This window comes from Phragmites australis, chromosome 8, assembly GCF_958298935.1.
Source record: "Phragmites australis chromosome 8, lpPhrAust1.1, whole genome shotgun sequence".
NCBI classification, from domain to species: domain Eukaryota; kingdom Viridiplantae; phylum Streptophyta; class Magnoliopsida; order Poales; family Poaceae; genus Phragmites; species Phragmites australis.
Genome location: NC_084928.1, coordinates 287725 through 348672, shown reverse-complemented (window position 1 = coordinate 348672; position 60948 = coordinate 287725). Strand labels below are relative to the sequence as shown.

Here is a 60948-nt window from a genome sequence, read left to right as displayed (position 1 = left end):
TCATTTCGGTGCTATTGTTCGTTCTTTGTTTACTCCGTCTCGAATGTTTTACTTCTTGTTATTATAGGTTGCTTTAACTTAGTCGCTTAATGATACCGCACTTCATTGCTTGACACTGGTATGGTTCCAGCCGTGCGTATCTACCATGATCCTCCCAGACGACTTCGCCCTCCAAGCGCTGTACCTTTTGCTGCCTCTTGCCAAAAATCAATGCGTATTTTCTTTCCTTTAGTTTTATCTAATATGATGCTTTGTTCATCCATTAGCATTCACAATGTAGGTACCCCTTATAGTCGTCTATTCCTGGTACCTACACTACTGATGTATTTACAATTTGTACCTACAATACTACCTGGACACACTAGGGCTCTGACTTTGTAGCTCGCTCTCTTAAATATTTCAAGCTCTGCCATATTAAGACCCCCTCCTAAAATTTTTATGTGTATACTTTATAATAATAAAAAACTTGTTAATATGCACTGCCTTTCATTATAAAAACAGCATTCCTTTTACTGTACTTTCCAGATTTCCTTTACTGTAGTTGCTACGTCTGTCAGAATAGCAACCAGATTTGCCAACTAGCAGGCCCTCCCTCCACCTATTGACCTAGAATCTTAGAGGATTCTCTGTACTTATAATATTTTGCTTATTTGCTTTATGCTTCTTGAAAGATCCACAAATATTTTCACTCTGTTTTCTATCATCGCAAAAGCAATTGATAAATGTACATACAGATTGACATTTCCTATCTACAAATTGGCAACTTACACATCTCCCAAGCAAAGAATTTCTTAACTTTTTCTTCTCCCATATGCCTACTCTACCTTTAAAACTATGACCTTCCATTATTTTCATTGCAAAATATCCTTCCTGTTACCTTAGTTTGTATCATTGTGCATTATTAATAAAAAAATATATACTACCCAAATTTCTTCTGTTATCCTTTAGTTTATGTACCTTCATCCATTCTATGATTACTTTCTACCCATACCTATTCCTTTCTAGGGTACCAACATGGAGGGATGTATCCCAGAACGATGGCTCCAACAATTTAAACCATTGCTCCAAGAAGGCAACATCTATGATATCAGCTACTTCGAGGTAGCTGTATCCAAAAATACGTACAAATGTGTTGATCATTACATTATGGCAAAATTCACTAAAGCTACAAAAGTTATTGAGGTTATACCACAGCCCCAGGAGTTCCCAATCTATGCATATCATGCTGTTCCATATTCTGTTCTAGCGCAACGAATCAACAAACCTGTCCTTTTATCAGGTATACAATCTAACCCACTGTATCATACGTATTTACATTTTCACTTAACTCCTATCTATTACCTCCTTCATATAATATTTATAAACCTATTCTGCTGCCCAGATTTTATTGGGAAAATTATTGCTATTGGTGATACCGTAACAGTAAACACCAGGAATGGTCCAAGACTAAAAAGGAACATTCATATCACTGATGGCAGGTGCTAATTCGGATCCTTCCATTACTCATACTATATACTCACTACATTGTTCCTATTTCCTATAAGCTCTCCTAAAAACGCTATCCCATTTCAGCCACCAAATAGCAATCACTCTCTGGCAACAGCAAGCTGAGTCCTTTGATGGTGAACAACTGCATGAAACATCAACTACCACAGCAATTTATGTGCTCTTTGTTGGTATGACTGTTGGGACTTTTTCAGGTGCAACATTATGTTATCATGCATTTTACTTTACTTATTACATATCATGCCTCAAAGCAGAGTTCCCACTACTCAAACAATACTTCATATATAGTTCACATTCCTGCAGGAACTATTGCCCTTCAAGCAATCTCAGCCACAAAATGGTATATCAATATACCAATTCCTGAAATTGCAGCACTACGAACCAGGTTAACCCACCTTTCATATCTCTATCCATCTCACATGTACTTCCATACTGCATACAAAAGCATAAAAACTACAACACCCATTACCAATCTAATTGCTTCCTATTTACTACTCAGCCTAGCAAATCATCCTCACCAAATTGAATGGCTTCAAGGAACTGCTGCTCCACAAAACCCTTTGGCTACAACAGTCCATGATCTCACCGAGCTTATTCCAAATGATGCTCTGGTATCACAGGCATTGTTTACTATCTTTCACTCTTTTTTTCTATTCAACCCTATTCTACTTCATCAATAATATTAATATTCCAGGGTCAGACCTATACTGTGACCACCCTTCTCAAAGATTTGGTTCCTGGAGAGGCCTGGTGGTATATGTCGTGCGGAGCTTGCTGGAAAAAAACTGAACCCAATGCTGATTCTTACAAATGTCCCAGGTGTTCCAGCAAAGAGACCGAGCCACGGTATGTACCATTTCCACAATACTTTGCGTACCTTCACCATACAAAATGCCTCATATTATTTTCTACTTACATACATCCCTCTGCGATTTATGTTGCAGGTACAGAATTACATACTTTGGCACCGACCCATCTACAGCCCAAGAATCTAATTCACAACTTGCACGGTTTATATTCTTTGGCAAAATAGGACACCAACTAATTGGGAAACCTCCCACAGTCCTAATTGCAGCAGGAAAAGGAGACCCGGCCTATGTCCCCCCAGAGATAACAAACCATATTGGCAAAACTTATACCATGACTGTTCAAATGACAACAGGCTCCCTCCAAAGCATCCACCCAACATTTCAGGTCCAGGCCCTTTCTGTTTATGCAAACTTATCAGGGAGGCTCCTCACTCCTACAACACCCAGTGCAATACCTTCTGCACAAACCAATGTGCCTACCACCGACATACCTACCAGCTCCACATTGGATCATCAAGGCAGTTCTATAACATCTTTGAATACACAAAACACTCCTATGTCTCCTGATAAGGTTAATTTTACACTCTCCTATCTATTTTGCATTCCTTAGTCTACTATCATAGCTCTTACAGTTTTACATCCACTTTGCTGCTTATACAACAGCTATTGGTATCATCAACACCACCACCACAGGACACACCTACTGACCACACTCCAACCATGGTACCATGCTAATATACATACCCTCTTGCTATAGCCATCCTAACTGCACCTACCAGAAGTTTCAATCCGGTAATATCCTAATTCTCTTGGTTTTTACCATGTTCTACTATCAAATAGCGCAGCACCAACAGTTCTGCATCCCGCAAGCGTCACCTCCAAGATCCTGAAAAACTGAATACCAACCTTCCTGCCAACAAAAGGTATTTGTTGATTCACTTCACTATCTCTAATCTCCAGTCATTAGCTCACCACCCCATCAATACTATCTTTTATCATAACCTGTATGAAACATTACAGCACTCCAACCAACACACATCCGCATCAGGTGTCCAGGAAACTCCACCTATCCACCTCTGACAACGAAAACTAGGTAATACATCATTCCTCTTACACTAATCTACATACTGCCAAAAATTCCCTGCTTTCCGAAACAAAAAACTCATTCTATAATCATAAATAGATTGTTCCTTTCTTAACCAAAAAAACTATACCATTCTAACATACACAACTGCTCTATGTAGGTTTCCTGCCCATGCTGACAGCTACCCATCCACTCCAACATCATCACTCAGCGTGTGCAAATCACCGGCCTTTACCTTATGTACAACCAAACAACTTATCCACACTATCCAGTCAGCCAAGCCCCTCTATATTGTACAACGAATATGTATCTAAGCTTCAAACCACTTACATATACCTGCATCACTGTATATGATCATCGCTGCCACAAAAAAAAATGCACATAAGCCTCTTACACTACGTACTACCTTCCATGATGTATATTTTTACCTTCATGTTCCCCGGATTATGGACCATATATTGTATCCGTTCCCACCTTTATATTTGCTACTCATCCACTTACTTCCACTTAAATATTCTACTACATCTACTTACTTTAGCATGCAACAAATCTACCACCCAATAAGCTAGCCTTACCATATTATATTTCGTTCAACCTCAATTGGGATCCTTTATGAGACCGGCTATTATAAATCTTCACTAATCATCTGATCTTCTTCGGCAATATTACATTCACATACATTTTTCTCTCTGATTATGATCAAATCAATACAAATTCAACGTACCCCTTCCGGTTGCCTCATTCTTTACTTTCAATTGCAAACCCCAACATCCATCTACCAGCTCGCCACTTGCATCTCACTAAATATACACCTCTACCGGCCACACGCGCACCGCGCGTTTTTTGGTCTAGTATATATGATCCATCAACAATTAACTAGAATGACATTAAGCACCTAAAGTGCGATACATTTTTTTGCTCCCTCAACACCAGCCAGTTTGTAAGAGGCTAAAAGAGCAATTAAAAACAGAGGCAAACTAAACTTGGCGATGATCTGAATAATTACTTTACCAATCACCATACACCACGAATTAATAACAGGACAGGACGCAGTATCGAACCAGCTGGGCAGCCTGGGCTTCAAAAAACCTGGGCAACTTCATCTACCAGTCCAATCTCCAGCACCAGCATGTCAGAAGACCTCCCAACCGGCAAGGAAGCAACAAAGCAGGCTCAATGCTGTGTAGCGACCACCAACCTGCACACAACTTTAAGAAACATTGATATGAAGAGGAACATTATTAACACAACAGTTCGATCTGCACAGGGGATGTTAGCACAATAGAGACGGTAAATGGGGCATTTTATCTTCTGTTTCTCCCCGCTTTCAATTTTCACATCCAGCAAAGCCAACAGAATCATTTACATCCTTTGCCTTGTTAACGTCTTAACAAATGAATTAGATTTAAGGGATGGCTGTTTCCCCCCTCAACATCTTGGGCATACAGCGATCCCTGTTCCAGCATGAATTTTGCTGTACAAGCAGAAGCGATATAAGGGTAAAAATAAAAAAGAAGTTAACAAGGGATGACAAACTAAGAAATTTACATTCTGATACAAATGACAAACTAAGAAATTTACAACTGCTTTCACCACCACACGCAGCAACAAGACCCTTCATCTTCCGGCCAATGCAAGGCAAACCGAAGCCAATTTTTTTTTTCCATCCACAGAATGGTGATTTCTAAAACAAAATAAATGGAGTATTTACATCACGCGGGTGCACCTCCTTCAACTGGTAGCTGGTTCTGAGGAACTGTTACTTCAGTCGGAAATCATGTCTGAATGTTGTAAGATTTTGAGTGAATCTGTCTCGGTTCTTTGGTTCCAAATTCCTGTTGACATCGGTCATCAGCTTATCAAAACATTGCGAAAGGCGTTGTTGCTGGTCTACAGGCTGTAAACAAAAGGTGTGCATTAGCTCTTCTGGATAATCACCCATTTTGTCAGCTATCAGGACATTCTAGAAAACGACAGGTTCCAAAAAATCTACTTCAATATAATTATCTTAGCATTCTTCAGGTCAATCACTTCGAAACTATACAATGGAGACTGCTAATGGAGAGAAAAGTAGTCCACTCTACGTTCTTTTATATAAACATGTGTAAGTGTAGCATACGTGATGAATACGCAATGTTACCGCATTACAATGCAATTTGCTTCACAAGAGCAAACCGATGGCTTCAAATCAACAAATTCTAATACATGTGTTCTCACCAAATTCATGCTTTTTACCAGATGTAAAATCATGATGGCGTAATATAACTTTAATAGACTAGTTGCAGCCTCTAGCACTTCCTGATCACAATAGACGCTGCACATAGCTTTATCCAAGAGTTGCTGATTCTGCAATGCGTCTATCGAGCCAATGTTCCTAAAGCTTTTATGATATCACATAATGCAATTACAGTTTCTGGAAACCATTCAGAAAATTCAAAACTCAACTAAAAACACCTTTAAACAAGAAATCTTCCCCACTCGGATTATTTCAGAAGCACTAACATTTTTAATAGTAGCAGCATCGTCTCAGGTTCTCTGCTCCTACCATTCCACACAACAAACAAAATCATGTGCATCCAAAGGCAACCCTAGAGATCTGTGCATTCCGTGTCCCATCTATTTGGTAAAAATGCAGCTATGGATAGCCAATAGTTACCCACAAAATAGATAGTGGATATACAATGCGATAGTCATAAAGGAAACTCAAATATAGCTTGTCAAAAGGATGCAGCCATTCATTCAAAAAAATTAACTCCTTAACTTACATTTTTTTTTAAAAAAAAAAAGGCCTCCACAATGATGACAAGGGTAGGAGGTCTCAACAAAAGAAGAAAACAAAATAATAACGGAGGAAATTAAATATGGAACTTCAAACAAAGGACTACTCTAACCTGTGATGCTAATATGTGCGCTCTCAGGTCACTAAACATCTGCAAAAAAAGAAAAAGAAAAAACAAATCAAAATAATGACTGAAGACAGTACAAATAGGAATCGAGCATAAAAGCATAGGGGAGGAAAAACGAACAGTGTTAGTAAAAAAAAGACCACCTGTTCGCTGGTCATTATCAGGCTCAATATCGGTCGACTGAGACTCCACTGATTACCAGCATCCTCAAAGAGAATGATCTCAAAAAGTGTCTTCAGTATCTGTCAAGAATAAAATATTATTACAGAGAAACCTTCCACAATATGGTAGACAGGATTGGCAACACAAACCTGAGCAAACAAATTTGGGAACTCTCCAATGTGCCTCACGAGATTTACTGAAGCTGGTGATGGAGGTGCGTCACCAGCTGTAACGTGGTTAAAGTAAAAGGCTGCTAAGCTATCAATGGCAGAAGCGCACTGCCAAAAGGAAATGACAGGACAAGGATCAGTCCAAACAATAAAGAAAAAATTGGATGATGGCATCTAATGTTAGGCACACTAGTAACCACAACTTAGAACTAAATCTCCCCTAATTGGTGCCATAGTTTAAGCACTTGTCCATCACTAGTGCCATATCATTGTAACAGGAACATGTTTCAAATGATAAAAGGATCCACAGAAACGAACCTGTGTTGATATCCCTGTATCTAAACCTTTTAAGCCAGATTCAAGTGAGCTGACAATATGCACGAATGTGTTTGTGTCCAAATTGAGAACAAAACTGATATGGCTGTTGAATAGAACTTCCATATATCCAAAGTATGCTTTCGACAGCTGAAAAACAATAGCTCATTCTCAATGTGTCTACAGATGAAACAGAAGAAATTGATGCATTTAGATGATCACAAAGAAGCGTGGGTTGACACAGGATCCAAATCACATCGTCCACATCAGTATGTTACTATGTGACCAAGACTCTCGAAGACCAAGCAATAATATTGTGTACAGATACCAGATGGCCATTTCCTAGGGTGTAACCTAAATAAATTCTGAAAAAGAACTTGAGATATCAATCTATCATAATTACCTTACTGAAAATACAAGTACATACATGTGGTAGTACTAACTATGTCGATTTTTGCTTATATCTTTGAATAACAAGTAGAATGTTAAACCCAGGAAGCACATACAATGCAACTGACATACTAACACAACTGTCTCGATACATGGAGCTCCACTTATACGGAGCAAAACAGTTAAACACCTAACTCAATTGGATAGGGTCAAACCAATCGATCATTTCTGATTAATGCAAAATTATCTCTGCAAAATTAATATGCATCTGTTATTCCTGTTCACATTCCATGTGAGAACTGAGAACATCGAAAGTAGCAGTAGTATTTTGATATAGCGAGTAAATATATCAATAAAAGCAATAGCCTAAGACATGAATAGTAAACTAAAGTGGACATAAATACCTTTCTGAATGCCAATATATCAGATAATGGAACCGAGAGGGTCATCTTTAGAGATATATCAAAGGCATCCGCAAGTGCTCTATCACCATAAAGCTCAAATACACCAAAATTGACATAGTTCCCACACAAAGCTGTAAGTTCCAGCAAAATGTCAGTCAAAAGAACAGTACATAATCAGCAAGAAGATCACGAAATCTTAAGCCTACGATGAGAAATAAAGGATAAAGTGTAATCGCTGCGGAAAAAGAGGATACTACAATTATATTTGAATCATAAGGATGCAACAAATCTAAGAATTAAGTCATAGCTAACATTTACAAGATCAGAACTAAAGCTGGATCCCAGTCCAACATTGTTCCCTAGAAACCATCCAAGAGCTGGTGGTTCCCGAAATTTACTGAAGCCGTAAATGGTAAAAACCAGCTTGAATTGTTTGGAATAGGTAATAACTCAGAGTAAATCATTCCAAAAAAGAATCAAACCATTTGGAAATAGATAATGCCGCTGGCAACTTTGACCATAAACAGCAACAAAGAATAAAAGCAAATAGTTTCACCAGTTTTCTGAAGTACAAACGCTAATGAAACAGCTAACAAGTTTTCAATGCAACATGATAATTCAGTAATAATATCCATTTTTCTATTTGGATTGAAGATGAAGCACATCAAAGTGGGTCTGGTTCTTTGATTGCATACATATCATATGTCAACATACTAGAGTCGTCAAACTAGAATTTTGAACTTGGGATAATGAACAATACAATGGATTATAAGAAAGTCAATTACAAAAGCCCCAACAAAAATTCATGTCTCACATTCATGAATCAGTAGTATATAGCCTCCTGAAATATAAATTCAAGAAGGAATAACAAAATAAAGTATTGCACAAGAATGAATGCCGCCAGCTATCCCGAGTGAACCTCTAGTCAACTGATTTGCAGGATATAAATTAGCAAGCCGAAAGACACAATTTACAGACTCACCCCTTGAAAGAACAGTCAGTGAGATCCATATGCCTTTGTATTTACTTCCATAAATATCCGTGCCATTTGGAAGCAATAGAATCCGCGACCCGTAAGCCACAATTATCTTGCTAACCTCTCGGAACAAAAGGATCCCATTTGGCGATGATGAGTCAAATGTTAATCTTTGAGCTTTGTTCAGAACAAATTCACACATGAACTTGAGCAAGGGTGTGATGACCTGCAAGAGGTGATATTTAAAGCGACTGAAGACAATATTTAGAAACGTAGGGTTATGAATAGTGAAGTTAGGCTTCGGCAGCATATGCAACAAAAAACAAGCAACAGGTGTGCATGGATATAAAGACATTGCTAAAAACTAAAGGGTTATGCATAAAATAGTTAGGCAGATTATCAGTGAAAACATGCAATATGTGCACAAGGGCATAAAAGTGTTCTAGAAAACAAATTGGTAACACTTGACAACCTCTGGTTCATCAGTCCATAGTGAGATGGCTCTCAATAAAAGTGGCATGCGAGATGGATACAACCAGTCAAATAGGAGGCCATAGGTCTTGCGGCTGGATCAGATCAACAAAGGTACAGTTAGTTTCCAAATTATAGGCGCTGTAATACCCTTATACTGTATATCAGATAATACACCTGTTGGTGGCCATTGCAATGCCTCGTAGATCTCTCATCCAACCAATAAATGCATGCTTAGCAACATCAGTCTGGAAAGCAGCATCAGCAGTTGCCTCCAGATTAAATGCAACCTGTGGAGAAAATAGAGTTTCACATGAGAATTTTAAAATGAGTTAATTTCACAAACCCACCACTTTCTTGGCCTAATTGTCACGAAACCGCCACAATCTTGTCCTGTATCACAGACCCACCAATAACTTGGGCTCCCTTCTCACAAAACTACCGTTTCATTGCACTCCCCGTTCCTGACCCCATGGGACCCACTTGTCAATGTCATGAAGAAGAAATCCCAGGTGTTTCTGTTGCCATGTCATTCTGGGCGCGCACCACGCAAGCAAGCCAACGTGGTTGTCTGGGCTGCTTGAGGATCGGACTGGATCATAGAAGAAATGAAGGCCCACGCAGGACATCATTTAGGTGATGGTGAGCATAAGATGTTCTGCATGGGCCTTCATTTCTTCTACGATCCAATCCGATCCACAAGCAGCCCAAACAGCCATGTTGGCTTGCTTGCGTGGCGCGTGCCCAGGATGACATAGCGACAGAAACAGCTGCAATTTCTTCTTCATGACGCTGACAAGTGGGTCCCATCAGGTCAGGAACGGGGAGTGCAACGCAACGGTAGTTTTGTGAGAAGGGAGCCCAAGTTATTGGTGGATCTGTAATACAGGACAAGATTGTGGTGGTTTCGTGATAATTATGCCAAGAAAGTGGTGGGTTTGTGAAATTAACTCTTTTAAAAAAGTTATACTAGCATTAAAAAAAATTATTCATGCACCTGCTGAAGGGGTTCCATGAAAGTCCTGAACTTTACTGGGCTCTCTTCCATGAAGACTAAGGAGCCAAGTATGTAATAGAACGTTGTTCTACTACGGAAACATCTGTATTCTGCAAGAAATGGGAAATTCTCCTGCTGGAAGGGTGAATAGAAAAACGTAATTATTTCTAAGACCAAAGGGTGCAGGGATAGTGAAACAGAAGCTAGTGGGAAGACTTTACAGAATGATTTGCAATGATGAACTTCACACTCTCCAGTTTGAGAAGCAGCTTTCCAGTCATATAGCTGATATAACAATACAAAATGAAGAACTGTCATCATGCCTGAATGAGAAAAAAGAAAATAAAAACATATAGCTACAACTTTACCCAGACGCAAGCTCCAGGAACAGGGACAGAGTATGATCGATGAGATCCTCACACTGTAACCACATCAAAGGTCAGCAAAGCTCAAGGTCAAAGTCAAAGCTGAAATCAGTAGATGAATAGTTACCTCGACATAGCACTTAAGATTCGTAGCTATTTTTCCAACAATGACATTGAGTAAAACTAAATGGTCATTCAGTCCCAGAAGCTCAGACAATCTTGCATACAACTGCTGCAGCAAAGAAGCACTGGTTTATGACATTTAACTACCAGGTATATCAGCCACACTTGGCCAAATATTGTTAAGAAAATGTACAGGAGATGAGCAAAGAGGCATAGGCTTGCCAAAATTTTAGCAACCATTGGCAACAATCCAAATCGGTGCCAAATTTGGCAAGCTTTGGCTTGGGTATAAACCAAACAAGCCTATCGAGACAGAAAAAGAATATCAGTGTTTTATTTCTTCTAAACCTTTGAAGAATGAATGGCTTGGTCGCCTACATATGACCTTCTGAAATTTTGCACAAAGATGAGAATAGCTCGGTCAAGCCTTTGCTTACTTATTTCTTGATATCTCTGCAAAGATAGTAAAATCAGTTATTATTCACACAATGAACCTGTGCAGCTGATAAGAAAAACTAACATATGTTAAGCAAAGATAGGCTACATTTGAGGACATGCCATAAACCAGAAAAAAGGAATAACAAAATAGAAATCATGTGTAAGCTCGGCGCTTTCCACAACCAGAGAGCAAATATTGATTAGCGCCTAAGCTGGGATCAGAAACACTAAGCACTAATTATCTTCTCATAACAGAGCTGACAAAAACTTAGTTTTACGGACAATTGGCAGTTGCTATGCCGTGTTGTGCAATATTGCGGAATCTAGATAGTATAGGGAACTGTACTACTTCGTGGTGTTAGCATGCTGTTATGAGTCCAAAAGATGCCTTAAAATAATTGTTGTATCCAGTGTTTTTAAGCCATGTAATACCAAACGGAACCTAAATCTTAACTCCCATACAGATTGTGTTTTAATGCATCATGTATGGTTATCCCTAAGTAATCTAATGATGGTGAGGCCCTCCAAAACCAACCAACCCAATGTGGATGCACAAAATATGAATGCAACCTATAAAGGAAGAAGATCTGGTTCAGCAGGGAAAAGAAATAGTATTTCCTACAAAGTAGGATCGCTGCTTTTGAAACAAACAATAATAAGTGGAAAGTTCGAAACTGCTTTTGAAACAAACAATAATAAGTGGAAAGTTCGAAACTGCTTTTGAAACATAGTTTGTATGGGTGACATTTCAACTCACATGACTGGGGCTGGGGGTAGGCTGGACGCCAAAGGCAAACGAGTATGGAGATGCCATTTTGGCTATTCTCATTACATACACTGATAAACTTTTGACGGGAAACTGTGGGGAAGGTCCCCACAGAAAAATATACTGATACACTTGGTTCCAAAATTTTCTTATGCATAAAAGGTTCCGTCAGTGGCATTTTCACGGTAGCTGTAAGTGCCAAACAGTTTAAAAATCACACATTTTAAAGCAGTGCAATTCCAAATTTCCCAGCGAGTGGATAAATGAGAAGTTGGCTGCTTATATCATGCTATTGGCAAAATACTAAAAGCTGTTGACATGTGAAAGTTCATCAAAAATAAATTGTCGTGACAAAAGCATTGCCTAGCACCAGTTGCACCTACAACTACACATGCACTCACTTTCTACATTAGCAAAAAATACTAAGGGAAATCATCTTTCCTGCAGATATCATAGCTCATTATTCATGTCAAGTGAACAACTCAGATTCATCTAACCTGTGTGTGCACCCCCATGTCAGTAATACTCATCAACTGTAGCACACGGGCAGACAGCTCTGCATCAATTAACTCTTGTGATTCTTGGCTGCAGAAGATAAAGAAAAATTTCGTTCATGAAACGAATAACAAAACAAAGTTAACAGATAAGGAAATTATATTGCTCACCTACAACCAACGGTCTGCCTAATTTTGAGAATGGCTGCAATTATGTGGACTATCCATGCAATTTGGCCTTCAATGACAGAGAGCTCATTTGCATCTCCAGGAGCTGGTAATCTTGACCTTTCCTGTAACAAATATTTGACTTTTAATAGCATTATTCCCCCCAAAAAAAACTTGTGGAACAACATTAACATACCGTATAAGCTTGCAGAAGAGGTTCCATGATGTTTATGATGTACAGACTACTGCTTTGGTACTGCAACACATTGAAAGAGAATAAAAATCAGAGCATGTGATACGAAACACTGTACGCAAATCTCAAAACCTGAAGTCGAAAAATAATAAGGGATTGCATTTAACTCATGTATCCTATTGCTAGGCAGATTATTTGTGATTTTTGCTAACTGAAGTAACTCAAAATCATCCAGATAAATGGAACAGATACTCCGCTTTTTTTATTAAAAAAACAGATACAAACTGAAGCGAAATATATCAAGATGCGAAAATTTATTATCCACCAGCTTTTCTGATTAGCTAGAACACAGCCTAAATATCCTTTACAGAACGAGCTCAAACTGATCAATCAAGGATTTAAGGTAGCTTATTTCCTGTTGGACATGATTTTTTATCGAATACGCAGGAGAGCCGCATATCATTTTTATTAAGATAGAAGAAAGCCAATCCATACACATTGCCTCAAAGGGAACCCCTTGAAGCCAGAAAGAAAGGGGTAGGAGAGGGATAGCAACTCAAACAACGGCATTATTGTTTTGGACATTATTTCAAAGATGGGAATCAGATCATTATTTTTTAAAAACAAAAATCATAACTAAAATCAGAAACCAAAGTTTATGAGATAGCAACAACCTGGAATCTGCAAAGGTAAGGAAGAAACTCCAGCTGGTCCTGGAGAACTTCCACACTATCCAAAGGATTTTCCAATGAGTTGTCAGCAAGGATGGCCTGAGATGGGTAGAAACAACAAATAATAAGAGTGGTAACAATACTTTTTTTTGGACTGAAATAGTAGTAGCATCTCATGTATAAGCTAGTACCTGAACAGAATTAATTCTAGAAGTGATAAAACCCTCTGTGATTTTGGGAACAGTTTCATCAAGTAGACTAGGCGTTTCGCCTTTCAAGTAAGGCACAGATGTCACCAGCCTTGACCAAAGACTTAAGAGATAGTAGACACTGTTGCTGGCCCACTACAGAACAAATAACCGATAGCATACCAGTCATAAAACTCGCGACATTGATAATTGAAAGAACCAACGACCAGCAATTAAGCAAGAAGAAACGATAAACCTGCCATGACAGCAAGGATCTAGTTGTAAACTCAGCTACTAGACCAATCCATTCACCATAAAATTCAACATTCAGAAGCTCTGACAACTGCACAGTACAATTAAGTTACAATTAGCATATAATGAAAAAAGGGTTGATTCCTAGGATGAAGGCTAGTCAATTATAATGATATATGAACAAAACCATTAGAACTATCAAGTAATCTATCCAAAAAAAAATTTAAACATTGACAACAATCAAATATAAACCAAATCATCTGGCAGCTAATGTTGTAGATAAGAAGATGTCACAATGTATATGTATATTGACAAAAACCATTAGAACTATCAAGTAATCTATCCAATTTTTTTGTCAAACATTGACAACAATCAAATATAAACCAAATCATCTGGCAGCTAATGTTGTAGATAAGAAGATGTCACAATGTATATGTATATTGACCACTGTTAGGAGAAACTACAAAAACAAATTTTGTACCACTGTTCCTTCAACACGTCATGCATCAACAGGACAAGAAAAAAATTGTGGAAGATAACTCAGTGCATACGTCATAATTGTTGAATCACAATAGCTATCAGGCAACACAAAAAAAAAAGATACATGGAAATAAGTAACAGGGTTGCCTATTTTATAATAAATGCTAAACCCTAAAAAATAAAGAAAATATCCTTGGTTGTCAAACAGCCAAGATATTAAGTAGGGTCATTCTTCATTCAAGTAACAGGATTGCAACCTGGTAATTCACTTTGAAACGTCCCAAAAGACGGCAGAACTCATGGTAATTGTCATGATCAGCAAGACCTGCAGATTGGAAGCCAAAATAAATTGCATAAAATTGCCTATTTTGCCTGCATCAGTGCATCAACAAACAAACCTATCTACTTGGAAAGATTAGTTATTTTAAGCATATCAGATCAAGACCACTTTTTTTTAGGGGGGCTAACAGTAGAGGAAACCCCTACTGTGGAAAATATATATTAAAAATAAAAGGAAAGAACTGTACAAGAACAACAAAACCAAAAAGAAGGGATGCCCCCACACTGTACAGGGAAGCAACAACTCAAGAACAGGAGCGCAGAAGAACTAGCTAAAAAAATAAAAGAAATTCAGTCCAAAAACTCCGGCCTTTTGTCTTCTTTAAATCTGTGGGATTGCAACAGAGATTCCTCCTTGGAAGTTCTTTTGCTTCTCTGCTAACATGTTTGCTTTCACTTACAATACACAACATAGTTGTGATGGCCAGTTTTAAGCTAATCAATTCATGCTGAGACTAAATACTTGAACTAACAGGGAAAAGTTTTTTTTTTTACATCTCGTGCGAGGACTTCGATCGAGACTATTGTTCTTAATTTGTAAAAATTGTAAGAGGAACAAAACCAGCATAAAACACTAACTTCACAACGAGAAGTTTTTAAGTGTAGTAAACCTTGGCCGGTAAGGAGTATTTCCTTTGTGCCTGACATCAGATGAGAAAGAAACTGGGTCCTTCCGGGGTCCTCAACAAAAATACTGCGCCTGACACAAGCAAGTCTCACCAGACATTCCAAAGCCTGTAGAAAACAAAGGGCTTGCACATATAAGTACAGAAGTATAACATAAGGTACCTAGACCGAACCTCACAAATTTCTTAAAAATAACAAATCCACTGTTTCAATGTGTGTGTGGGGGGGGGGGGGGCTGAGATTTAGTGAAAGAAGGCCCAGGAAAGAAAAGGAAAAGCCAGAATAAACTTCTGAAGGAGCCGCTAGTAGATGCTAAATTCACAAACCAAGGGAGCAAAAGAACATGCTTCTCAAAGAGTCAGACAACATTAAAAAGCTGCTGCTGCATGGAAGTCAATCAAAATACATCCACACCACCTCTTGAGCTTGCATAGAGTAGTGCCCACTAACCAACGCTAAATTTGCAGGTTGCATTAATGACCAGACCACCCAATAAAAAGGTACGGAGTAAATATCGCCAGGAGGCTGACCAGGTAGCTGCGGCTTAACTGAGACGACAGAGGAGACTATAGACTTGGACCAAAAAAAATGACTAGTTCATTCTTATTGCTTGCCCTGAGTGACAATGGACATCTCTCTTAACAGAATACTAGAGATACACTGAACCAACTATTGAACACAAGATAAGACAGAAATGACTTGGCTAACATACTAGAGACAATGTTGTTCCTGCTCCATTGTGCACAGGTTTATTGAGGCCATAGACTGGCCGTAATCCTGTGCACACTAACGTGAACATAACAAGGTAGCTCTTTTCAATCATGTGGAACAAAATGAATCTTTGAATTATAAACAAATTACTCAAAAATAAATTTGCAGATTGAAATACTATTAATAATCAAATCACCCCATCAATGTATACCTCTTTTGAAACACGTATATCATTAACTTTGTAGTAATCAAAAAATATCTGGACAGTGGAAGGATCTTGAAGAAGAGGCCTCCAAGATGCTGGAAGCTGCACCAACATGAAAAAAAATTCATAGCTAAAAGGAAGAGCTAAAATGTGGTACAATGACAGATTAATTGTTGAATTTATGAAGCTAATAATCATGTGACTATTCCTCCTTTACTCTCTTAATTAACATCAAGGGATATACCTGCACTGTTCCAAATTCTTCAGAGCTTTCATCCACTGGAGAACCAACAAAGTCAAATGATAAGCACTTCAATGCAAGGTCAAGAGGAACATGTCTAAAGTCATCCGGAGCTGCAGTTTAATAAGTAAAAAAAACGAGTTTAGGCATTCAAATAGTCTACTGGAAAAAAATTATGCCCACATAACATCTTGCACATACCTTCACTCTTCAGTTGGTTTAGTGAGGTTAGTGAAATTTGGAAGATCTGTAGAAGAAACTGGTCCTTGAATGAGCTCGCAATTTTCCTATGAAGCGTCATAGGCATCGCAGTGTTCGGCTATATGCATAAACCAGCATATAAACAATAAACGAAAATGGGCATGACAATTTAAACAGTACTGAAAAAGAAATGAAGTCACAAACAAAAACCCCAAGTGAAGGTGAATATAATAATGAACCCGAAGCAGAAGTCTGCAAAATGTATACAGCACTCCACTACGGACTAAGAAAGCTCTTCATGCAAGAGAGAAATTGCTTAAAGAAAATAGAAGTAGGAAGGAGATAGAAAGTACTTGGACAAAACTAGAATCGTTTTCCACCATATTAACCAAGTAATATATGTTACTCTTCATGTTAAGTATGTAGGTAACAAGTAACAAAAAGATTGCAAGAAAATTTTCACTGTACAGTAGCAAGGACCATGCCAAATGTGACACAGCTCCAAGCAGGTAAAAAAAAATTCTTTGAGCCCTTCCCCACTCGTAATCTAGTGAGGTCCCATATATTCCCATAAGTATTAAAGTTCTATAAACATCAAATATTAACAAGCCAATAATAGAAATACATATTTAATAAGCCTGTTTCTTAATACTAATATTCCGACCACAACAATTATACACTGATGTTCATTTGCATGCTTCCATGCAACTGTGTTGCATGAATTTAGTCCACAAGATAGATAATATCTATGTTAATCAAAAGTGCATATAGGCTGCCTTATGTATGCTTGTCCTGTCAAAACAAAGATAACCATCTCATACATTGATTGTTCTATGAAGGTATGACCATGTCCATTTCATACACAGCACACAAGCTGAATACGTGAGCCAAAAACACTGCAGAGCAGTTCTGTACCACAAAACTGTGCAGCCTGATAGCAGCAACCACATCAACAATATTTTTCAAGCAAAACTCATTTAAACTCCCATCCATGTTTTAATGAAAACACAAGATCAAATTCAGTAGGGAAGATACCACTTATAGAGCGTATATCGACTCCAGAAATCTTTATGTGTCTCACCTGGTTCATTTCCATTACTAGATTATTTAGTATCTTCAATCCAATGAAATAATGATCCTGAGATGCCTGAAATGATATAGGCACAAGAGGGGGAAAAAAGCAAAATGCATCAGGTCACATGCAATAGAACTTGGAACCAAAAGTATACCACCTCCAGTCACAAGCACTTGTCATTTTGGACATCGATATCGATAATTTCTACGGTAATTTATTTACAAAACCAAGTAAAACTGTAATATTATGAAAGTTCTACCCATGAAAATTCTACACAACTGATTTCCATCCAATCTAAATATTTAGAAAGATATTGATGATCAATTTTTCGAAAGTTTGACTGCAGGCATGTCCAAAACGACAAGTATTTGTTACCGGAGGGAGTATAATATTGCTGCATATAAACCCTTAAATAACAGAATATCGGTTACCAAATCCCTTTACCTTTTCAGTAAACAAATTTGTTGTAATAGAAATTGATGTTGCAAAATAAGAACAGATGGTTACGTTTTAGCTTGAGCACAAAAGTTTTGCATAATAAAAGAAAAAAATGGTGCTCTCTTGCTACTCCCTTTCTTCTGTTATAAATGATGTTTTACAGAAAGAATTATTATTTTTATAAACAGTGTTCTACATTTTAGAAGGAAAATATAGATACATCCTCTCAATCGCCCTGCACCTGTGCGCGCTCTCACTGTAAGAGACCATTAATTTGAGAGAGGCTTATATTCTTGTTAACTGGTCACTTGAACTAAAGATAGACAGACTGGTGGATGAGCAAACCACTATTTAGTGAACAGGTAAAGAGAGATTTGATAGGTGTACGACGGCAATTTTGCACATTATCTTAGTATGTGCATGTGAGGTAAAACATAATTTATAGAAGAACAGTGGGGGTATAAAGAAAATAGATGACAAAAAAGTTGCAGAAGGTATAATGAGCGGGTAGTGCGACTGTTGTAGAAAGTGTAAAATAAACTGGGCAAAATTGAAAGGAAATGTTGAGATGAGGGTTAAAAGAGAATACGAGAAGCCTGGTTAGAATAGTTCGGCAAATCATTATATCAGTATACCACCAATTGGATCAAATAATTCCATAAAGTAGTTTAAGCTATAAATTACAAAGAATAAGACATTTCCTATCTGAGTATCAACTGAAAATAGCAACTTCCAAGTGTTACTGGCAGATCTGGTAGGTAGTTCTTGCATCCAGTTTCCATATGGCATTAAGACCATTAAGTTGGGTATCGCCAGGAATACAAAACCAAAACAACCTATTCTCTGTTAAGTGACTAAAATATTATCAGAGTTCCTAATCATACAGCTCAAGCCCTCAATGATTTTTTTTCAAATGGGTTCAGCGAAGGGGAAACAAGCAGTCTGCATTTCCCTTACAAGCTACATTACTTTTTGTACAAAAAGTTAAAAAGGTTCAAACAAGTCATTACATCCATGTGTATACAAACATGGATGTGTATATAAACATGAATGGTGTATACAAAAAGTTAAAAAGCAAACAGGTCATTACATCCATGTGTATACAAAGATGAATGTTGTGTGTACATTTATTTGGCACAGATGGTTATCTTCTGAAGATTAATTAGTTCCAAAGAACAGATTTCAGTCATCGAACTGGCTAAGGCTTATGTGATGACAAAACCCTACTTGAAGCAATAATTGCTATCTAAGTTATGCTCTTTCATAAATGCAGGACAGACAATCAGATAATTCTTGTCTCAAAAGTTAGAGAAAGTAAGGCATACTTACAAGACCTAAGAAATCTGATGCTTCCTTGACAGTCTCTCTGAATCTGTCATCATCAAACCATCCAAATTTTGTAATTCGACAAACCAGCTGAATTAGGGACACAATGACAAAGTTCTGCAATTTAGGCCCCCTTGCGGCAAGATAGTTTATGACATAATTCCCTTCACATATATTACAAAAAGGTTAGTTCCAAATTAGCAATAGGAAGGAAAACAAAAGCATAGTAGAATGAAACAGACACGAATAGTAAATTTCAGCCATGCTGCAGAAGCATAAAAATTGATAAAATGGAAATAAATAATTATCTTTCCAGAAATGTCACAAAAGCATAAAAAGACTTAAGGAGAAAATGGAAATAAATAATTTATATTCTTTAGCTGTGTCTCAGAAGCGTAAGATGATAAATCGAGAATCAAGGAAATGACAAAAGTTGTGCATAAGGAGACATAAATGCTAAAATGTCATGTGGATGCAACAGAACAGAAGCAACAAAAACTTAACTATATGTGATTTCATGCTATATGTTTACAGAAAGAAACATTACGTATATCGAGGCGGAGTTGCAAAGAAAGACTGCGGTCGGAAACTTGCTTCAACAAGCTTGAGCTCGCCAACATCAGGGCATATGGAGTTGAGGCATTGTCCAATATGTATTGGCACTGCGAAATGTACTCGCTGTTCTCCGAGAAGCACTTGAGGGTGCTTTCTGCATGCGCTCTCTCAGCGGAGTCTCTAGAATTATAAAGCTTTTCGCACAGCACCTCTAACTGCGCTAGGCTCTCCATTGATGACATGAACACGGAGCTCCAATTTTCCAGTTGACCAAGTATCCAAGATTAATATGCCACCAGGTTCTGAATTAATATCCACGAACTTGCATGAATGGTTATCACAAGGCCCGAATTAATGCATTAGGTACTCGGTTCAATAGGAAACTTGAGATGTACTGAAAGAGCTTAGAAGCTAAAATATATGATTCTAGCATAGGAAGAAGGATTGTCACAATACATTGATATTACAAGAGATAAATGTTTGAACAAAAGAGTTTTTCCATGCACAGTCTTTTCAGTGACGCTTAAACAAAGACCCTAGAGGCCTAGACACAAGATAAAACAGCTAAGGAACGCTTATATCGCCAATACCAGCCACAATTCAGCCTGGGGTAGAGTGATCTGCAAGAATGGAAATGCCAAACTTAGCGATGGCCAAACCAGAAGAACAATAGCACAGCACCGCACGACAACAGAATATAACCATCCAAGAACAACTTTCTGCTGCATTTGCTAAGACATTCTCATTTTTGACACCGATACAGCCTTATGGTTGGATTCTCTAATCATCGAATCACCCTATCAGATTGCACGAGAAGATGCCAGCACATGAAAATCATCATTGTACTAGAGCGCTCATTCCAGGGGCTTCGGTTGAACCCGAAAAGTTTGTGGAAAAATAAATTGCATCCGCACCTTAGGCTGGTTGATCGTGCGCGTGGAAGACGAAGGACCTAAACAAACCACGGATGGATGGGTCAAATTCGACTAGCAGCGCACCACGCGGAAAGCAAATCCGTAACTAACCAAGCATGCAGCTAGGGTTACTTACCAACAAGAGAAGACCGATCCAAGTCGAGATGGATCTCCACTCCTCGCCCAGTGCCAGCGGAGGCGGGGAGGAGGGGACCGACGCCTCTCTGCGAGAGAGAGAGAGAGAGAGAGAGAGAGAGAGAAGGCTCGGGTGGAAGGATGCCTGGGTCGGTCGGCGGCGATGAGGTCGGTCAGGTGAGGTCTCTGTCCACGATTATTTAGGGTTTATTTATTTCCAATTGTACCCCTAGATGAGATGAGACGAGCGGCAAGTAATCCAATCATTTTGGGCGAAGCTGTCCCTCTCTCTTCAAGCTCACCCCAGCCTGGTTTTTTCCTAAACCAAAACAACCCTCCGGTTTCCTATGAAAGTGGAATAGATCGGTTGGTTTTCCGGGTCCAAATGTTTATCCGAAGGAGGAAGTGGATGGTGGAGGCAGATCCGACGGTCTTAGAGGAGAAGATGGTAGCGACAGGTTCGACAATCTTAAAGAAGGAAGATGGTGGTAACAAATCTGACAGTCTTAGAAAGGAAAAATAGCTGCAGCAAATCCGATAGCCTACGGAACGAACACCCAACGACTGGGATCATCTCCTCCTTTGAGCCCTTTTATAAGTTGGTGTTAGTGAATAATTTCATCAATCACAGGGCTTGTATATCAATATAATATATAATTGCATAATACATTTTCTTTGTTACCATCATGTGAGAGAGAAAGAAAATGTTAGTGATACTAAAGCCTTATTTGAAAAAGAAATGCATTGCATATATGAATAAAAATGAATCTCAAGATTTCAGGTTCAGGTACCAACACTTTAGCATCCATGCTTCCCTCTCTCTCATACACACACACACGATGGCAAGACAAGTTGTCATAAACCATAAACTCTGAGTTGTCATGGTCGAACAGTGACGACGTTGATCCCTGACCTGCTAAAACATGCACTCCTGTCATTGCGCTCCATCAGGTGGTCAATAAACAATTTCTACGCATGACAAGTTGCACCACATCACGTCCATCACGAGAGCGTGCATTTAAACGTGAGCTCCCCCGTGCCAGGATCCAAGTACGCCTCAACATGCATCACCGAGTTGCCTGGATTCACTTGTACAGGCTTGCTAAGCAGCTGCACCCCTTGCTTCCAGTATCTGCTCTCTGAGTTTAACATCGACACGACACGACACGAACGTCAATTGGGTTTGACGGGCCGGATTATATTAACTACTAGATATCAATATACCATATGGATGCACAATATCCTTTTTACCTGGTCCAGCGGCTATCACAACGGATTTTTTCTCATCAAGTACCCAGTCAATCCAAACTGCGAAACCATGGCATATTCCATCATGGGCAAACTCGACCTGCAACATGGTATGGATAAGGGAGTTAAAAGACTGAAAAACAGCAAGAAAACTGTGCATATTTTAGCCAAGAAAGCAAAGCTGCATCCAAGAGTAAGCGCTAACTACTTAATTTCTTTTTTTAAAAAGAAGAAGTGCCTCCATGCCCACCCAACAAGTGAACAACACAATTTCTGTATCAAATCTGAATCCAGCCGCTCCTCTAATAACACTACTGTTTTTAAGGTTTGGTACCATTATGATCTGCCAATTATATGTCGATCTTGGTCCCCCTATAAATATTGCTACTTTTATATATTGAAATGTTACAGCAGCATCACACCCAAAAGACATCGAGCAGAATGTATGCATCACGGTCTAAATTAGTGAAATCTCCTACACTCTTAATCTTCTCAAAATTCACTAATCCAGTCAGAATCACTCTGGCTAGTACTCAGATCTTTGAAAATTCAAAGTGACTAGTACAGCCAGAAACGTCAATCATGACCTACTTTCAACCAGAAAGATTAAAACGGTACCTTCGTTTCGCCAAAACAAGAGTGAATAGGCTCCGAAAAGTTGAAGTCCATGAGAGAGTACACTTTACTTAATTTCTGTAAAAAAATGACAGATTATTAGTTGCTTTTCAATGGATGATATTTGTTCTGCACTTAAAATTTGGCAGTTATTTCACCTTGGTATAACCACATTGCCATACATAATAAGGTAGGCAAGGTCCTTGCTGCTCTCCAGGCAGATCACCACAGGCTCCTAAAGTATCATTAACAACTAAGTGATCAAATCCCTCAACATCTTTAAGGCTGCAACGGCTCCTCCACAAGTCCTGCAGTACAGAAATTTTCAGAAAAAATACTAACAATTCTTTGCCCAAGTGAAAATAATAGAGCCGAGAGATAAACAAAAAGGTGAACATATGGTGGAGATGGACTAACCGGAAGTGACATGGCGCAGAATCTTAATATTCCCTTACAAGGCATGATAAATGCATCCTCAGATAGCAATGGGTCAAACAGAGTTCTTTCACTCCTAGAGTCAGAACAACATAAAAAAATAAACCAGTAATAAAAAACAAAGCGATAAAAACACAAAAGGGTGTTTCAAATAAAAACAAATAAGCTTCCAGTTTCCCTTCTGATGTAAATGGGAGATTCCATATTGATGAAATAAATTTGTTTCTAAAAAAATCTCGGCAATGTGGATGAGTCAAACTCTGCAAATTAGGTGTAACACCCTGGCTTCATCCAGTCCACACCAAGTCTCATACTTTTGTCCTTCCTCCCCTTAACCTAAAACAGTTAATCTGGCTGGTATGGATGGTTCTCCAAGGTTTGTATGCAACTATAACTGACCATGTGGGACTTAGCCCACTACTTCCAGCAAAACATGGCTACCGTTATAACAAAAACGGGAAGGATAAAGGGAAAATAACAAGCTCTGCCCATTAGTTATGGCACAAAGCTTAATTTGATGGACAATGATTAGTAGGAGTTTAAAGTATCTTACGAACCAGAAACGCAAATTTTGCCACGGCAGCATTCCTTCACTTCCATAGTAAAAAGGTTCCCCCACTATTAGATTAACCTGTGGAGTGATAAAAGATTCAGGGGTCATTCATGATCCAACAACACTCTATAACATGAATCTTGGAATTAAATGAGGATGAGAAATATAGCAATGGTAGCCTTTACCTTTTTATGTTTGAAGTCATCCATAGTAAGAGATGAGGCTCTTTTACCAATCACTTCAATCCGGTCCATGGATAAATTATTTGCATCTGCTACAGCTCGAATATAGTTGGCACCCTTGTCCCTTAGACCAGGAAACATTGTAATCACTTTTGAAGATGGTAACAGAGAAGAAACTAAGAGAGCTAGGAACACGCTGTCATCGGCCACAATACAGGTTGGAGAAGATCTTACACTCATCTGGGCAGATAAACATGGATAAGTTAAGGTGAGAAGATGCACGAGACAGGACAACCACAAATCGTGTCAGTTTATGCAGAGTCGACAAATATGGTTCTGTATTCTTCAAATGGGAAAACTGCACCACAAATCGAAAATTTGTGCAGGTTTTCGAATATTAAGATATTTAGATTCTTCAGAAGTTACACTGAGCTAATAACAGCATAATACACAAGTTCATGTGAAAATTAGTTGGATAACAACAAAATTATGCCCATGTAAATCTTGGGAGTACTTACAGCATTTCTAATGACACTTATCAAAGCTGATCTCCAACCTTTATCACCATAAAGTGCTATCCTTTCCGGCGACAATGTTAGATGGTCACTTTTTGGGCTTCTACCGCATCCTTCCTCATTGATATTCATCTGATATGAGATGCTAGTTTGGTTATGGATAGCTCTCAAAGAAAGATTTTGATTTTTCGTAGAAGGAGTCCCTGTCCCATGTATAAACCAAACACACTGCTTCCAATGATCACACCAATCCTTCATGCCTGGCAATGGAGATGAGGCAGAAAATGGTGTAAATAAATTTCAAAATTTTAAGTACCTCCAGTATTACTATTCTTCAAACAGGCTATTCTATTCCACTTCTAGATAGAGAAATGAACTGTGTTAAGTCCTGAAAGCTCCACATGGAGAAAATGATGGTTCAACATTGTACTTCAAAATGGATTTCTACATAAAAGAATCCAAGGAGCATTCATACCTAACAACACTACATCATATGCCAAAATCACTTATTCCTTCTGCAAAATAACTAGGTTGCATCAATACCAATTTGCAATACAAGCGTACATCCTATATACTTTGTCAAGTAACTCAACCTAAGGAACTGAGCCTAGCTCAGTTGGTTAAGGGGTTAAGGGTGTGGATACACACCTAGACCACCCAAGTTCAAGTCCTCTTTGACATGAATTTGGGTGCTTATTTCTTCTTAATATAAAAGACACCTAGTTCCTCCTAGATTGGCCGAGTTTTTTTTTTTAAGTAACTCAACCTGATTGTAACTAGGCCAGATTAGGTGAGATGTAATTATTTTGGACAGGGACAAATTTCATTAGGCATCCAGTCTACACAAACCAACATGCAAAAAGTAAAAAATATATATATATATTTTGACAATGATATATCAAACTGTTAGTGATGTACTGGATTTCAGCAATGTGTCCATGAAAGTTCAACCTTCTCAGTAACAATAGACTGCCAGTTCTACATGTTGGACAAGGCATGCTAAGTATAAGAATCAATCAAAGGGAATTCCAGTGAATAAATGCAGAAGAAGAAATCTTGCATAAGGTGAGAATCACGATCGTTTGACGAACCATCGGCACATAATGGTAGATCCACACTACTCGATTGTCTCACCCACCTAGGAGCAGTTGAGTAAAAGACTGACCCAGAAGAATCCAGTTGAAGCACCCACCTGCAATTGAAGATGACGTTTTTCAGATAATTTTTAGAAGATTTGAGAGACAAGACTTTATGCTTACCATGAAATGATAGCATGAGCACATCCATCAGCAGTTGCTTTTATCTTGATTTTTGTTTCACGATGACTATCTGGCCGTTTCCAAAAGTCAAATTCAAAGACTTTGAAGGGTTCTGACAGCTAAAGCAAAGAAATTAGGACTTGGAACAACACTTTTATATAACAACATGCAAAGCAAAACTCCGTACCAATCGTATTTCATCTGCCAGCGCATCACATTGCATCGCATGCTGTTGTAGCTTCACAGAAAGAATCCTTTCCATCCCACCAGGAGTAAGCCACACACCATCTGCAGCATTTGCTTCATTGTTGTGTAGATCATGCATCTTCCACAAAAATGTGCTCTCGACTAACTAGGATACCAAACACCAACAAATTCATGTTGATTTTGAAGGAGATGTTAGGAAGAAATCAATATTATATTGAAAAGGCTGTGGGCACTGACCTGCCCATACGTAGTGGCTCGAAATGGAACTGTCTTTGGTTTTTTCACCAATAGCATGTCATGTGCATGCTGTAGAGTAGGTATCAGACCCTCGCCCAACAACTCAGAATCAAGAATTTCACTGACCTGCACGAACAGAGAAGTGCAAAATCACCTAATATACCCAACTGCATGAACTAAAAAAATAGTGTGTGCTATGTAGTCAATAAATTGTTCGAGAGAGAAATGTAGTCAATAAATGATATCTGTCAATTGAGATAACTGAGGGACTGATAATTCAAATGTTTAGTATGAAAGTTCTCACAATATTATGAAAGTTCTCACAACAATATTATGCCTTCATTTGATGCTGATTGTGTTTTAATGTCAGAGCAGGGCTCTAAGGAAGAACAAGAAATGAGATAAGCTAAAAGAAAATCCTACCAGTATATCAGCTGGAGAATCAAGCTCAGCTCCAACTTTGAGCTCATCTGAACGCTTGTGAAATACTTTCACCTTATTTACCATCCCATTGGCTCTCAGTACCCTCCGCATCAACTTGCCCATTGGAAGGTAGGATTCACATGCTGACACGCTTCCTATACCTTCACCTCCAACAGTTGCCAAAGCCCGTGCAGCCATCATCGACAGCAACCCAGTCCCAGCTCTGGATCCATAACCAGCATTAGCATCCCATAGATTTTTTTCCTGCTATCAGAAAGCATATACCCAGCACAGCTGAAATAAGGTGACAAAGTGTACACATAGCAAGGGAGGAAGCAACATTTAACCCGTAACGTAACATGGCGTTAAATCCTAGATATAGATAAGTGGGTCACGCCTTTTTTTACTAACAGAAATAGAGAAGCCACTACAGTTAATCAATCGCAACCAGAACCGACTTATGTATCACTGGATCTCAATCCATCGTCGCAGAATACCTTAACTAATGATTGCAAAACAATTTTTTCCCACAAAATCAGCACTGAAGGAGAGTTTGAGTGACTTTAGATTAAGAAGGTTCAGTTAACGATTGCATGAGTTGCACACCTTATACATGAAGCACGATTCTCATTGACATCCAACGGTCACAAGATTACATTTCTTAAACAATACCCGATACTCCAAGAACAGATGCAAGTGAATACAAAAAAATGTACAGTTCAATGCTGCAGCAAGTTGAAGTCCATATCTTTAATTTCTTGCATCTTCCCAATTCAAACAGCCCAATGTCACCTAAAGCTCACGGCCCCAAGCATCCAGTACTCTAGGTTGACGCAATTATTCTAACTAGAGTTGCATTGCAGTATGGTGTTTAGTGTCCCGTCGCTGTACCATAGCATAAAAGATTCGATTCGATCTCAGACCCTCGGGGGAGGCTCACCCGATGTCGAGGACGCGGGAGGCGGGGTCGGTGACCGTGGCGTCGACGGCGCGGCGGTACGCGCGGTTGCGGGAGGCGTCGTTGAGCATGTCGAGGTAAGAGGTGGCGGCGAGGAGGTGCTGCTGCCCTGGCGCGGGCGGCGCCTCGCCCTCCCCTTCCGCCTCGTCGACGACGAGCCACTCGGAGTCTCCGGTGAGCGGGTTGAGGCGGAGCTGGAAGGCGCGGGTCGGCTCGGAGGAGGCCATTCGGCGGCGGAGAAGGCGGAGAGCGGCGGGCAGGGGCCGTGGCGCGACGCTGAGGACGAGGAAGCTCGGCATCAAGAGGGGTTCGGCGCCGCAGGGCTTAGCTGAGCTCGCCTCCAACAGATCCGGACCGTCCATTATGGAACGGACGAACCAGATGTCCCAGATCAGATGGGCCCGACCCAACTAACGGAGACGAGATGGGCCTTTGATTTCTGGAAAAAGTCCGGTCCCTCAACTCTAAGCCTCGGTTTAGCTTTCACCTTCCACTATTGATCGGATTAATATGTCCTCGTCTATTAATACCATCCAAATATTATCTTCTAGCTGTTTTTCTATCCCACGTGGATACAGAGAGGTGACAGGGCGCTGATAAGGTTGGTTTTCTCTCTAAGTAGATGTTGGTCGTTCTTATACTGTTCGTCCACCCTTCTCCCCTCTCTCGGTCCAGCGCCGTCACTCCCATCGGTCCAGTAGCACTTCCCACCGCCTCGTGCTCGTGCCACCCTGCCCCATGCCGCATCTCATACTTTACTGGTATCCTTTATCATCATCTCATACTTTACTGCTATCCTTCTTAAAGTTACAAGACTGTTATCCCTCTAAGGAAGACATGTAGGCATATTATTATACGTGCTCACTTGCCATCGTTCTATCTTACTGTTGTTGGAGAGCAAAATAACCCAAGGGCATTTAGGCCAATCACATTTGGCTTTAACCCTTGTCTTATCATCTTTTGAAAACTTGATCGCCTTCCTTTCAACCAAAGCATATTTAACTACAGCTCTCTTAAACTGCTCCTTTCCTCTGAATGTCATGCCCAAACTAAAAGAAGGAACGGGTGCACTTCTATTAAACTTTTGGTGTTTTGGTTTCTTTCTCACTAGTTCACAATCAGTACCAACCTCCTCATAGTTTTCCTCCTCCTCATTTTCATCGAAGCAAAGAGTGTCACTTTCATGGACCAACTTCTCCACTTCCCCTTATGTCATTTCTAGTTCCACTGCCTCTCCTAATTTACCATCATGTAGCACGTGATTTGCTACTCTAATTTCCCTCTTAAACCTCTTAGCCTCAGTTCTGATTCCAGTCACTTCTTCATCCTCCTCTGATGACAGTGCATCTCTTGAACTGCTCCTTTCCTGAGGAATATCCTGATGTCTCTGTCCTCAATCCTCGGATCCAATCATTTCTACACCCACATTATGTTCCATCACTGCTACACCTTGCACGGAGACATCTACAATCTGATGTGCAACAACCTATTTATCCACAATAGTGAAGCTAACCTCTTGCTCTGAGCACTCAGCAAATATGTCTACTACTAATGTAGGCCCAGAGTCAGACATAACCTGGCATGACTTGTCATCCATTAGAACTCAAAGTATATCACTTAATGTCTTCCCAGGAAGGAGCCAATGTGGTAGTATCCCTTCCATTTGTGCATGCTTCCAATGGTCCTTAAGGTGTCTAATAATCTCTGCATTGACATCAAGTCCCGCTCGATGTATGAAATCCCCTCACTGCTGCCAAAATAGTGAAGTGCTTTGTCGTCATAAAATAACTCCTCGTTGTAGTGAAACCTCACTCCCAGCTTGTCCACCATATCCATTGCTCACTACCAGCTTGGATTAAACAAATTTGCACACATTCAATATACCATATGTTCAATTAAACCAAACAAGATGGTTATAAAGCAACAAAAGAGATATATATACCCAACAGAGGAGGACGAGAACGGGCAAGATCAATGCGCTTACCGAACCTATTGTCAGAGTCGAGGCATAGGGCGACCGACCGAGCTCCAACGATAGCTTCAACAGGAAGATTGTCATGCGGAGCATGTCGCGGGGTGGGGTGAGGCAAACTCCGGCCACAACCAGCCACCCCAGAGTGCGGTGCGAGCTCGGGTAGCGCGGGTCGGGGCGGCGCTGCAAGGGGCGTGTTGGGGCGAGGCGGGTCGGGGCGGTGCAACGACAACGTGGGTTAGGACGGTGCGGCAAGGTACAAGGCGGCTTTAGGAGAGGAAGAAAATTGGGGATTAGGGCAGTTAGAGGAAGTTATCTGGGAGGGAGAGAAGAAAACAACTCATGGTATTGCCATGTCACCAATGAGGAGCCACGTCAGCGCCATGTGAGATAGAAAACCGGGCTAGGGACCACATTTGGATGATATTATGAGATGAGTGATGCAAATTGATCCAAAGAAAAGTTGGAGGTGAAAACTAAACCGATGCAATAGTTGAGGGACCAAATATGGACTTTTTCCTTGATTTCTCCCACCATTCTTGTGTCGCCGCCTCCCAGATCCTCCTCCGCCACTCTCACAGGGTCTTGACCCTCCTTCTCTCCCTCCACATCATCCTCTTTCCCTGCATCGAATCATCATCATGACCTCCCGAGTTTGTTGGAATAGCTCTGGTTGCGGCCGCGCCTCCGCCCCGATCCGATCAGGCCATGCCGATGGTTTCAAAAACTTGCCAATCATGCATTTTTCTCGTCGGTGCACCCAACTCTGGAACCGCACCTTCTCTAATTAAATTCAGAGATCACCATGTGTTTGCAAAAATCCTATCAGATTATAAGAAAATTGTTTTTAGCAGTAACAATGGAGAATTCATGATCAATACGTTGCGATGGAGAATGTGGTCAGCTCTAGTGGAAACCAATAGTTACACAAAGTCTTGGAAACCACGCCAGCACATCTTGGAAAATTTGATTATATGTCCCAAAGTTGATCAACCTTTGATAATATATTCGAAATTGATCATACTTTGATCATATGTCCCGCAATATATGATCAAAGAATAATCAATTTTGAAAACATTATCAAAGGTTGATCAACTTTGGGACATAATCGATTTTCCCGCAGTTTTCAACATATGTTTATTCAACAGATTGAACATATATCACATACTGGTTGATTTGGCTAATTGTGAAATGAGATATATCTGATTGTTTCGTGGGGCATTTTGAAGATGTAGCATTTGTGAAACAGGATGAAAGATAGCTTATGCCATTATATATGTACTCTTTCTGTCTCAAAATATATGATATTTTAGAGTTGTGCATAAATATTAAGGTGAATGATAGAATGACCATCTTGCTCTCTTTTAATACTATTAATTGCACAGTTAGCCTATAAATAATAATGATGTAATATGACTGCTTAGTTACCAATAAAAGCAATTGGAGGCAACAAGGAAATTTTCAAAGTGAAATTTTGGAGCCAAAACTGAAAGGAAGATAACTGACACTAGAGCTAGGTAATTTTGGATGTAAGAGGGAAACTTTCAAAGTGAAAGAAAAATTCAATTTTGGAGCCAAAAGGTAGTTTCATAGTGTATGAGCTGTGGCTATATAAACAAGCATATTCACACTATAAACAAGCATATCCACGCATGGCTTGTAGAGAGAGATTTTCACTTAATTTAAACCTTGTGCCTGATTAGCATGAAGACAACAACTCAGTAGCAAGCCATATCCCGGTGCCTGACTTGAACCTAGAGCCAATCGAGGTTGTTCAGGAGCCCATGTCTGACTTGAACATGGAGCCAGTTGAAGTTGTTGTTCCTAGTATAGGTTCATATGACCAATAGCCAATTGAAGGAGTATTCGATGTTTAAATTTGACACTTTTTGAACATGACCAAATATCTTCTTATCCAAATCAAACATGTAAATGTCATCATCCATGTTGATGTCGTTGGTGCTGCCGATGATAAAAGCACGTTCCACTTGACTACTCCTAGCTTCTGGTACATGAACCTTGACATCATCTTTGTCCTTCAAAGTGGAGAATGTGGTCAGCTCTAGTTCTTCTGCAATAATTGGGTTGCCTGAGTTCAATAGCAGCCACCAGTCCAAGTGGGAAGACTAGAATCCATCTTGCTTAAAAAAAATATGGTTTGCAAATGCTCATAGTTCTCTGCATTTCACTTCTGTAGCTGCGAAGAATGCACAATATTCTGGACATGCAATATGTGTTCTCTCTTTATTACTTTCTGTGTTCTTTTGTGAAATCACAACTCTTTTGTTGTACAAATTTGTCATTATGCCCGATGGATTTTTCTTGTGTTTTATATGTTCATACTCACACTGTGCAAATGCTTATCATACATTTGCACCTCACTACAGTAACATGATTCAAGAAACAATATAACATAAATCTTGGAATTAAACGAGGATGAGAAATATAGCACTAGTAGCCTTTACCTTTTTTTACAACTGTGCAAAACCTTGGTGACAACAAGCAGCTGATCTGTGCAGGGAATGGAGATGGTGGCACCCTTAATTCTTTATCAGCATCTGTTTCATATGTTCTCTACAATTTTGATCTATAAGGTCCGAGCTCGACTATTCACTATTTACTCAGTTGTCAAAAAAAACTGCTTTCTTTTTGAATGGTTGATTTTTTTTAACAGTTTACACATAACAAATATCCTATTTTAACTCTTTGATAAAAAAAACTGAAAGTTTTCTTTGCTACCATGTGAAGGTCTCATTCATGAATGAGGTGGAGTTCATGAATCGTCATGCAAGCCTGCACTGCAAGTTGTGCGGGATGCCGCAAATTGTGTGAGCTGAGGCAAGTTTGCGATGCTGTGCAATATCATCACCTTCTCTTTTTTTTTTTTGAAGAATTATACCATGCCGCCTTCTCAAAAGTTATTTGACTCTACTCATATGTAATGTAGGCTATATAAGGCCATGGAACTTGTCCCCTCGTACATATCTCAAGCTCAAACTATCCACACACCCACGCACGTTCATCAATCGCCACATGAGGAGAGATGCAGAAGGGAGGAGGGAAGGTGGCCATGGCAGTTGCGGTACTGATGCTTCTTATCCTTTCAACCTCTGTTCATGGCAACCCGATGGCGCGCCTGCCAGGAGAGGGCAGTGGCAGCCATGGCCACCATCGACAAGTTACAACAGAGTTTGATACGATGATGGTGTTGGAAGAGGAGGGCCCACGATGTCAAACTATACACTAAGTCCAAAACGACTGAGACTCGGGCCCTGTCCTCCTTGATTACTCATGCTAGAATCTAGCAGCTGATGGATCATATGCATCTCAATGCACTCGATCGACACTCACGTGCGAGGCCATGCGTGCATTTGTAATCGTATATATGTTCAAGTTTTATTTTTCGAATCATATGTCTAATCATATATACGTTTATGACCATTCGATCATATATGTACCCTAGCATATGGTCGAATAATAAAAAAGTTTGACTTTGATTATGAGCTTTTGGCATCTTCTTTTCCTCACAATCAATCAATCTATCTATGTACCTAAGCGGCTTTCCAGAAAACGGAGTGGATGTTTCTATTAATGCGCTCTTACTCTTTTCGTAAGGAAGCATATGCTTTCGAGCATCAAATCGCTGCTGCTTTTGCTATTGGTCTACAAATCACTTTCTGTCATCCTGCCTTTTGCTTTGATTAGTTATTGTCATGAAAGAAGTTGTTACATCTAGATGTTGTAGGACCAAGAAAAACAACTAGAGGAAGATAAATAAGAGCCTCATCAAATTCTTGAATGATCTATCCTAATCTTTCACTCAACGCGCTTCAAATAAAAATGGAAGCAAGAAAGCGAGAGAAACAAGAATAAATCACACCGAGCATCTCCGAAAAGATTGTTTTGTTCAAAAGCTCCAATAAATTGATCTAAACTCTATGTTCTATAGAAAACTATTCTAAGTATCATAGCTCATAAAAACTTGCAATTCGATGAGGAAACACTTAAATCTAAAGAACTAGGCGTCAGGTGAAGAAACTCTCCAAGTTGATGAATCTAGAGGTAAGGGATGGTTCATGACTAACTTATAGATGATTCATATCCCTTTAGCAACCAGAAGAATAAATTCAACATGATGAAAAAAATTCAGCTCCCAACAAAAACAAAAATAACACAAAAACAAAAGAACTTACAATCATGTAAGGAGGTCAAGAAAGGGAAACTAGAAGGAGATGAACATACGCGTAAGAGAAAACATAATATTCATTACTTGCAGAACAACACCCTATTTTTGATTGATTACAAAGTGGTTGTGGATACACAACTCTCACTTAAATTATAGGCTAAGCATTTATCTCTTTCTCTTATAAAACCCTAGAACTCAACTCTCAAATGAATGGCTAAAGAAGACTCTCACAACCCTCCCATCATATTTATAGGTCTTGGAAGCTTCCTTCCATCCCAATTTTTTTAGATTTCTTGCATTCCAAGTTTCTTAGATTTCTTGCATCTCAATTAATATTCATGATGACGATATGTGTACTTTATCTTGCGATATCGACCGCCGGCAAGTCTCTCCCACTCTAGATCCCTCAGACTGTCTTGTCAGTTGCACCGGTATCCCTTTCGCTTGACTTTGTCAACACGTCGTATTCATCTATCTTCTCAAGCTTTGCTTTCTCTTCACGTGTACAACTAGGATCATTTTTAACTCCGCCTAACCTCTTTGATCGTCCGACACTAAGCACCTCACTTAGTCCCGATCATCCCGTCATCGATTGCCAAATTGCATCAATCAGCTACACATCATAAGACAAACATACAAGTTTCTTCAACTCTATTTCTCTCTATCTCAGATTAATCATAATCATAATCATAATCATACATTGTAATATATAGATATACTCATACAAACCAAATTCAACTCAACTTAAACTTTATCGATGACTCATCACATATAAATCAAGATATATATCCACTTGCTTTCTCAGATGTTGAATCGTATAAAAAAATGGCATGCTTAGGAGATTGTTCGTTCATATTCAGTCGGTAGGATTGTAAAATATTGATTATTATGTTACGTTTGTTTCGTACTATGCTATATAAATAAGGATATTGATTGTTTAAAGACGAATTGCCTAGCCATATACCTTTTCAAAATATAATATGTGAGCCATCTTTGATTCCAAAAGGACCTCCCAAATTTGACACGGTGAAAGTGCCACCCTGCAACAGAGCTAGACATGTGTCGTGTGCGGTGCTCTCTGAAGAGATGAATGCAAAACAAATGAAAATGCCAACGTGACTGCTGTGCCGCCGACTGTACTTTTTTTTCATTACTACTTTGTGCATGTACTAATGTGGATGAAATCGACAACGCTGCCGACTTCCAACGCCCTGAGAAAAAACATGCCATTCGTTCAGTTCAAAGAAAAATATGATATGTGAACTTGAAATGAAATGGCTCCGGTAGGTGATGATTTATGACCTGCAAGGTATGCATGCTTTCGTGTCCAGCCGCGCTTCCATTCTCCCCACAAACATATCGTATTGGACCTTTTAAAAAATTACATCTATTTACAACTACAGGGAGTAAGTTTTACTAAAGTTCTATTTGTTTTCTGCAACTGCTGCTAGAAATAAAAAATCAGAATAAACAGGTTCTGAGAAGTGATTTTTTAGAAGACAGAAGCTTATTTCTAATAAAAATGAACTAAAGTTGAGAAGCTCGTTGAGAGATTTTTTTTTAAAAAAAACTATATGTTAAGAAGCTAAAAATTTATTGTAAAAATCAATAATCTATTTAAAAATAGTTTTTCAGACAGACAAAAACACACTTTTTCAAAAAAATCCAAAAATAGAAGTCCAAACAAACAGACTAAAATATTGACAGCCTCCACGGTATGCTTTGACTACAAGTTTAAAAAATATGATATTTTAAATAAAACAATTACTACAAAAGCAATTTTCATGAATGCTCTAGTAACTTTAATATCATATATATTTTCAATCACCGTACCTCTTGGTATAGATATACTGATGGTTAAATAGAAATTAAAAAAGTCCTATAAAATAGTTTTGAATAAGAAGGGGGCCGGGCCTCCTTCTCAGAAGAGAATTGCAAAACGAAGTAGTTGGGCCCTTGAGCCCGGCGGCGCCAATTGCGTCCCCGTCCAAACCCTACCGCCTCCGCACGCCGTCGCCATGGCCTCCGCCCTCCAGCTGCGGCGCCAGTGCCTCGCCGCCGCCACCAACCCTGTCCTCTTCTCCGGCCATGGCCTTCGCTTCCGCAAGCTCGAGGTCATCCTCACCACGGTAACGCCCGATCCCACCCCGTCAATGCTCACCGTATCTCGCTTGCGCCGCGCCACCTCCTTGATCCGTGCAGTGCTGAGGACATCGTCGCCACGATTTGGGTCAGCGGTTTTGGGTTTGGTAGTTGAAGTGATAGATTCGAGCGAAATGTTTTGATCCAGTGAAGTGCTGCACTGTACTGTAAATTAGCGGAAAGGTTAGAGCAAAAACGTTGATCTTGTTTCGAGCCACCTCGTTTTGAATTAGTCCTGCAAGATTGCACATTCGATGGAGCCTTCTCGATGAAATGTTTAACCTGATGGCATTGCCTGTACGATAACTAGATTTGGGGGAGAAAATCTGTACTGTTTTTGTAACACCCTACTTTACAACTAAGCCTATTTATATGAAAAATAGGACATTTTGGCAGCATTTCCTCTATAAAGAGGTATAACTGACCAAAAGAAATATCACAGACAGGCAGAAACAGATATAACCAGCATATATATAACCTTCACGACGCTACCAGCGTCTCACCACAACATGAACCAAGCAAACGACAGACCACCAAAAACACCATTTATAACACCGGTTGAGCTATCAACATGGTGATGAGGTAGTGTGTGCAGCTACCAAGATCCATCCCCAAAATGCACGTCAACATCTAAACATACCTGTAAAGAAAGCACGGGTGAGATTCGAAAATCTCAGCAAGTCCAACAATAACATTAAATATTTTAACAATCGATTGGTATAAGCCTTCAGAGCCGCATATATATCTATATACAAGCTAACTTAAAGGAAATAAAATTTGATGCGAATGATTCATTGAATTCCATAAGAAGACATAACCATGTACATGATATGCTCTCCTTACCCTTACCCCTCCTCGGGTAACGTAAGGGTGTGCACCATACCCTAAGAAGACATAACCATGCATATGATATGATCTTCTCACCCTTACCCCTCCTCGGGTAACGTAAGGGTCACCCTTACCCCTCCTCGGGTAACGTAAGGGTGTGCACCGTACCCCTCCTCGGGTGACATACGGTACTGTACCGGTACGGTCGCGGCCAGAAGACGACGACAAACTTCCAATGCATGAGATATATATGTATGACGTGCTTCAAGCATAACCGACATAACTCCCGAAAAATGCTTGAGACTTAAAACAACATTGCATAAAACAATAATGAACAACTGCAGAATGGCATATCGTACTTACTGCACTTCATAGATCAATCATCGAGTAAACTTCTGGAAAAGTAAACAGCATAGTAACCAGCTCATAATCAGTTATTCAGATCAGATGAATGCATTGTAATTAAAGAATGTAGGTAACCCAATAACAGGTTAAAGCGTAGTCATACAATACATTCACTTGCCTTTACCGACGATGAAGAAAATTTCGATCAAGAACGTCCAGAAATAGTACCACCTGGACAGGCATACTATTAGAACTAAAACACATAAAATATGAAGCGTCAATTCTACGTCTGAAAACGTCGCGTATACGCCTACATTCAAAAAAACTGAACAGACAATTGTATCACATGAAATGATACATTATTTTCAATTCAGAGTCGAACTAAAATCTCACTAATTAGACTTCGCTCTGATGATCGAAATAAATACTTCGACTCGGATATCGTATCTTCGAATCAATAATGATTACCGAAACGAAACAGACTATTGATCACATGAAATAATACGACAGGAATTGATTGATTTGATTTAATCCAACCACAAATGTTCAGGAATTACCGAGAAATCGCCTTCGAAAAATTGACGACGAATCCGACGAAAATCCGAAATTTCCAACTTTCCCCTTTTTCTTTTTTTTTTCTCTTTTTCTCTTCTTCTTTTTTTTTCCCTCTTTCTTCCTTTCTCTTTCCTGGCTTCTTCTTCCTGCGCTGGCTCTGTGGCTTGCTTCTTCCTTCTCTCACGGTGGCCAGCACAAAACACAGCAGCCGGCACAAAGCACGGCGGCAAGTGGCGCGCAGCTGCATGCGGCGCGCGCGCGGCAGGCGGACAGCACGAGGCGCGGTGGCGTAGGCACGCGGTGAGCAGGACGGCGACGGCAGGCCAGGCTCGGTCGGCGGACGGCGCGGCGGCAGCAGCGCGCGGCGCACGGCGGCTCACGCGGGCGACGGCAGGAGCAGCGGCAAGCGACGTGCTCAGCAACGAGAAGAGAGAGCAAACGCGAACGTGAGCGAAGAGTCTGGATGGATCGAGTGACGACCGGAGCTTTATCTCTTCTTTTTTTTTTTTTTTTTTAAACAACTAATGGTCTAAATTTATTGGGCTCGCTACGGGTCTCAAAGTGCCCGGAACGGACGTATGAATAGCAAAATGGGTTCGTCTCGACGAGATGAACGCAACCACGGTCTCCGATCGTCCACACGAGCAATGGATCAAAAAGTCAACTTTTTGTCAAATCTCTCTCTTTTTCCCTTAAAAAAAAATTTAGTATTACATTCTCCCCACCTTAAAGGAATTCGTCCCCGAATTCTGCCGCTTCCATGGCAACTATAGAATAAAGGTGAAATATTTCAAAACTTATGACTCACCAGTCTCAAAGAGCTTAGGGTACTCTTTGCGTATTTGTTCTTTAAGTTCCCAAATTGCTTCTCGTTCTGATTGATTTGTCCAAAGGACCCTCACAAACTTGATAGTCCTCCTTCTCATAACTCGCTCTAAGGAATCCAGAATACGTACTGGGTGGCACTTTACGGTCAAATCTTTCTCTATCGTGATCGATTCAACATCAATTTTATGCTCAGGGTCTCTCAGATATTTTCTTAGCATAGAAACATGGGAGACATAGATACTCCACTCATCGAGCCTGGTTATTCAAGATAGTAAAACCAACCGCTTACTCGGGTTGTGATTAGAAATGGTCCAATGTACCTCGGGCTAAATTTCCCAGAGGTACCAAAACGTACAATACTTTTGGTTGGCGACACCCCGAGAAGAACATGGTCGCCAACTGCAAATACTAAGTCTCGTCTCCGGACAACTACATAGCTCTTTTGTCGACTCTGAGCAGTCAACAAGTTATGATGTATTTTGGTATACCTTTTCTGATGTTTGCTGAACCAAATCCAGACCAAGTAGTGATCTCTCTCCAACAAAATCCCAACACAAAGGAGAAACACACCTTCGGCCATACAAGGTCTCAAAAGGAGCCATCTGAATACTAGCTTGATAGCTATTATTATAACAAACTCTGCTAAAACTGGGATACAAATTTAGAATTCCAATCTGAAATGATCGATTTTGACACATCATGCAACCTCACTATTTCCTTGATATACAGGGGAGCCAAAATATGTGCCGAACTGGTTATCTTCATTGGGATGAAATATGCGGATTTTGTAAACCTATCCACAACATCCCAAATAGCATCTCTGCTCGAGGTGAACGAGGCAATCCAACAATAAAGTCCACAGCGATATGTTCCCATTTCCATTCTGGAATTTCTAAGGGTTGCATTAATCCTGCAGGTCTTTTATGTTCAGCCTTTACTTGTTGGCAGACACCACAAGCTGCAACATACTTAGCAATATCCACTTTCATCCTTTTCCACCAAAAATTTTGCTTTAGATCTCGATACATTTTGGTTTCACCTGGATAAATAGTATAAAGAGTCCGATGAGCTACTCTCAATATATCCATTTTCATATCTGCCTTCTGTAGTACACAGAGACAGCCTCTAAAGCGTATTGCACCATACTCATCAATACTAAACTCTTTTGATTTTCCTGTTAAAATTCTCTTTCGAACTTCTTAAAGAAGACAATCATGCTGTTGAGCTTCACGAATATGCTCATGTATAGTAGACTAAATAAACATTTGAGTCCCCTTCTGTATTGTACTAGTAAAACAAAAAGAAATCTTCATTCGACTCAAATCCAACAATATAGACATTACTGTTTTAGGAACACCTGTCCTGTTAAAAGCATCTGCTACCACATTCGTCTTCCCTAGATGATACTGAATTGTCAGATCATAGTCTTTAATTAATTCTAACCATCTTCGTTGTCTCAAATTCAGATCTCTTGAGTGAAAATATACTTGAGACTCTTGTGATCAGAGAAAATATCACATGACTCGCCATACAGGTAATGCCTCCAACTCTTCAAGGCAAAAACTACTGCAGCCAATTCTAAGTCATGAGTTGGATAATTCTGTTCATAAGTTTTCAATTGTCTGAAAGTATATGCAATTACTTGACCTCCTTGCATAAGCACACAGTCAAGTCCAATTCGGACAATATCGGTGTAGACTGCGAAACGCTTGCCACTCTCGGGCAAAGCCAGAAAAGGAGCGTTCACTGACTTATTCTTCAAAGTTTGAAAATTTATCTCACATTCATCAGTCCATACAAATGGAACACACGTCTCAGTAAGTCTAATCATAGGCTTTACAATAAAGGAAGAACCTTGTATAAAATGTCAGTAATGGCCAGCGAATCCAAGAAAACTTCGAATCTCGGTTACATTGGACGGTCTTTACCATTCCGTTGCCTTCTCACTCTTAGAAGGAAAAATGAATCCAAGAACACACAATATTTCTGTTAATACTATACCAGCCAATTATGAGACACTCTCATCGACTAGTTCTAAAACCAAGGCATTAGTTGCCCAGAAACATCCTTTTTGGTGGATGCAATCACACCAAAAAATATTGTTTGGCTAACTCCACAGACTCGGGTCGAAACCCCCCAATAAGAAATATAAACCTTCTTTGCTTCAACTTCAACTCTTTCACAGGGAGGATCAATTTCTAAACCTTTATGGTTCAAGATTTAAAGAAACATCAACACTTCACTTCTTCTACAAACATCACTAACTCCAAAAAAATACGAGTGTGGATAGATCTACACAAGAGACAGTCACAACGTTAAGATATAAACCTCCAGTTGGTCAATCTCATCTCGATATGTCACCAAGTCTAGAACGGGTGATCAGGAGATTACAACCACGTGCCTAATTCAATCCTTCTAAACATCTAACGACTCGTCCTTCATGGTACTAGTTTAGACTTGCACCTTCCAACTTGAATACCATAACACTCCCATCCAAAGGCAGTTGGACCAATAGATAAATTGTGTTGACTGGTACGTTCAAAACATGCCAAACTGGCATACTAAAGAACTTCACATCTTGCTCACATTCCCAGGCCAGTCACACTATCGGTAACCACACCACAACTTCTTCAAAGTAGAATTGCATGCAAAGACACATCCTCCTCGAAAGTTGAAAAGACATCAGTTAATCTAGCCGACAAGATAATCACTACGGAATGCTCATGGAGAGGGTTGAAAATATGACCTTTACAAACTCAACCTTGTTAATCCAACTCCAATTTAGTTTAGAAAACACCATTTGCAACACCAGTTTACCGTCAATGGGTTGAGCGTTAGTATACAATACTTCTCTCCGGGTCCTTAGAAGACATACCCTCTCCTAAACAGCAACAAAACTACAAAGATACACCCCAATGGTTCATCATCTTTCACAACACTCCTTTAAACAGGAGAGCAACCCTTAGCTCCCAAACATAACTTTAATCTCAGCACTTAAATTCTGGAATAAACTCCACTATTTACAATGCTCTTCCCTCAAACCAGAGTTTAGATAAAACCGATTTTAAGCTATTCTCACAACACGTATTGACATCTTAGCGACCAAGTACGTAGAATATCACTTTATGTAACAGCAGATATTTACTCCCAATAGGAACAAACTTCCAGTATGCAAACCTACCCAGACACTTCCTGGCGAAAACTTCAGCTTAGAGAATAAACTGGAGCAACAAACATAAACCTGCTCCATTGCGGGAAAATCTTAAGCCAGGATCTAGCCACTTTTTCAGATCCACTCAATTCATGAAATCTAAGAAAGAAAGTCTCAAAGCAAACCATATACCAAGAACCACTCGAAGAATTGCTACAACAGACTCTAGTGATACCTCCGGTTACTTAGCCAGGAAAGATTCAAATAACCCTTATCTTCGGAATCTACTCGGCGAGTAGAATTTATCAAACTCAACTACCAACTCCCATAACGATACGCCAACAAAGCACCTCATAATGATGTTATAGGCCACAATTTTTCTGACAACCTCTAAACAACACCAACGCCCTAGGCATCACTCCACTAGCGTCACTATGACGCGAATCAGTCGCTGCAACGCAATCGATGATTTCAACTCCCATAGCCAGTGGACTCTTCCACAAAGGCTAACTTAACAAAATAACTACCTCAAATAATCATTTCAACACATGCATAGATATTCCAACCATAAAAGATTATTCTCAGATATTAAAGAAACTGACACATAAGGTATATAAACATTTCAACTTAAACACGAGGGGTTAACTAATCCTCAAAACATCAACAACTAGGGTACAAGTCTAGCAAAAGATTAGAAAAACTCCCAGAACCCTATTAGGATCTCACTATCAATACATTTTCACACAATCGGCAAAAAGATTGCCCCGACTCCATGGGGAAAAGAAATCCTACACCATTCTAATGGAACTGACTGCAACAACTTAACAATATAGATCAACGATAAAACACTAAAGATTAGGTGAAGAATCAAACAAGTGACTTCAATAATACTTATTTGAGATAGTAAACATAAGCAAACAAAGATAAGCAAGACGTAGGAAATGCAATGCATCCCATACCCATTCTATTTGTGCAAGTGTGTCAGGTTCATCATTCAATTACCTAGGACCTAAAGCCTAGGCTCTGATACCAAGCTGTAACACCCTACTTTACAACTAAGCCTATTTATATGAAAAATAGGACATTTTGGCAGCATTTCCTCTATAAAGAGGTATAACTGACCAAAAGAAATATCACAGACAGGCAGAAACAGATATAACCAGCATATATATAACCTTCACGACGCTACCAGCGTCTCACCACAACATGAACCAAGCAAACGACAGACCACCAAAAACACCATTTATAACACCGGTTGAGCTATCAACATGGTGATGAGGTAGTGTGTGCAGCTACCAAGATCCATCCCCAAAATGCACGTCAACATCTAAACATACCTGTAAAGAAAGCACGGGTGAGATTCGAAAATCTCAGCAAGTCCAACAATAACATTAAATATTTTAACAATCGATTGGTATAAGCCTTCAGAGCCGCATATATATCTATATACAAGCTAACTTAAAGGAAATAAAATTTGATGCGAATGATTCATTGAATTCCATAAGAAGACATAACCATGTACATGATATGCTCTCCTTACCCTTACCCCTCCTCGGGTAACGTAAGGGTGTGCACCATACCCTAAGAAGACATAACCATGCATATGATATGATCTTCTCACCCTTACCCCTCCTCGGGTAACGTAAGGGTCACCCTTACCCCTCCTCGGGTAACGTAAGGGTGTGCACCGTACCCCTCCTCGGGTGACATACGGTACTGTACCGGTACGGTCGCGGCCAGAAGACGACGACAAACTTCCAATGCATGAGATATATATGTATGACGTGCTTCAAGCATAACCGACATAACTCCCGAAAAATGCTTGAGACTTAAAACAACATTGCATAAAACAATAATGAACAACTGCAGAATGGCATATCGTACTTACTGCACTTCATAGATCAATCATCGAGTAAACTTCTGGAAAAGTAAACAGCATAGTAACCAGCTCATAATCAGTTATTCAGATCAGATGAATGCATTGTAATTAAAGAATGTAGGTAACCCAATAACAGGTTAAAGCGTAGTCATACAATACATTCACTTGCCTTTACCGACGATGAAGAAAATTTCGATCAAGAACGTCCAGAAATAGTACCACCTGGACAGGCATACTATTAGAACTAAAACACATAAAATATGAAGCGTCAATTCTACGTCTGAAAACGTCGCGTATACGCCTACATTCAAAAAAACTGAACAGACAATTGTATCACATGAAATGATACATTATTTTCAATTCAGAGTCGAACTAAAATCTCACTAATTAGACTTCGCTCTGATGATCGAAATAAATACTTCGACTCGGATATCGTATCTTCGAATCAATAATGATTACCGAAACGAAACAGACTATTGATCACATGAAATAATACGACAGGAATTGATTGATTTGATTTAATCCAACCACAAATGTTCAGGAATTACCGAGAAATCGCCTTCGAAAAATTGACGACGAATCCGACGAAAATCCGAAATTTCCAACTTTCCCCTTTTTCTTTTTTTTTTTCTCTTTTTCTCTTCTTCTTTTTTTTTTCCTCTTTCTTCCTTTCTCTTTCCTGGCTTCTTCTTCCTGCGCTGGCTCTGTGGCTTGCTTCTTCCTTCTCTCACGGTGGCCAGCACAAAACACAGCAGCCGGCACAAAGCACGGCGGCAAGTGGCGCGCAGCTGCATGCGGCGCGCGCGCGGCAGGCGGACAGCACGAGGCGCGGTGGCGTAGGCACGCGGTGAGCAGGACGGCGACGGCAGGCCAGGCTCGGTCGGCGGACGGCGCGGCGGCAGCAGCGCGCGGCGCACGGCGGCTCACGCGGGCGACGGCAGGAGCAGCGGCAAGCGACGTGCTCAGCAACGAGAAGAGAGAGCAAACGCGAACGTGAGCGAAGAGTCTGGATGGATCGAGTGACGACCGGAGCTTTATCTCTTCTTTTTTTTTTTTTTTTTTTTTTTAACAACTAATGGTCTAAATTTATTGGGCTCGCTACGGGTCTCAAAGTGCCCGGAACGGACGTATGAATAGCAAAATGGGTTCGTCTTGACGAGATGAACGCAACCACGGTCTCCGATCGTCCACACGAGCAATGGATCAAAAAGTCAACTTTTTGTCAAATCTCTCTCTTTTTCCCTTAAAAAAAAAATTTAGTATTACAGTTTTTCATTCCTTCCTGTGCTGCTGCAGACGATCGATAAACTGGGTAAAGCAGGGGAGGTGGTGAAGGTGGCGCCTGGGCACTTCCGCAACCACCTGATGCCCAAGATGCTCGCTGTCCCAAACATGGACAAATTCGCCATACTCATTAGAGAGCAGCGCAAGGTTCGCTTCATTCCTTGTTGTCCTTAAATGTACCGCAACATGGATACTTCATTGCAGTCCGCAAGCGTGTCTGTTTGGGTAGTTGCTGCGAAGCATGAGCTTCAGTGTTTGATAAAATTTGTCTATCTCTATGAATTTATGGATTGCACTACAGACCTCAGATTCACCTTCTTCATGCACCATTCCTTGGCGCACCTGTTTCCCTGTGGCGGTTTGATAAATAGTCTTTTTAATAGAATTCGAGGTGCAGATGGTATTGAGAGTGTTGTGGTGCCTCTAGTCCATCCCTACTCAAGTTTACTACTTAAAGTTCAGTTCATTTGCAACCTTACAAGTTGTTCTTTTTTAACCAGCTTTACCAACGTGAAGAGGAGGAGGTGGTGAAAGAAGTCACAAAGGAAGATGATGATGCTCGGGTAGGTTGTGTGCTCAGAAGATAGAAATATTTTTTGACCCGCTTTGTTGATGAGTGGTCTTAGTAGACAACTTACTTACCTCTACTATTCATTTCTCTGCAAGGCTAGTTACCATTTAACATACTTTAAGTCTAGGGTTCGCTTTGATTTTCCTGTTTGGACTTGCAGTTTATTTTGATGTTGTCTACTGCATTAAGATAGTGCGTGCTCGCAAATCTTTATATCATAACAGCAGAGATGTCAACATGGAATGTGTTGTGGGATTCTGTTTTCTGAAAGTTATATTTTGGATTTTTTTTTCTTGTATTGAGAAGAATGGTTATGATCCTGTACTCAATTAATTTTCATGCCTGTTTATATCATCTGATATATTAAAAGACTGAACACTTTACCTTGGAAAGTTGTTATTTCCTCTCTGCATGCTAGTCTTTGTATTTGCTGCTTATGTTTTGAATGTAGCCAACAATGTTCTGACTCTAAAAATGGTAATGAACCTACTTCTGTGTTATATAGAAAGCCCCTATAAATAACATTTTCCTAACTGAATATAGGATCACAATTTGGATTAATCTAGCTCTAGAATTTCCAATTCTGCGTAAAGCCTAAAGGTAGATATTATGTGTGTTTTCCCTGCCATTTACTTCCTGTTGTTTTCAGATGGTACTTTATTTACATTTTCTTAATCATCACTTCAACAGCAACATGAAGAAAGACTGAAGGAGTATCAAACAGCAGCAAAGCAGCTCGATAATGCACTCTTGGTTAGTATGCTACCATAAAAAGTGGAAATCCTGCTGCATCATATTTGTTTTAATGTTTTAGTCGTACGCATGTGTTGTCATGTAGGGTGCATTTGCATGTGCCAATTAATGCAATTTAGTCCACGGAAGTATTGATCATCAGTTCATCACTGATATTTTGATAGGTGTTGAGGCGGTTCATCTCGACCGGAAACGAGCTGCGTACTCCTGCAACAAAGGATGAAATTGTTTCCGAGGTAGTACCTTTCGAGCTCTAAGGCCCTCTTAATTATTCCAAAATTTCAGTTTTTCCAAAATTTCTACTTTATTACTAACAGGTGGCAAGGCAACTCAACATCAATATCCACCCAGACAATCTGCACGTGCAGTCACCTTTGGCGTCCCTTGGTGAGTTTGAGCTGCCCCTCCGCTTACCGAGGGGGATACCACACCCAGAAGGCAAGCTACAATGGACTCTCAAGGTTAAGATCAGGAGAAAATAAGCACACTCATTTGGGAATCCCCCGAATCTAGTGGATGATACCAAACCATTGTAGCTTTCAGATCAAGAGACCTGTGGAATAGGTTTTCAGATCAAAGTCTCATGCGTTTCGCTAATCATAGATTCAGATTTATTTGTTATGCAAACCTCCTTCCCGTTCTCCGAAAGCTGAGTGTTGATTTTCGCTTCTTGCCCATCTGTGGATAGGATCGTATGACTGGCGATGTGATTGTTAAAAAATGTTACGGAGTGATGAATAATTTGTCTGGAACAGGATGCAAGTACTGCCTAGCACGGCCCCTCTGGATAGTGTATAAAATCTTGTATTGTTGTTGACTTGTTTAGTGTGACTAAAAGGTGAGCAATATCAGAAGGCTGCGGTTGCAAGCCATCCCGAAAAAGGAGAGGCAGGCAGCGAAAGCTTCCTTGAGAATGCGGCGGCAACGGAACAATCAGTTGCACGATGCCGTCGTCATCACGTTCTGCATTGCTTGACCTGTTAAGCTCCTCAGCTGTCATTTGCAAGTGTGTATAGCATGCTTAAATCCAATCCGATCATATGCAGCCTCCATCTTATCTCCAATCGCCCTCGGATGTGTCGAATCGTATGATCATCTGAAGCCGCATGATAGGGCAAATCATTTGATCGATGGGGCCCTGGTGATGGTTCCCGGCAATCATCTTCTTTCTTGGTCGATCCAAGCTGAATTGCATTGTTATCTTTGCAGTAGTTACATGTTTTCCCATTCTGCTTGCAATGGCATCAGCTGAGTCCTGCCTGCCTGTAACTCGTCGTCAGGTGTTACCAGTGGATCCTCTCAATGCCAGTACAAAATGAACAGCAACTATTTACAGCCTGACCTGAAAAGCTTCCATGTTGAGTGACAGGATACATACATAGCCAAGATGCTACTTTGCTTGGGCACTGCAAAAAATACTTTTCCTGGGCGGCAAGAGAAAGCCGTAAAGCAGTCATCTCAAGGCTCTTTGTCTTGAGGTTAATTCCTCTGCAAGGCACCAGAATTCAGAAGCAATAGAGTCTTCTTTTGGGGAGGAAATAACTATTGCTTACCTGCATTTACGGTTCGGCTAACTTTAGTTTGTGTACACAAAATTTTGGCATCCGATCGATGTAATGGTGCGTGGTCCTAATAGCTACTTTGGAGGTCATAATCTTCACTCAAGAAATGGCAGGCAGTGGTCCTTATCAGATATTACTTGTCTATGCCTCAATAAAATTAAAGGTCATACAAAGATATGGTCCAGCCAAATGTTGCTATCATCCTCCTGTCCAATTGAGCTATTTCGATCAATTGAATATAGAGGAAAAATAATCTCCACAGACTTGTCACATAGGAGAGCATGTTGATACATGAACATGTTTTAGCTTGTGATAACCACTGTAAAAGAGCAGACAAGACACAAAGGCATGTATTCAACTGCATCATGTGGCTCAAGCTCACCTAATGCTTGTCTAGGGGAAAACGATAACAAAGGTCACCTAATCTAATAGAGATTGTATATACCTGATGGGGTGTGGATGTGATATAGAAAATCAGGTCTACATCCCACACTACATGTGATGAGGGGCAAAGTCCATGTGACACCAAATCATTCAAGTCTAGGACAGTACATATAGTGTAATACACCTTGATAATTAATTGATGCATAAGTCTTGAAACTTTGCAAAAGCACAAGATGTACATAATAGAGCACAAGAGGACTAAGTAACTGCTTGGCTATTATACAACCAATTGAAGAGAGGATTTATTTTTTCTTCTTCAGATTTTACAACTATCTTCCAGGGCAAAAGGAGAATGGAATCTCAAGCCTCGTGCAGACTATAGTTCTATGGTGAAAGTGAAAGATCAGGAGAGAGGGAGAGCCAACAAGACGAATCAAAGTGACGCAAGAAAGATTGATAAAAAGCTTGCAAAAGATCGTCAGGTGAGGCTCACAAATCTCAACTGAAACAGAAATTTCTCAAAGGTGAGCTGCAAATAGCCCTTCATGTAGACAGGTGAGTATAAGGAGACAGATATTATGATATGGAAAGGTACTAGTACTACTGATGTATGCCAAAAGAGTTGCATAAAAGTCTGCTGAGATAGGCATAAGCTTCACTAATTAGTAAATATGATCGATTTATGGTAAAAATGTCACCTTTGCTCTTCAAAGTGGTAGCTCTGAATATTTTTACAGTTTGGAATGTATTAGTCATTATACCATAATTAATCCGGTACGTTCGTACTAATTCTTTAGTAGTTCTGAATGCACATCTAGCAGATTATGGACCATATGTTCGACTAATGCAAGAGTATTCCTAACAATTGACATAGCAACTGCAATGCAAAAGACTATATGTATGATAGTACCGACTCATTCAGTCATTTGACAGTTGAAAAGGCTGTCATTATAAATTTGTAGCTTTCCGACTGTTTCTGAAATGGCTACTGAAACAAAAGCAAAATTGGCATGCGCACGTATTCCAAGGTCGGTGTCATCTCCCAGAGGACGACGCTTGTACAGAAACATGTCCTTGTTTACTGTAGATATGAGGATGCATGCATTTCACACCATTCACTTGATTGTTTGTTCTTGAAAAAGAAGAAACATTATGCACTACAGTTCCATTCCTATGCAATCTCAACAACCTCATGTCATGCGATGTGAAGTAATCTGTCTCTTTAGTCAATTTGTAATAAATCACATTTGCAACAAAGGAAAAACAAGAACTAGATGCACTATGTGACCTGATGGTGAAAGATACAATGGATTAGTGCAGGCACATCACATTCATATGTACTGTTCATGTTTGTTGTCCTTTCCAAAAACTAGGAAAGAAAAGTCTGCGAGAAGTAGAAAAGGCTCATCATCCAGCATACCTTAGCTGCAAGCTGATGCCAACCATAACATTGCACAGACTGATTGTTCAATTTAGAGCCCACATTAGTAACTCGACTGAATTATTAACTAATGACATTTTTCTTCTGTTTCCCTAGAATTTTTTCCTGATTTCCACTGCAAGAACCTTAATGGCCTAGAAGAACAAAAAGGGAAGGAAAAAAAAACATTATTTCTGGTCTCAAATATATATACACGCTTGCATACGCACACAGAATTTCAAATATGAACAATGAACTCGTAATCTTGGGGCTTAATATTGTTCAGCATTCCCATTTTTCCATTGTTCCTACCACATTACTAATTTTACAGCCTTGCCTTGGAGCAATTTTTTTGGAGGAACATCGGAACAAGAATTCACCCGACCCCAGGCAATAATTCCATTCACCCAATTGGCCAGTCCTCTTTGGCAAGACAACTAGGAAACTATTACTACATGAAAATACACAATCTTTGGCAAGATGAATCTACTACAACTGTACCAATGCCGGAATCACCTTCAGCAACGCCACGCCGACACCGTCACAAGCTCCGACCGTTGCCACTGCAGTACAAGCGCCGCCTGGCGCTTCTCGACGTGGAAGCCCGGAGTGGGCGTGCGCCTGAGGAGGCATTCGGCCTGTGCCTCCGCCGCATTGCTGAGCTGCACCATCGCGAACCCGGCGGACGCAAACATGGGCCGCCATGGAGGCAGCTTGTCGCCGAGCAACAGGCGCTCGACCCTGGGACGCAGGACGAACTGCTCGATCTTTGCCATCGCGTCCGGTGACGCGCCGCCTGCGTCCAGAGACTCAAGGAACGCTACGCTAGAGCGCACGACGTTGAGGGCGTGATGCGAGAGCGGCAGGTCGCCGCGGTGGCATCCGTGGTCGACGCAAAGGACGATGGCGGGACGGAGCTGCTTCACGACACGGAGCGTCGCCGGCGCCGGCGAGAAGGTTCCGGAGCCGATCGGGAGGTGAACGGCAACGGCCTCGCCGGGCGCAGCGGACAATCCCATGGGCGGGGACGGGTCGAAGGGGTCGAACACGACGGCGTTGAACTCGAACGCTATGCCGAGCTCGGCGGCGAAGCGGGTCAAGCTCTCGTGGGTGAGGTGGAGCTCGAGGGGGTACGTTGACCCCGGCGAGACCAACGCCGTCACCTTCATGGTCGTCGGAGGAAGCGGCGCGGAGGCTCGGCGCCACTGGTGCGCGAGCTCCTGCATGAGCGGCGGCCAGTGGCCGCCAAAGCCGACGTCGAAGTCGACCACGTGGACGTGACGCGCGCCCCCGAGCGCGTCAAGGAGCGCCTGCGTGGACGTGAAGTTGGCGAACAGGACGGTCGGGGACGCGTCCGCCAGGGCCTTGTGCGCCGCGAGCTTCAGCGCGACGTCGAGCGGCGATGAGACGGAGCCGGGCGGGAGGGCGGCGGGCGTGAGGAGGAGGCGCAGGAGCGCGTCCCGGAGGTGAGCAGCGGCGCGGAGAAGCGGAGGGTGCCCCGGCGGCGGCAGCGAGGGAAGCCGGTGATTGAGCCGCGTCAATATCCCGCGCGCGCCAGTGGAGTCCCCGGCGTCAGCGTGGCGTGCCGCCTCGAGGAGCTCGTCCACCGCCGCCTGAGGCACGAGATCCTTGGCAGCGGGGAGCGGCTGCGCCGGAAGCTGCGGCAGCAAGAACGCCTCGAGGACGGGTTCTTCTACTTGGCACGGTGGCGGAGGCAGGAAGGGGTCAAAGGCGGGGCCTTTGAGTCCGAATGCGTCGCCTTCGTCGTCGGCGTCCATGATCCAGCGGAGCAAGGAGCCGTCCTGAGACCGCGCGGCTGGTGGCACGGTCATGTCACCGGAGAGGACGGCCTCCCAGTCCTCGGCGCTGATGGGTGGCAGCTCGGGCGCGGAGGAGGCGGAGGCGCCGCCGATGGAGGAGGAGGTGGGCGGGCTGGGGCTGCGGTTGTAGAGCACGGAGGTGGGCTCCGGGGCTGGCGACTTGTGGAGGCGCTTGGCCGCCGCCGCGGTGAAGACGGGTCCTTGGCCATTTCTGCCGCCGCCGTCCTCATCGTCCACCTCGAGCTTGGACATGGTCTCTGCCGTGGTGGTAGCCGGGAGCGGGAGGTGATGCTGTTGTGCTGGTATTGCGAATTGCAATTGGGAGGGAGGCAGGACATCAGAAACAGATTAATAGGACTTCACTGTTGCTAAGACCGCTCTTAATGCCTTATTTCTTACGGGACGTCTAAAAGTATAGAGTAATAAACTGCTAATTCCTCGGTCTCAAAATAGAAAAATAGATGGTATTTTAGTTTTTTCTACAATATTCAAAATATATGACGCTATATGATTTTAAGATAACTTTAGCTCAAATTTTCTAATACTCTCAATTAAGAAACTTACTTCTTAATAAGTCTTATTTACCAATGCATATATTTACAGTTTTTGGATTTAAAAGATATAAAAAAATCAACAACTTGCAGCAGCCCATGAATTTTGCAAGTGAGCCCAAAGGCCTCAAAGTAGTGTACTGTCAACTGGGCTTCTGGCTGCTAACGATCAGAGTGGAGATTTGGAGGGTATTTATACTGAATAGATGAAGTAACCGACAAATATTAAGACGTAGAGATTAATGATATAACTATTTCCCCCCTGTTTTTGGCGAGGATTTGGGATTCAGTTTCTCTCCAGAAACTATATAAACCTTTCCAAACGGACAATTTGATTTCCGATTCCACGAGAAACTAAAAAAAATGTTTCTGTTTTTTTACTCCCTCCAACGTACACTCTTTTGGGAATCAGAATTCACCAAACTAGTCAGACGATTACATAAAGTGATTATTACTGATCACATGAACTATATATACTCCTTTTATTTTTTATAAGATGTGCATGTATTTCAAGATTTAAACTTTAATAATTTTGATCAACACTTAGTTGAACTGTAAACTTTGTGATATAAAAGTGGTAGCATTAGATTTGTAACTGAAAATTCTTTCCTATGATTATGATTTTATTGTTTTAACACCATACTATGAGAGAAATTAATGACCAAAGCTTAGTTTAGAAGACCATGCCAAGTTAAACTGCACCTTATGTTTTGAAAATAGACCGGCAAGAAGGTATGACAGCATTTCCGGCCGCTGGTTCGTCATGCCTGGTTCAAGATAGAGATTACTCACTGACTAGTATTATTGTCTAGTAGTATTCTCTAGCTCAAGCTTTTACAAATAATTAGATAACAAGACACACATAAAGTAAAAATAGGATCACATCATGCATGCGTTGCCCTGTATAATATATATCCAATTATTCTTGTTGCGCCATTTAGATTAACCGTACCAGATGAAATAATTAACCCTGGTTTCAGAGCACGAAGTGCGATTTGCGTATTAAGTTAAACCAATCAAAATTGCAACAGGCGGGCGGTCATATTAATTTACTGTTAAATAGTACAGTAACTAGGTAAAATATATAGCCCATAAGCCAAAAAAATTAATCGTAGATAGTTCATGCACTATATACCAACTGACCAATTATTCTTAGTTTAATTTCACACTAGAAATTAATCCGAATATAATGGTCTTTGCTGTTGTCGTTTCCCAGAGTCATATATATCGGCTCCATATTCCTATTGTCTTGATGCTACTGCTTGTGCATAATCTCTTGTCGGATCCCTTCTACGAAATCGGTTTCTGATCATCTGGATCCATAAATAGCAAGTATGAGTACATAAATTACTCAGCAAATCATACCTCAAGAGGAGATATTAGATACATATAAATAGATCTAGAATAAGGCTGTAGAGTCTTTATATTTTGCATAAAGCTAGTTTTTTTATGCAAGATTCAATTTGCAAAGACTATCTTAAAAACGTTTCTGAGGATAACATACAAGTCGAGTTTATGGGAACCGTCGGCCCTGAGGAAGATACTTTCATCCCACCAATTCACACACTTCTTTTGTCAGTGGACACACGGTCCAGGATACCCCTTCTTTTTGAAAACACGAGCACACTATCCACTCAGACACCAAGGAGGTACTCACGCCGAAAAGCTAATCATTGTGATCGAACCATAGCATGTCCTTGACTGAGGACACGGCTATCCGGATAAGTTTAACACTCTGCAGAGGTTGTACACTTTACCCATAAGATATGTACATACTTCCACCTTAGCAACTGATGGAGCTGTCATAACGAGACACAACAACCATCACAACACAATCACAATACCACCCATAGGGCACTAAAATACAAGGGGCCTTAGAAGATCCACAGGAAGAACCACTTAGCAATCCTAAGATTTTAACATAGCCTTAACAATATCACCAGCCGGACCTTGGGCTATGTACTATCCAAGTCTTCTCCTGGTCCCTATTGCCACTACCGGCCTCCGAGTGGGTATTAAGTTGGAGGGGTTAGATCAAGTCATGTCCATTCAGATCATGTGGTTGTACGAATGGATACTAGGTAGGATGTCACAACGAACCGGTCCTTATACGAACGAGGCAAATGTCTCCCAGCAAGAACACCACAAAAACGAATCTTGCTCCAAGGTAGTTCCCACCTTTGTGAGGTATCTTACTCACCCTTGTCAACAATACTCTAAATTTTTCAGGAATACAAGTCTTACACGCATACACACTAAGCACACAACACTTCACATTTTTGAAAAAAACATGATTAACATATGTAAATATCCTGGTTCTTTCTTTTGAGCAAAAGTAATCCTAAGCATGCTAGTAAAAAAGCATTCATTCAAATAATCATTATAGTTGATGTTGGGTACCTTCTAGGGTTTCAACAGAATAAAGGTAATAATATCAAGGTATGGCATAAATAAGCTAGGTCATACCTATATTAGCATATTCTTTAAAATTACAGTCATTAACTTAAGAATGCATATCTCTATCGTTTGAAACAATGGCTCTACGGATTGTATTTGAAAACATAGGATCAATAAGATCAACGGTGTAGAACTTGCCTTCGTTGAAGTCCTTGTCCACTCCTTCTTCAAACTCCGGATCATTGGGGTCTTCCTCGAACACACCTTCCTCTAACAATGATAACATACAACAAAAACGCACACATAAACAATTAGTCAAACGATTATATTAAAAACTAAATAAATTACAAAAATTATGAAAGTGACATGATTGGGTAGATCTCAAATTTAGATGAATATTGGTGGAAGAATCGTTGAAAACGAAGTTAGGACGGAGGAGAAATGAACTTCGGAAGTTTTACCGGGGGAGAAAATCAGAAAAAAGAAAAGGGAGGAATATTCCAATTTTGGAGTCAACGGGGCTCGATGGCTTGGCTTAGCGGCTCGGCTTGGTGGCTCGGCTCGGTCCCACCTATCAGCGATGGCGAGAGAGAGAAAAAGAGAGGGGAGCCGACTCGGCTTCTGACGAGGAGAACGAGAGGGCGAGAGTTAGAGAGAGAGGCGACAGGGCGGCGACAGGCACGATGACGGCGCGCCGACGGAGGTCGGCGGCGGGCTCCGCCCGGTCGGCAGATCAAGGCGGTGGTGGCCGGATCCGGCCCAGTGGGGCGGATCTAGCTGGCGGAGAGGGGGGTGAGGGCGTCAGCCGACGACAAAACAGCGGCGGCTGGCAACGATGAAGGAGGCCAAGGTATGCTCCTCTGGGGGGGGGGGGGAGAGAGAGACGGTGGAGCTCACCGACGGTGCTCGAAGAGGAAGAGAGGGAGGCGGCAGAGGTGAGAGAGAGGGGGCACTGTTCACCCTTTTATAGGGGTGGCGATGGGGCGGCGCGGGGCGCGAGGTCCGCCTACGACGCGTGACGATGGGACCGCCTGCAACGTGCTACGATGGGACAGCGCTGCGCAGGGTAGGGTGACGCCGGGTCAGGGGAGAGAAAGGGAGGGAGAGAGAGGATTATTTTTTCTTGTGAGAATCAAAGGTGTGACATTTCGTTGTGTTGTCTATGAAAAATTCTAAGCCTCAGCCAGTCATTTTCTCCATGCGAAACATACAAATGCTCACTTTGAAAAGATTGTCCAAACCAACACATATACATAATTCACGTTTGCATGACATCGTTGGAGTGCTCACATCTTGAGTGAAATTGGGCTTACAATACTATACAAAAATGATCTAAGCCTGCCGTGACCTCTTATACTAATTACTTCCAAAAAATCAATTTCAGTACATTTGTAATTATGTAAACAAGACCGCGGGGCCAAGACGTTCCCAACTGTTCATTAAGAGGAGAGGCTCCTTCGATCTTACTGATAAATATGATTGAGAGATAAGTAAAATCTTTGACGAATGAGAATTAGCAAAAATATAAAAATATCTCACTTTTGAAAAAAATATATGGACAGTTGGTACAACTAGCAAAAATGTAAAAATATCCCACTTTTGAAAAAATATGGAAAGTTGGTACAGTTTTCTAAGTTCACATGGAAACCAGCTAACATGATGGAAAGCAGCAGCAGCAGCATGACGGCGGCGACGACAGCACGTCGTGGTCGCCGGACCACCTCACCTGCCTTGGTGGGCGTCACATGCAGTACGCGTCCTCATTCTCTGGTCTAGTTATACTCCCTGTCGGCGTCACTCTCCTCTCCCTCCCTTTCCATCGCCATCCATACGCTGCGCCATGGGCTCCCACCGCCACTTCCTCCGCCTCCTCGACGATCCCTTCTTCCCCTTTCCACCACCACCGCCGCCGCCCTCCTCCTCACCGTCCTGCCCATTCCTCGACTTCGACCTCCACCCCTCCTTGTCGCCTCCCCCCTTCCACTTCCACGACCTCGACCTCTTCCTCCCATCCCCATCTCCCTACCCCTTCCTCCTCTGCGATCTCACCGACCGCGTCGTCGCGCTCGAGCTTGCCGTCGCCGCTCGCCGCCCCAAGCCCACCAGCAGGAAGTACACCTATGTCACGGAGTCCGCCGACCGCAAGGTCAAGTGGACCGCCCTCGAGAAGCCGCGCCAGGGGGAGCGGACGCTCAAATGGGAGGCCGAGATCAAGTCCCCCCACCACGACGGATTCGACCGCAAGTGGAAGTGGGAGGCCAAGGGCGCCCCCGCCGCCGCCGGATCCTCAGCCAGGAACGTCAAGTGGGGCGCCGCGGTCAAGGGCAAGGGGTGCCTCGAGCCCTGGTCGCAGGCTTACACCTGGGAGGAGGATTTCGCCGCCAGCGACAGCGACGACGAGGAGGAGCACGCCCACAAGGCCGACAAGAAGAAGACCAAGGTCAACGAGAAGAAGAAGGAAGGCAAGGTCGTCAACAAGGAGAAGAAATGCCCTGTCGCCACCACCGTCAAGATCGAGGAGATCGCCGAGGACAACGATGCCGGATGCGTCGCCATCAGAAAGGTCTGAGCTTCTTTCTTTATACTGGGCTTTTAGATGTCATCTTGTGATGATGGTTGGGACCAAAAGATTGGATTTTTACGGGGTTCTTAGGCACTGAGAATTCAGGTATAGTCTTATCTCAAGGAGATAGTATTGGTTTTTCAGGAGGATTCTGATAGATCTATGCCTTTTCCCTTTTCCTTGCATTTACCTGATGAAGGATGTATACTATTCGTAGCTGTTTACGAGGGGTCTCGTTTCGAGGATGTTGTGTCTACGATCCAGATCTGTGCTAATGGTTGTGATCTTGTGGGTTCTGATATGCTAGGAAATGCGTTAGCCGAGAACTGATCTTGCTTTTTTGCTGTATTCATTTGCACTGACTGCCCTGCATTTTCCTCTCTGAAGGCTTTTGCTAAGGGCAATGGCAAGGGAAAGAGGAAGGAACTGTCCCCACAGGACGCTGCATTGCTGATCCAGATGAACTACAGGGCTCACCTTGCTCACCGCTCCCAGGTGCTTCGTTGCCTGCGTGATCTAGCCGTGGCAAAAGCCAAGCTGAAGGAGATCAGGTCCATGTTCTATAACATCTCTTACAGGCGCTGCCTTGCACATGACCACGAAGAGCGCCAAAGGTTCTCCGAGAAAATCATTGTCCTGCTCCTCACCGTGGATGCACTCGAGGTGAACTACCTGTTTACCATTGTTGCCTTTTCTGCATTGTCGGTTTGCAAGTTCAGTTGTTGCATTGTTAGCTTAGGGGTGATTTATTATTAAGGGTCTTTATGTAAGCATTAGTTTCCAATGCTGCTTTAGGATCTAAAGTTATTGATTAGTGATACTGTTATATAATTAGGAAAATCAAAGCATGGTATAAAGAGCTTAACATACTATTGTGGATGCATTCTTGTATATATTTGTGTGTATGCACATATGACCTCGTTAATGAATTTGATTACATATCCCCCTTTGTCACATAGTGCTACTAACTAGGTTTATTTTAGATGTAGTCAAGTCATGTAGATACTAGAACGGCTGCACAAGATAGATTACTAATTTAATTTTGATAATATTTGTTCTCAATAGTGTCATGAGTGATGTTATTATGTTGAAACCTATAGTGCTGCCTTGTAGATTATTTTTCTTAGGCACTGCATATTTCCCTGTGTAGTCAATATTGGCTAGTAGGAGAGGTATATGGCTAATATTTGATTGATCAATGAGCACGGATCCAGGGCAGGTTTTTTTAGGAGAACAGTAGGGGAGGACCCTACTGAATAATTGTATTAGAATAGATAAATAGTGTACAAAAGGTCTATAAGACCAAGGTTACAAGGGAAAACGCACAACAAAATATAAAGTTTCTGAATCCCAAATCTTTTAAGCTAAATGAAGCCAGCACAAGATGAGGCATAATATCTTAGAAGCTCTTTCCTTTAGTAGATCCATGTCAGTAACCAACAATCTCTTTCAGCATGCTTATTGGGAGGAATGTTTCCAAAGATTAGCCCATTCCTTTCCAACCGGATATTTTTTTCTAATTTCCTCAAGTTACTAGTTCCTTGTTTTTTGTCCTTGATTTTTTTTTCTAATTGACACATGATTCCTCCTAGCCGCCATCAAAATCTCTCCTTGATATCTAGGGTGAGGTCCCATTGAATGTCAATCAAGTCCAGCAGCTCTACTAAACTGACAACCGAAGAGAAAATGGTCATAATCTTCCACATTATTACCTCCGCATAACACACACTATTCAGAATTAATATTAAAGTTCTTTATATTTAGCATGGCTCTTGTATTTCTTCTTTCGCAAAGCAAGATCCACAAGAAAATTATGTATTTCAGCATGCATCGATCCATGGAAGTTTGTGGGTTTTCTAACATTTCATGGCAAAGCAAATGTAAGCCTTCCAAAATTTTCTAGACACTTAAAAGTATTTTACTCGATTTATGGTTACTGACCCACACTGCCTCCAAACTATTTAACTTTGTGTTGTATTGAAGTGTACTGAAGGATAATGCAATAATAGTAAAGGAAAACTATGCTCCTGTCACATTTTTGGTGCTTACCTCCATCCAGGGACCTGACTACATGGTGAGGACGGCAAAGAAATCCATGATGGAGGAGCTTGAGGCAATTCTGGAGGTTGTGGACCCTCAGCCACCAGGTAAGCAGAGGTCACTGAGCCGCAGGAAGTTTGATCTTCCGGAGGGTGGAGCCGTCTCCGATGAGAAGGCCGCTGGAGTGAACAATGCTGTCAGGATCATCGAGAATGGCAAGTGAAGTGATGATCGAGAGGCACCATCACCACCCTGTTTGTTAGTGAATATCAATATATCGTGCCTGAATCATCCTCTGAATAAGCTTGTAGCTGCATATCTATCGTCTATGAGAGAGTTCGAGAATTCTGCACGGTGTTCTTTTTTCCATGATCTTGGACGCGACTGTGCCTCTAGTGTTATCCATCCTTTAATGTGGACTTGTTGTTGTATGTTACTAAACAATCAATAATATCAGTGGAAGTCTTGTTGGAGGGTTCGCCGGTGGCGGTTGGCTGTGTGCAACTTTAGGGTCAGCATCTGACCGGTCGCTGGAGGCTTTGCTAGGTTATGGATGTGCGATGAATTGCACCGCAAATGTATCCAAACCCACACACTAGATGCATGATGAATTGCATTGCAAATCACCAGCATGTTCCACTGCGTGTTGGAGTAGCTGTCGTACCGGCTGTGCGTGATGCGGTGGAACGCCTTGTGTTGTTGCTGATGTCGTCCGGGTCCATGTTCACCACGAAGACGTCGCCGTAGGCCTAACGGAGTGCAGGAAGAGCGGCAGCGAGATGGGTTCGGCGGAGACTGCGGCGGCCGTCGGGGCTGAACTGTACACCGGGTGGTTGACGTGGCCGCTCCGGATGAGCCGCACCACCACCGTCGGGTCGGAAGACGGCAAAGTAGCCGGGGTCGAGGCCGTTGTCCAGCTCCGGCGGCATCCTTGGATCGCAAAAAAAGAAGTTGGGCGCGTCCTTTGAACAACTAATTAACGTAAACTCTATCAATCCTCTTCTTCCAAGTAGTCCCAATCAACAGCAATATGATTGATGATCAATATGTATCACGACACGACACGATGAATATGCATGTTCCATTCATCTGGGATCTCTTTTGGGAGGTGGAGCTGCTCCTGCTCCTGCTCCTGCGGCAGCTTGGGGCGCCGGCCGGCCCAAATCCAAGCTCTGCATCTCACTTGCAAGCAGCGCCCTTCTCTCTTTCAGAAAGTTGAGCCGGCTCGTCAGCTTGGCTAACGCAGACGCTGCTGGCGTGCTTCCAGATTCCTGAGATAAAACAATGGAAACCAGTCAAATAAATATCTCCAGGGTGGAAACAAAAAAATGAGACATACAAAAGGCGGGATCGTATGGTGACCGAAAGGAGCATATATAATCTATGTTTGTCAAGGCATGCACGCAATGAGATTAATTACCTCCAGTTTAGTACTTGAATAAGCACTGGCTCCCTCAAGCCCTCTCATCAGTGGGCTATTAGAGTATTGTCTCTGTGCAAAATTCCACCGTGACGTAGATGATGACCCCCCTTGGCCATCCTTGCCAGTCTCCCCTCCTTTTGAAGGCAGCATTCTTTGAGCCCTCTGGCTGATCGTCCTCAGCGGCTCATTAGATGTGACACCTAGGCAAAAATCCAATTTAAAACTATCAGGATTATTGTTATTAGATGTTGATTCTTCCTTTTAATAAAGACCAAACGTATATTTATCTAATCTACCACTTGAGCTTGCATTTGCGCTTTGTTGCTGCTTGTTGTCAGTTGAAGGTGGATGTTGTGAGGTTTGCTTCTTTGATTGCTCAATATCTGCCTGAAATGTGTTTTCCTTTGTCAAATAATGGAACTGAACAAAACAAGAAATTGAAGCACACACAGAACAGGTTGTGTCATCATCCTTAACTTAATTGAGCTCCATTCTTTGCTACTTAAACAACTAGTTCTTTGATTGCCTGCAGAACTTCAATGTGTGATAACATGGATGTTTAGTTCT

At 41.2% G+C, this 60948-nt stretch overlaps 6 protein-coding genes and 2 long non-coding RNA genes across 17 annotated transcripts in view; 2 read left to right on the top strand and 6 right to left on the bottom strand.

Annotated features, from left to right (window-relative positions):
* Window positions 1–4683: 4683 nt before the first annotated feature.
* LOC133926086 (uncharacterized) lies at window positions 4684–21346 on the bottom strand. 7 transcript variants are annotated; one of them, XM_062371836.1, is made up of 31 exons: window positions 21097–21345; window positions 20961–20998; window positions 20637–20666; window positions 20039–20348; window positions 19495–19655; window positions 17734–17799; window positions 16653–16770; window positions 16455–16564; window positions 16217–16312; window positions 15279–15402; window positions 14586–14653; window positions 13853–13939; window positions 13600–13752; window positions 13412–13507; window positions 12741–12800; window positions 12548–12669; window positions 12380–12467; window positions 11027–11131; window positions 10683–10787; window positions 10559–10611; window positions 10412–10475; window positions 10191–10325; window positions 9371–9483; window positions 9195–9288; window positions 8729–8948; window positions 7747–7877; window positions 6956–7102; window positions 6617–6745; window positions 6449–6547; window positions 6291–6329; window positions 4684–5296 (listed from the first exon to the last, which is right to left on the bottom strand). In XM_062371836.1, the coding sequence occupies exons 4-31, from the start codon at window positions 20286–20288 to the stop codon at window positions 5159–5161; spliced, it is 3171 nt and encodes a 1056-aa protein (XP_062227820.1). In that variant the 5' UTR covers window positions 20289–20348; window positions 20637–20666; window positions 20961–20998; window positions 21097–21345; the 3' UTR covers window positions 4684–5158. The 7 variants fall into 7 exon arrangements, with proteins under 7 accessions (XP_062227820.1, XP_062227825.1, XP_062227819.1 ...); XM_062371841.1 differs by having other exon boundaries at window positions 10191–10322; window positions 20039–20666; window positions 21097–21346; XM_062371835.1 differs by having other exon boundaries at window positions 20039–20666.
* A 365-nt stretch (window positions 21347–21711) lies between these two features.
* LOC133926085 (protein arginine N-methyltransferase 7) lies at window positions 21712–28104 on the bottom strand. Of its 3 annotated transcripts, none has more exons than XM_062371832.1 (14): window positions 27710–28104; window positions 26770–26992; window positions 26347–26472; window positions 26090–26254; window positions 25903–26021; window positions 25735–25835; window positions 24647–24903; window positions 24132–24368; window positions 23951–24024; window positions 23376–23469; window positions 23117–23266; window positions 22962–23036; window positions 22347–22443; window positions 21712–22234 (listed from the first exon to the last, which is right to left on the bottom strand). In XM_062371832.1, exons 1-14 carry the CDS (start codon window positions 28087–28089, stop codon window positions 22098–22100), a joined length of 2235 nt encoding a protein of 744 aa, XP_062227816.1. In that variant the 5' UTR covers window positions 28090–28104; the 3' UTR covers window positions 21712–22097. The 3 variants fall into 3 exon arrangements, with proteins under 3 accessions (XP_062227816.1, XP_062227817.1, XP_062227818.1); XM_062371833.1 differs by having other exon boundaries at window positions 26770–27033; window positions 27710–27838; XM_062371834.1 differs by having other exon boundaries at window positions 26770–27036; window positions 27710–27797.
* Window positions 28105–35175: 7071 nt separating this feature from the next.
* On the top strand, window positions 35176–47038 carry LOC133927485 (uncharacterized). Its single transcript, XM_062373976.1, has 7 exons — window positions 35176–35194; window positions 35776–36014; window positions 44910–45044; window positions 45398–45460; window positions 46159–46221; window positions 46386–46457; window positions 46539–47038. Exons 1-7 carry the CDS (start codon window positions 35176–35178, stop codon window positions 46701–46703), a joined length of 756 nt encoding a protein of 251 aa, XP_062229960.1. The 3' UTR covers window positions 46704–47038.
* On the bottom strand, window positions 36483–38241 carry LOC133926084 (uncharacterized). The gene is made up of 3 exons (XR_009911055.1): window positions 37758–38241; window positions 36990–37431; window positions 36483–36667 (listed from the first exon to the last, which is right to left on the bottom strand). It is a non-coding gene; the product is annotated as an uncharacterized LOC133926084 (long non-coding RNA).
* On the bottom strand, window positions 42866–44641 carry LOC133926083 (uncharacterized). The gene is made up of 3 exons (XR_009911054.1): window positions 44162–44641; window positions 43394–43835; window positions 42866–43071 (listed from the first exon to the last, which is right to left on the bottom strand). It is a non-coding gene; the product is annotated as an uncharacterized LOC133926083 (long non-coding RNA).
* Window positions 47039–49737: 2699 nt separating the features above from the next.
* LOC133926080 (scarecrow-like protein 6) lies at window positions 49738–51780 on the bottom strand. Its single transcript, XM_062371829.1, has one exon. It carries the CDS (start codon window positions 51657–51659, stop codon window positions 50106–50108), a length of 1554 nt encoding a protein of 517 aa, XP_062227813.1. The 5' UTR covers window positions 51660–51780; the 3' UTR covers window positions 49738–50105.
* Window positions 51781–56057: 4277 nt separating this feature from the next.
* LOC133926082 (BAG family molecular chaperone regulator 7-like) lies at window positions 56058–59437 on the top strand. Its single transcript, XM_062371830.1, has 3 exons — window positions 56058–56918; window positions 57306–57581; window positions 58978–59437. The coding sequence occupies exons 1-3, from the start codon at window positions 56196–56198 to the stop codon at window positions 59179–59181; spliced, it is 1203 nt and encodes a 400-aa protein (XP_062227814.1). The 5' UTR covers window positions 56058–56195; the 3' UTR covers window positions 59182–59437.
* Window positions 59438–59921: 484 nt separating this feature from the next.
* LOC133926079 (rho GTPase-activating protein REN1-like) overlaps window positions 59922–60948 on the bottom strand; it is a 16865-nt gene continuing 15838 nt past the window's right edge. For both annotated transcript variants that reach the window (XM_062371827.1, XM_062371828.1), the window contains exons 23-25: window positions 60678–60768; window positions 60379–60581; window positions 59922–60229 (exon numbers count right to left, since the gene is read on the bottom strand). The gene's annotated coding sequence lies outside the window, so the exon portion shown is untranslated. The remainder of the gene's footprint in view (window positions 60230–60378; window positions 60582–60677; window positions 60769–60948) is intronic.

Bases quoted from the DNA above. Each gene is read 5' to 3' on its own strand.
- LOC133926080 (XM_062371829.1), bottom strand. From the start codon at position 51,659: ATGTCCAAGCTCGAGGTGGACGATGAGGACGGCGGCGGCAGAAATGGC.
- LOC133926085 (XM_062371832.1), bottom strand. From the start codon at position 28,089: ATGGACGGTCCGGATCTGTTGGAGGCGAGCTCAGCTAAGCCCTGCGGC. The intron at 24,369-24,646 runs GTAAGTACTCCC...TTATCTGCCCAG, and splicing joins TAAGTGTCATTAGAAATGCT to ATGAGTGTAAGATCTTCTCC. The intron at 22,444-22,961 runs GTACCGTTTTAA...ACCATGTTGCAG, and splicing joins CTTGTTTTGGCGAAACGAAG to GTCGAGTTTGCCCATGATGG.
- LOC133927485 (XM_062373976.1), top strand. The intron at 45,461-46,158 runs GTAGGTTGTGTG...TCACTTCAACAG, and splicing joins AGGAAGATGATGATGCTCGG to CAACATGAAGAAAGACTGAA. The intron at 46,458-46,538 runs GTAGTACCTTTC...TATTACTAACAG, and splicing joins AGGATGAAATTGTTTCCGAG to GTGGCAAGGCAACTCAACAT.
- LOC133926082 (XM_062371830.1), top strand. From the start codon at position 56,196: ATGGGCTCCCACCGCCACTTCCTCCGCCTCCTCGACGATCCCTTCTTC. The intron at 56,919-57,305 runs GTCTGAGCTTCT...TCCTCTCTGAAG, and splicing joins GATGCGTCGCCATCAGAAAG to GCTTTTGCTAAGGGCAATGG. The intron at 57,582-58,977 runs GTGAACTACCTG...ACCTCCATCCAG, and splicing joins TCACCGTGGATGCACTCGAG to GGACCTGACTACATGGTGAG.
- LOC133926086 (XM_062371835.1), bottom strand. From the start codon at position 20,288: ATGTCATCAATGGAGAGCCTAGCGCAGTTAGAGGTGCTGTGCGAAAAG. The intron at 14,654-15,278 runs GTTTACTACACT...TCCAATCTGCAG, and splicing joins AATACTCCTTACCGGCCAAG to GTCTTGCTGATCATGACAAT. The intron at 9,484-10,190 runs GTGCATGAATAA...TTTTCTCCACAG, and splicing joins TCATGGAACCCCTTCAGCAG to GTTGCATTTAATCTGGAGGC.